General features: G+C 40.9%; 1 protein-coding gene and 2 pseudogenes across 4 annotated transcripts; 1 reads left to right on the top strand and 2 right to left on the bottom strand.

Annotated features, from left to right (window-relative positions):
• Positions 1–5,935: 5,935 nt before the first annotated feature.
• On the bottom strand, positions 5,936–47,011 carry CCDC126 (coiled-coil domain containing 126). Of its 3 annotated transcripts, none has more exons than XM_015133874.3 (4): positions 46,789–47,011; positions 46,342–46,426; positions 33,046–33,428; positions 5,936–7,733 (listed from the first exon to the last, which is right to left on the bottom strand). In XM_015133874.3, the coding sequence occupies exons 3-4, from the start codon at positions 33,281–33,283 to the stop codon at positions 7,549–7,551; spliced, it is 423 nt and encodes a 140-aa protein (XP_014989360.1). In that variant the 5' UTR covers positions 33,284–33,428; positions 46,342–46,426; positions 46,789–47,011; the 3' UTR covers positions 5,936–7,548.
• LOC144339883 (rRNA-processing protein FCF1 homolog pseudogene) lies at positions 21,495–33,039 on the bottom strand (annotated as a pseudogene). Its single transcript, XR_013415430.1, has one exon. The product of XR_013415430.1 is annotated as an rRNA-processing protein FCF1 homolog pseudogene (transcript).
• Positions 47,012–57,050: 10,039 nt separating the features above from the next.
• On the top strand, positions 57,051–58,347 carry LOC710450 (dual specificity protein kinase CLK2 pseudogene; annotated as a pseudogene).
• The last annotated feature ends 13,742 nt before the right edge of the window (positions 58,348–72,089 follow it).

Consider the following 72,089-nt stretch of genomic DNA (forward strand, 5'->3'; position numbering starts at 1 on the left):
AAGAAAACCTTAAACAAATACCAAATTTGCTAATGATTTACATGCTAAAGTGTTTATGGGGAAGTGTACTGATGTCTGTAATTTGTTTTGAAAAGCATAAAAAGATAAAATGGATTAGTAGCTGTGGTGGAGTATAATTTAAAAACTAGCACTTTGGGAGGATGAGGCGGGCAGATCACATAAAGGTCAGGAGTTTGAGACCAGCCTGGCCAACATGGTGAAACCCCATCTCTACTAAAAACACAAAAATTAGCCAGGCACGATGGCACGCACATCTCAGCTACTCGGGAAATTATATATATATTATATATAATCTGATGTGTGTTCACTGTCATTTTTTTCAATTTGGCTGCATGCTTGAAATATTTTATAAAATGTTGAAAAAAAAATTGAGCTCTATTGCCTCATTTGAAGCAAGTTAGTAAGGAAGCTTTCTCTAAGTTGAGAGATTAAGTAGCAAGTAAGCATAATTTTAAGAGGAACTTGTCACAGGAATTTTTTAAAACATCAAATTTTCATTCCTTTTAAGCAACACATATAATTTGTCTTCAGGGTAGGGTGTTCACAATTCTTAGTGTGACTTTTAAAATGTTAGTTGAGGCCGGGCGCAGTGGCTCACACCTGTAATCCCAACACTTTGGGAGGCCGAGGTGGGTGGATCACCTGAGATCGGGAGTTCAAGACCAGCCTGGCCAACATGTAGAAACGAAACCCCCACCTCTACTAATAATACAAAACTAGATGGGCGTGGTGGTGCATGCCTGTAATCCCAGCTACTCAGGAGGCTAAGGCAGGAGAATCCCTTGAACCCGGAAGGCAGAGGTTGTGGTGAGCCAAGATTACACCATTGCACTCCAGCCTGGGCAACAAGAGTGAAAGTCTATCTCAAAAAATAAATAAATAATCAAACAAGTCAGTTGATAGTTAAAAATTTGACAATTCCATTTTTTTTCTCATAAGAAATGAGAGAAATCATTAATTGCATAGTATGAGGGAAGGGGGAAGGAAAGTCTTCAAAAATATTTGACCAAGAGTTTCCCAAAACATGACCTGAGCCTATTAGTAAAGTAGGTGTATTTTAGTTTCTTCTAATTACCTCCTCCACCTGAAAAATAGTCCCTTCTATATCCATTATTTTGTTTTCTTAAATCAAGCAAAATGAGAACAGCACTGTGTAAATTATAATCTATATAACTATACTGGGTCAATGACTTTTAAAACTTTTAACTTATCTAAGGAATACATTTTATATCATGACCCAGCGCGCGCACACACACACACACACACACACACACACACACACAGTTGAACTGAAGCTTCAGGAAACATTTACCCTTATTACTTATAATAGAATTTTTCTGTTTTTCTTACTTGCCCCAACTTAAAGCTCATGATATTTCATATTCTATTGCTTTAAAATGCTAATCACAACCCGCTAAATTGATAACATCTAATGGATTGTAACATACCATTTGAAACACAGTACTATGCATTCCTTAAGGTTTTTTAGAAATACTGGATTTGGACTGTGTTGTGATACAGTGTAAGAACTGTAGGACCATGAAATATCTTTATATTGCTTTATATGTGCTATTCCAAAGATGCCTTTTCTCATATAACAAATATATATTGAACACCTATTTGTGCAAGGCCTCATACTAGAAACTTGAGGTGAACAATCTGATAATTCTTTTATATATTTTCTTCTTAAGAATTGAAAGGGGCCGGGCGTGGTGGCTCAAGCCTGTAATCCCAGCACTTTGGGAGGCCGAGACGGGCGGATCATGAGGTCAGGAGATCGAGACCATCCTGGCTAACACGGTGAAACCCCGTCTCTACCAAAAAATGCAAAAAATTAGCCGGGCGAGGTGGCGGGCACCTGTAGTCCCAGCTACTCCGGAGGCTGAGGCAGGAGAATGGCGTGAACCTGAGAGGCAGAGCTTGCTGTGAGCTGAGATCCAGCCACTGCACTTCAGCCTGGGCGACAGAGCCAGACTCCCTCTCAAAAAAAAAAAAAAAAAAAAAGGAATTGAAAGGGTTTTAAACACATATGCTTATGTTACCAAAATTCCATGTAGTCACATAGGATAGACATTATCAATGATTTGGAGCTGGAGACACCAAATCAGAAAGCACATACATGGTTAGGTGTGGTGGTTCACATCTGTAATCCCAACACTTTGGGAAGCAGAGGTGGGAGGGGAGAGGATTGCTTGAGCCCGGGAGCTCGAAGCCAGCCTGAGCAAAATAGCAAGACCCCATTTCTACAAAACATGAAAAACTGGGAGGCGCCATGGCTCATGCCTGCAATCCCAGCATTTTGGGAGGCCGAGGCAGGCGGATCACGAGGTCAGGAGATCCAGACCATCCTGGCTAATGCGGTGAAACCCCATCTCTACTAAAAATACAAGAAATTCGCCAGGCATGGTGGTGGGCATCTGTAGTCCCAGCTACCCGGGAGGCTGAGGCAGGAGAATGGTGTGAACCCGGGAGGCGGAGCTTGCAGTGAGCAGAGATTGCGCCACTGCAGTCCAGCCTGGGCGACAGAGCAAGACTCCATCTCAAAAAAAAAAAAAAAAAAAAAAAAAAAAGGCCGTGTACAGTGGCTGACGCCTGTAATCCCAACACTTTGGGAGGCTGAGGCGGGCGGATCACAAGGTCAGGGGATCCAGACCATCGTGGCTAACAAGGTGAAACCCTGTCTCTAAAAATACAAAAACTTAGCCAGGTATCGTGGCATGTGCCTGTAATCCCAGCTACTTGGGAGGCTGAGGCAGGAGAATTGTTTGAACCCGGGAGGCAGAGGTTGCAGTGAGCCGAGATTGCACCACTGCACTCTAACCTGGGCGACGGAGCAAGACTCCCTCTCAAAAAGAAAAAAGAAAAAAACATAAAAAATTATTAAATATCTGGCCATGGTGACCCATGCCTGTAGTCCCAACTACTCTGGGGGCTGAGGTGGGAGGACTGCTTGAGCCCAGGAAGTCCAGGCTGCAGTGAGCCAATTGTGCCACTGTACTGTAGCCTGGGCAATTGAGCAAGAACCTATCTCAGAAAAAAAAAAAAAAAAAAAAAAACAAAGAAAAGAAAGCACATACATACTTGCCCACAGTCATACCATTAAATCGATGGAAGAACCAAATTTTCCCAACCTCCATTCTAAAAATATAAGGTATTTTAAAACAACTTCAAAATAATATTTTCTATATTAAAATAAATGCCCTTTTGCATAGAAACAATCACAAAAATGTTTCCTCTCCCCAAGCCTTGATATCACATCAACTATCACCCTCTCCCCTCCATAGACTCCTCAGAAAGTTTATTTCTTTGCCTGAATAATTAGTAAAGAAAGGGTGGGTGGGTTGTAGATGAATTAAGCACCAAAGAAGATTAAGTTAAAAACAGTGATTTATTCAAATAGATGCTGCTGCTAACCAACACTTAAAAGCAGTGTGAAGTTACACTTGCCCTACGAAGGACTCGACGGAGGTCCGAAACTCATCTGAAAAGATATGTGAAACATACTGATACTGGTAACATCTGAAGAACAATAATTTTTTTTAAATCTTCATGTCCTAACTTCCTTACTTAAATGCACACTAATATTATTGATTCATTTAAGCCAAAAGCAACAAACTCAATCTGATTCAAGCAAAAATCTGACCACTACTCAATCTCCTCCCCACTCTCAAACAAAATTATGAATTAGCCATTGTACATTTTATTCCCAGTCTTCTCCCTATGCTGCAAAATGCTTCTAGCCTGCTGCTCTTGATATAAAACAAAGTCTGCGGATGAACACCTATTTTGGGTTTTCTATGTCCTTATATATTGATACAAATGGAGATATTTCACCATTTTGTCTCCCCCATATGGGTATTAATCATATTTTGTTATGTTACCTCCAACATCTAAAATAACAGTAACAGCATGAAGCAATAAAAAGAATGTGAATGTGAGTCTAATTTCCCCTCCCCACAATCTATTATAGACTTCCCACTTCTCTTTAGACTTGTCTCACACCTCAGGCTAAATCTTTTCTCTGCAACCAAAATGCTTAATAATTAAGTGAAAGATACACCAATGTGATATAGCCACACAATGGAGTAACTATTAAAGTTATTTACTTGCTGACTTAGAAAGATATTCATCCTACATTGTACAAAAAAAAGTATATTATTTTTAAAACATATGTATATATGCACAAAGCAAAAAAAGTATAGAATGGGTTTAGTAACTCATTATCTTAACAAATATTAATTGGGTACCTATTATGAGCTAGACACAGTTGTAAATGCCCAGGTTACATAAATGAACATGATGAAGTCCTTGCCTCCATGGAGTTCATATTCTAAGAAACATGAGAGAAAACAAAATAAGTTAATATACCATTTAAAGTTGAGTATATCAGAACTACAAAGAAAAGTAAAATGGCTAAGCGTGCTGAGGCCTAGTATTTTAGGAAGGTGGTCAAAGATGACTTCCCTTAAGAAGTAACATTTAAATGTACACCTGAGTGCTGTTTGGGAGGGAACCATGACGTTATCTGTGGGTGAGAGTGGTGGCAGGTAGAGGAATAACATGTTTGAAGTTACTGAGGCAAAAGCATGCTTGGTATGTCCTAGGAAGGACAAGTCAGTATGACTGAACAGGAATTGGGAAGGAGGAGGGTGGTAAGAAATGAGGTCAGGAGGCATCCAGGGGCACATTAGGGCTTTGAAGTCCACAGTGGGAACTTTGGATTTTAAGTAGAAATGGGAAGTCACTAGAGAGTGTGGGGAGGGGAGATCAGATTCACATTTATCTACTAAAATATCAACAGTAGTTATCCCTAGGTAGAAAGATTTCAGACTTTTTCCCATTGTGCTTCTCTATATTCTCATTGTTTCGCCTGGTTTGTTGTTGTTGTTGCTGTTTTGAGACAGGATCTTGCTCTGTCGCCCAGGCTGGAGTGCGGTAGTGCAATCATGGCTCACTGCAGCCTCCAGGCTCAAGCAGTCCTCCTCCCTCAGCCCCTGAGTAGCTGAGACTACATGAGCAATACCAGTTCCCTAAACAAAAGTTCTTAAGAATCATTCAGGGCTTTCAATTATGGGAGAAAAATGGTTTCAATTAACTATATATTTTTTGGTCTGTTTCATTACATCATGCTCCCTTTTCAGGTAGGTACTTCTATAAGAGAAAGGGGAAAAAATGGTAACTACATTAATAGCTACTCAGCTCAAAGTGTTTGGTTAAAAACAGAATATTGTTTACATTTAAACCAAAACTGTGTGTGAGAGGCTCCTATGTAAGCTGCTAACACTTTGGGCTTCCAAGGCATAACTAAATGACATGAGACAGATTTCTGTAAATTCAAACTAAGTAATATGGTCAATAAAAAAGCAGACTTGAGTCTCTGCAGTCTATGTAACTCCAGAGTCAAAATCATACGTGTTTCTTGAAAACTAATGAGACCTAAGTTATCTATCATTAACTACCTGAAATAATGTTTAAATTACTTTTTAATTCATATATTTGCTTAAAGTAAACCCAAAGACACCCTGATACAAGTTTGCAAGTTTTTAGTACCTTTAGTGATGCCCTCTGTGCTAATGTCCAAATTAAGATTCACTGAAAATATAAATACTAAGGCTTGACTTCTTAAAAACCAACAGTCTACTGTTGATTTTTAAATGTGGCTGCTACCCATTTCAGATTATCAGTTTACTGTTGATTTTTAAGAAGTCAAGCCTTAGTTCTCCAATCTATCTCTGCACTCAGACTCTCCTACCCTAGGTACCAAATGAGAGGCACTATTGGGTAACCTTCAGTTTTTCTCTTTTGAAAAAGTTATCTGGAATTGAAACAAAACCAAAATTTTCTTAAGATTCCTTTTAACTATTTATCATTTATTAAATGCACAACCAACATTAAAGAAAAAAGCCTGTAATACTTTGTAGGTAGAAATAATATATTTTATTTCATCCCTGAAAAAAACAAAAACAAAAACAAAAATGTCCACATCTAATAGGAGAGACTAAACAATTATTCCAAACTTCTACCTGGCAATGGCATATAATTAATTTCTTCACATAAAGGTAGAGAGTACACAGAAGAGAACAGAGATTTGGAAATCTGTCTTTCATGAAACAATATTTCACATATTTATTTTAATAAAATATTATAATTATTGCTACTACATGTGGTAGCATATTATAATAACGAACAATACAATATCTAAACTAAATTCTATACAGTCTACATCTAGAAGCTAGCTGCACTTAAGCAGTTATTATAGAGAATAAATACTATGAAATATAGGGCACCATGTGGCAATTAGATTTGCTACAAGGGAAATTTAAATAAAAGTATAATTTGTTTTATACCAGAATTACCCAAGATTAGGGTTCCCTGTACTATATACAGCTTTTTTCCTGAAAAGATAGTCAATCTTCATAGTTTATACTTTAAATGTTCTTAATTAAGTGGCCATATATAAAATGAATATCTAATGTATCTGTTATACAAATTCAAAATTTCATAAAGGATACTCTTATATAATATAATGTTAACATTTTCCAAGCAATTTAATGCAGCACAAAAGTACCTTTATTATATACATCTGGCTAACGTCCTCAAGAGTTCATCTCCCAAGTCCCTTCCTCCTGGACAAAAGCAAAATTAACCCAAATATGGAAATAATGTGCTTTCCTGATAGCATCACTCAAAGGGTTAAACTTTTAAAAGAACATTCATGTATGTGAAAAATCATGAATAATTTAGTTATTGTTACTCTCATCATAAAAATATCTTTCATTCTTCAAGAATATAAGAAAAATTTAAGTATGAGATTAGAGTTTACAACTATTTTAATGCTGTTATTAAATTGCCCCAATGTTTATGATAGGTAATGGACAGTGGCTGCTATCCATTTCAAGATTATACTCTTATAAGTGTAATTTTTAAAAATAAACAATAATTAACCTTCGGTTATTCCGAAGGATAGTGCAAATGAATACATTCTTTGGGTCATGATTTCAAAACATTACTTCCAACATTATATTTCCTTTCTCTGCTCATAATTGGAATAACAAAATATAGTACTAGAAATAAGCACATTTTCAAATAGCCTTAGTCTAACAGTTACATCAATTGAGAACAAATGACAGAATGATTAAATATTCTCCACTTGCCCAAAAAACATGTTATATACTTAAATAAATATGTTATAGAAATGAATCCATGTTTTTCAGAGTTTTCATTTCAGCTTGATCTCAAACACAAAAGATTTATACAAAACTCACCTACCTGCTTATCACATCAACCAAATTACCAAATTCCCTTTAAGGACATAGTACAGCATTGAACAGACTTGCCTGAAAGCAAACAAATAACTTTAAAATTTTTATGTACAGAATTAGAGTTCCATGAATCCAGCATACTCCTTGAAAATGTGTAGAGCTTTTATTGTAAAGTATTACTCTGTCCTAGCCAGCGATTATAAAGCTTTTCTGCCATAGGATAAAATCCACAGTGGATGGAGCAGCACAAGGTGATTTTCAACTGCTATCTGATACTGCCTGAGACATTCGTTCTTTTATTTGTGGTCACTGGCACCAAATTCCCACTAGTACCATTGGTGGTGTTGGTTGCTGAGCCATTCACAACAATATAGTCAACTTTGTTCTCCAGCTTCACCAATCGTTGCAAAATGTCATCCAGAAGGACAGCAATTGTTCTTTTCAGATCCGCTAGGGGAAAAAATCAGAATAAAATAAACATTAATAGAGCTCTTAATTTTTGTGTTTTTATAGTTTGAAGGAAAGAGGTGGACAACTACTGGGTCATCTAGAGAAAATGTACTAGAGAGAATGCACTCATACTACAAATAGGAAAAGCCTATGTATTTTTTTTAAGACAGTTTCCCTCTGTCGCCCAGGCTGGAGTGCAGTGGCATGATCTCAGCTCACTGCAGCCTGCACCTCCTTGGTTCCAGTGATTCTCCTGCCTCAGCCTCCTGAGTAGCTGGGATTACAGGCTCCCGCCACCATGCCTAGCTAAGTTTTGTATTTTTAGTGGAGATGGGGTTTTACCATGTTGGCCAGGCTGCTCTTGAACTCCTGACCTCAGGTGATCCGCACTCCTCAGACTCCCAAAGTGCTAGGATTACAGGTGTGAGCCACTGATCCTGCCCTAATTTTTAAATCAACAGCATCATTTACAAAGAGTTTCCAAAAGGAATTTTGGAGTTGTAAATGTGGGGGAAACTCTCACTTTTCCAATGCGATATAATAGATTTCAAAGTCTGGTTCAAAATATTAGTCCTGCTGTGAGTAATTCATTTATCTTGAGTTTCTTAAGCAGTTTGTAAAAAATACCACAGACATGTAATCCCAGCATTTTGGGAGGCCGAGGCGGGCGGATCACGAGGTCAAGAGATCGAGACCATCCTGGCTAACATGGTGAAACCCCGTCTCTACTAAAAATATAAAAAATTAGCCAGGCGTGGTCGCATGCGCCTGTGGTCCCAGCTACCTGTGGAGGCTGAGGCAGGAGAATCCCTTGAACCCGGGAGGCAGAGCTTGCAGCGAGCCAAGACTGCGCCACTGCACTCCAGCCTGGGCGACAGAGCGAGACTCCATCTCGAAAATATAAAAATAAAAAATAATACAGACTAAGCCGGTAAAGTAAAAAGCTAGCTAAGTAAGAGAGTCCATGAAATACAGAAATAGAGAACCTCTACAGGGGTGGAGTTGTGGGGGAGCCTAGGGTCCAGCGCAAATGCCAGGAACCTGTTCAGTGCAGTAGGACACTAGCAGTAGTTCTGACTTAAATTTCCCACAGAAAAAAGGTGGGGAAGACTGTATCTTCTAACCTCTTTGTAATGTTATGGAGTTTTAGTAAACTTTACTTGGCAAGAATAAAATTATGAGGCTTTTCTGCCTTAGAATTCTCTTTCTCAGGTTTCCCAAAATCATCTAGCATGTATTAGGTACTCAGTTAGTGACAACGAATACTGTTATTTTTGTTGATCGTGTACCAAAAAATCAGCCCATGCCCTAATCCAGGATCACCAGGAGAGAAATCATCTAACAACTGATAAATGTGCTGATGGTTCTATCAGAAAACCACAAGCAACAAAAGAGAAAATAAATTGAACTTCATCGACATTTAAAACTTTTGTGCATAATAGGACATTAATCAAGAAAATGAAAAGACAACATATAGAAGGGGAAAAAACATTTGCAAACCATATACATGATAAAGATCTACTATCCAGAATATATAAAGATCTTTTACAATTCATGAACAAAAAGATCAATCAAGTTTTAAAATGGGCAACGAACTTGAATAGACACTCTCAAAAGAAGATATGCAAATGGCCAATAAGTATATGAAAAGATGTTCAATATCACTGGCCACTACGGAAATACAAACCCAAACTCAATGAGATGCCATTTCACACTTACTAGGATAGCTGTCACCAAAGAAATGAAAAATAAGTGCTGGCAAGGATGCAGAGAAACTGAAACCCTCACACATTAGTGGTGGGAATATAAAATGGTGCAGCTGCTGTAGAAAATAGTTTGTCAGTTCCTCAAAAACTTAAACATAAAATTGCCATATGACCCAGGAATTCCACTCCTAGGTATATACCCCCAAAAAAAAAAAATCAAAAGCAAGGACTCAGAGCTCAGAGGGATACTTATACACCAATGTTCATTTCAGGTTTATTCGCAACAGTCAAAAGGTAGAAACAACTCAAGTGTCCATCAACAGATAAACGGATAAACAAAATGTGGTATATATGTAAACACAATGGAATATTATTCAGCCAGAAGAAGGAATGACATTCTGATACATGCTCTAACACAGATGAACCTTGAAAACGTTATGGTAAGTGAAATAAGCCAGACACAAAACATTATATATTGTACAATTCCACTTATATAGAATATGTAGAATAGGTATATGTATACAAACAGAAAGTAGACTACAGGTTATCAAGGACCAGGGGAAGGAAGGAATAAAGATTTATTGCTCAGATGTTACAGATTTCTTGTTTGGAGTGGTACAAGTTTTGGAAAGATACAGTAGTGATGGCTGCACAACACTGTGAATATAATGAATATTGATGAACTGCGTATTTTAAAAACAATTTTTTTTTTGAGACAGAGTTAAACTCTTGTTGCCCAGGCTGGAGTGCAATGGTGCGATCTTGGCTTATCACAACCTCCACCTCCCAGGTACAAGTGATTCTCCTGCCTCAGCCTCCTGAGCAGCTGGGATTACAGGCATGTGCCACCATGCCTGGCTAATTCTGTATTATTAGTAGAGGTGGGGTTTCTCCATGTTGGTCAGGCTGGCCTCAAACTCCCAACCTCAGGTGAGCCACCCACCTCGGCCTCCCAAAGTGCTGGGATTACAGATGTGAGCCACTGTGCCCCGCCCCTGATTTTTTTTTTTTTTTTTTTTGAGACAGAGTCTCACTCTGTCACCCAGGCTGGAGTGCACTGGAGCAATTTCGGATCACTGCAACCTCCACCTCCCAGGTTCAAGTGATTCTCCTGTCTCAGCCTCCTGAGTAGCTGGGATTACAGACGTGTGCCACCATGGCCAGCTAATTTTTGTATTTTTAGTAGAGACAGGGTTTCACCATGTTGGCCAGGCTGGTCTCTGGTCTCAAACTCCTGACTTCAGGTGATCCGCCCGCCTCGGCCTCCCAAAGTGTTGGGATTACAGGCGTGAGCCACTGCAGCCAGCCTTAAAAATTATTTTAATGGCAAATTTTATGTTATCAATATTTTACAACTGTTTAGAAGTGGGAAAAAAAGGTATCAGAAAGGAGTAGTACTACGATAGTGGTTGTGATAGAGGGTGATAAAAAAATACTTATCAAAAAATAGAAATTTAATATAAAGTGAGGGGGAAACTATTTGGAGCAAGTCTTATGCTAAAATGAGATTTTCCAAGCAGTGCATCTCTGGCATCATTCATCATGAACACCTCAACATTCTAGTTTAAAGGGAATATACAAGAAAAACATTTACAAAAATCCTTCAGCAAGAAGTACCCAGGAATGAAATATCATGACATATACTTCTTTCAGATGGTACCAAAAAGAAATAAACATAGATATTTGTATATATAAAGAGGATTGGGCACGGTGGCTCACGCCTGTAATCCCAGCACTTTGGGCGGCCGAGGCGGGGTGAATCACTTGAGGTCAGGCATTCAAGACCAGCCTGGACACCATGGTCAACACGGTAAAACCCCATCTCTACTAAAATACAAAAAACTTAGCCCAGGCGTGGTGGCATATGTCTGTAGTCCCAGCTACTCGGGAGGCTGAAGCAGAAGAACTGTGTGAACCCGGGAGGTAGAGGTTGCAGTGAGCTGAGATCACGCCACTGCACTCCAGCCTGGGCGACAGAGCAAGACTCCATCTCAAAGCAGACATTAAAAAAAAAAAAAAATGTTAGCCAATTGTGAGCTTAGATGAAAGATATATGATGTTTACCATACAATTTTTACATTTCTTCTGTAGAGTTGAAAATTTTCAAAATAAAACATTGGGAGAGGGGACATTTATTTATCAATATCTTTCAATCAAGAGTTGCAATAGTATTTGGTAAACAGGAGATAATAATATTTTTTAAAACTCTTCAGCAGTTAAGACTAAATCATAAATCCTGGATCTCCTTTTCCATGGCAATCACCTCCTTTATAATACTAAAAGAAGTAGCAACCTAAAATGGGCAGGCAGGGGACAGTCTTAACACATTAATGAAATGAAGCTAAAGACCTTGGAGGTTTGACATTAAACTGAGGTGTGAGAATTATAAAGGTACAGTCTAATCACTTATTTCAGTCAGGGTTAGAAACTGGCAATTAAAGAAAAAGTTAGGATAAATGAGAAATAACTATATGATAACTTTACGGTGTTCTAAATTATTATTAAATATAGAACTTTTAAATTTTCTAAAATCGACTGTTATAATATTATTTTAAAAAGAGACGAAGAGGATTATATCTACCTTCCTCCGTGATATAAAATCACTTAGTTGAATTTGGAGTTCTTTCAAATACACCAAACATCTTCCTTTCTCTACATTCACAATATAATTTTATGTTTACATGTCATGAGACGACATCTTTAAGGGAATTATATGCTTGTATTAATATTATATGTGCATCTATAATACTTTCCCCCATAAAGCTCCATCACTGAAGGTGCTAGCAGTAAGAACCCCTTCCCTATCTTAGACCTTGAACCCCTAAAAGCAACTTGGAAATAGAGATCCTGTCATAGCTATCCTTTTAGGGTGCTTCATCACACAGTAGACACTCGACAAATGTTTGAAATGAACATTTGCTGAAGGTCTAATTCACATGTTTGGTAGGTAGCATCATCACTGAGATAGAAATGAGGGATCCAATTTAGAAAATAAACCACTTTAAGGTTACTCTCTTTCTACTTTAACTTCCTTATTCTGGGAGAAGATCAAATAGTTTAAGAAGGGGAAAAAATCACATAACAACATAAACCTAGCCTGATTATTTCATAGCACACAAAAATCAAAAGAAGGGTATATGATGCTATTAAATATGCTAAAGATACTGGGTATAAAAAGATTCTAACTATGCTAAACATAATCAGTGATTGTAAGGCACAGCAGGAAGCCACTATCATCCCTTGAACTATGGAACAGAGGGAGAATGCAGTGATTTACCAGAGGCCAAGTCCAAGGTCACCTTGTGGAAAAACAGAACCAAAGCAGGCTGTCTGGCAGAACGTAGCACTACAAAACCATCATGGGCACCGCCAGAGACCCCACTTGAAGCAGAGAGGGAGGGGGAAAATACCTTCCCTTCTTCCTACTTTCCAAATTCCTTCCATACCTCCCACTGGCTGAACCCAGGCAGAAGCCAGCTGATTTGGGAACTTGGAAAATGCCACCTACTGGAATCACTCACTCTTCCTTGAGAAATAGAACAGAGTAAGGGTAAGGAATAAATCTGAGGGCCACCAGCCACATGATTGGCACAAACATAAGCACACAGGCTCTTGCAGACCCCCTACTTATGTCATATGTCTCTTAATTTGTCTTTTTTTTTTTTTTTTTTTTTTTGAGACAGGGTCTCGCTCTACCGCCCAGCCTGGAGTGCAATAGCACAATCATGGCTCACTACAGCCTTGACCTCCTGGATTCAAGTGATTTCCTCCCACCTCAGCGCCCCCTCCCCACTCCCTGCTGAATAGCTGGGACTACAGGCACACACCACTATGCTGGGTTAATTTTTGTAGAGATAGGGTTTCATCATGTTGCCTGGGCTATTCTCAAACTCCTGGGCTCAAGCAATCCATCCACCTCAGCCTCCCAAAGTGCTGGGACTACAGGCGTGAGCCACCAGGCCTGGCCGTACTTTACCTTTTTATACCTAAATATTGTTTTCTGGTTTGTACTCTTAATGTCAGCTGCCTCAAATCTATTTAGTAGAGAGGCAGGTCTAAATAGATAAACCTGTATGTACACACAAAAGGAATAAAACTGTTGTAAAATGCAAAATGACACAGAAGTGTTTAATATACATTGTACAAGTCAAAAACTTTTCCTTATTAATATTTTTCAAATTAAAATCAATACTTTGCCACCACTAAATATTAGCTTAATGGTGCGAGCAAGAAAATTTAGAAATCACTTCTTTTCTTTTTTCGGATACAGGGTCTCACTCTGTCTCTGCCCAGGCTGGAGTGCTGTGGTGCAATCTTGGCTCATTGCAGCCTCGACCTCTGGGCTCAGGAGGTCCTCCCACCTCAGTCTACCAAGTAGCTGGGATTACAGGTGCCCACCACCACACTCAACTAATTTTCTGTAGAGACAAGATTTTGCCATGTTGCCAGGCTGGTATCTAACTCCTGAGCTCAAGTGATCCTCCCTCCTTGGCCTCCCAAAGTGCTAGGATTACAGGCATGAGTCACCACGCCCAGCCAGAAGTCGTTTCTTGGTTATTAAAGTGAGTTACCCAGTGTAAAGTTTTATTATGAAGCTACTAGCAGTAAAGAAAGAATGCTTCCAAAGAAATACAAACTAAATATCATAGCAAAGAGAACACTGTTAGGTAAAAGTGCTTTCAAAGACCTCATTAATTCTATGATTAAGTGTACATTCATTGTTTAATCTTTTGTATTTTTAATATAGCTACCTTCTCCCACTGGGTGCTTAATAAATTATGTCACTCAACAATTACTTTATTACTTCTTTTCTTAAGATTGCAAGGCAGGGCCGGGCACAGTGGCTCACGCCTGTAATCCCAGCACTTTGGGAGGCTAAGGCAGGCAGATCACCTGAGGTTGGGAGTTTAAGATCAGCCTGACCAACATAGAGAAACCCTGTCCCAACTAAAAATACAAAATTAGCTGAGTGTGGTGACCCATGTCTGTAATCCCAGCTACTCAGGATGCTAAGGCAGGAGAATCGCTTGAACCCGGGAGGTGGAAGTTGTGGTGAGCCGAGATCGCGCCATTGTACTCCAGCCTGGACAACAACAGCGAAACTCCGTCTCAAAAAAAAAGATTGCAAGGCAGTTTAGATCACATGAGTGAACTAAGATAAGTTCTCATCAAACATTAAATACAAATACCTTAGTTCCTAAAATAAGCCCAATTTTTCCTAAGAAATGCTAGATAATGGCTTTGCCTAAATGATACAAATCACCATAAAGAGACTATGCTGTTTTGTTTTGTTTTGTTTTTTGAGACGGAGTCTCGCTCTGTTGCCCAGGCTGGAGTGCAGTGGTGGGATCTCAGCTCACTGCAAGCTCCGCCTCCTGGGTTTACGCCATTCTCCTGCCTCAGCCTCCCGAGTAGCTGGGACTACAGGCGCCCGCCACCTCGCCCGGCTAGTTTCTTGTATTTTTTAGTAGAGAAGGGGTTTCACCGTGTCAGCCAGGATGGTCTCGATCTCCTGACCTCGTGATCCGCCCGTCTCGGCCTCCCAAAGTGCTGAGATTACAGGCTTGAGACACCACGCCCGGCCAACAGACCATGCTTTAAATAGCTACATAGAAATCCTATCTAATAGGAATTCTGAGATTGACTTTCCTTTAACATATCTGGAATACAAGGACCACGCATTTTACAGATTTGGCTTCGGGTTTTTTCCTTAATTGTTAAATTAACTTTTTGTTTTGAGATAATTGTAGATTTACAAAGAGTTGTAAGTAATAATGAATACAAAAATTCCAATGCCCCTTGCCTAGTTTTCCTACCATGGTAACATCTTGGAAAACTGTATACACAATCACAACAAGAATGCTGACATTGATAAGAGTTAAGATGCAGAATATTTCTATCACCACTAGGATCCCTATGTTGCCCTTTTACAGTAAAACCCATTTCCCTCCCATTAATCTGTTTATTTGGTATATGGTATTACAATGACTGATCTTCAAATACTGAACAGCTTTGCATCTTTGGATTTGTGGCCGGGCATGGTGGCTCATACCTGTAATCCCAGCACTTTGGAAGGCCAAGGCGGGTGGATCACTTGAGGTAGGGAGTTCAAGACCAGCTTGGCCAACGTGATGAAACCCTGTCTTTACTAAAAATACAAAAATTAGCCAGGCATGGTGGCAGGCACCTGTAATCCAAGCTACTTGGAAGGCTGAGGTGGGAGAATCGCTTGAACCTGGGAGGCAGAGGTTTCAGTGAGCTGAGATCACACCACTGCAGTCCACCCTGGGCAACAGAGTGAAACTCCATCTCAAAAAAAAAAAAAAAAAACTTGGTTTTTAATTCTTTTTATATGCTGCTGAATTGTTTGCTAATATTTTCTTAAGAATGTTCACATCTATATTCGGGGGAATTTTGATTTGTAGTTTTTATTTTTTATGCTGTATTTGCCTACTTGGGTGTAAAGATAAACTAGCTTTATAAAAAGAAGTAGGAATTGCTCCTCCTTCTATTTTCTGGAAAAGACTGCATAAAATTATGCTAATTCTTCTTTAAACTGCAGAGAGAATTCTCCAGCAAAACCATCTGAGCCTAGAGATTTTTTTCTGGTGTGGGGGGGAACTTTTAAATTATAAATTTTCTTTTTTTTTTTTTTGAGATAGGGTCTTCCTCTGTCACCCAGGCTGGAGTGCAGTGGCTCCATCTCTGCTCACTGCAACCTCTGCCTCTCAGGTTCAAGCAATTATCCTGCCTCAGCCTCCTGAGTAGCTGGGATTACAGGTGTGCGACACAACACTTGACTAATTTTTTTTGTTTTTAGTAGAGATAGGGTTTCGGCATGTTGGTAAAGCTGGTCTTGAACTCCTGACCTCATGATCCACCTCGGCCTCCCAAAGTGCTGGGATTACAGGCGTGAGCCACCGTGCCTGGCCAAATTTCCTTAATAGTTATAGGGCTATTCAAATTATCTATTTCATATTGGGTGGATTGTGGCAATTTGTTTTTTGAGAAACTGATCCATTTCATCCAAGTTATCAAATTTATGTGCATATAGCTGTTCAGTCTTCCCTTATTATCCTTTTGGTATCTGTAGGATCTGCCGTGATATTCATTTTTTCATTCCTGATGTTGGCAATTTATGTCTTTTTTCTTTTTCAGTCTTATGAGAAGTTTGTCCTTTTTTTTTTTTTTGACCCTATTAAAAGGACAAGCTCTTTGTTTCATTGATTTTCTCTACTGTTTTTCTGTTTTCAGCTTCATTGATTTCTGCTTTTATATTCACCATTTCCTTTTTTCTGCTTGCTTTGGATTTAGTTTGCTTTTCTTTTTCTAGGTTCTCTAATAGCTTAGATTATGGATTTGAGACTTTTCCTCTTTTCTGATTTATGCACTTAGTGCATAAATCTAAATTTCCCTCTCAGCACTGCTTTAGCTGTGTCCCACAATTTTTTATGTTGCATTTTCATTTGTATTCATTTCCCTTGAGATTTCCTCTTTGACTCATTATTCAGAAGTATGTTGTCCAGTTTCCAACTATTAGAGATTTTCCTATTATCTTTCCATTATTGATTTCTACACTGTGGTCAGGGAACATACTCAGTATGACTTCAATTCTTTTAAGTTTGTGAGGCTTGTTTTATGGCCCAGAACAAGGTCTACTTTGGTAAATATTCTATGGACTTTTTTTTTTTTTTTTTTTTTTTTTTGAGATAGGGTCTTGCTCTGTCACCTAGGCTGGAATGCAGCAGCATGCTCATGGCTCATTGCAGCCTCAACCTCCTGGGCTCAAGGGATCCTCCCACCTCAGTCTCCCTAGTTAAGAGCTCCTGTTCTCAAGCAATCTGCCCACCTTGGCCTCCCAAAGTGCTAGGGTTACAGGTGTGAGCCACCACACCCAGCCTTCACGGACAATTGACTGATTGTTTGACTGACTGACTGATTAACTGAAACAGTCTCACTCTGTCACCCAGGCTGGAATGCAGTGGCACAATCTCAGCTCACTGCAACCTCTGCCCCCCAGTTCAAGCAATTCTCATACCTCAGCTTCCTGAGTAGCTGGGATTACAGGCGTGCGCAACCACAACCAGCTAATTTTTGTATTTTTAGTAGAGATGGGGTTTCACCTTTTTGCCAGGCTGGTCTTGACCTCCTGACTCCAAATGATCTGCCTGCCTCGGCCTCCCAAAGTGCTGGGATTACAGGAGTAAGTCACCACGCCCTGCCTCCATGGACTCTTGAAAAACGTGTATTCCACCATTGTTGGAATGTCATATATATGTAAGTTGGATAAATAGAGCATTCTACATAAGTCAATATGTAAACTTTTTATGTACAAATTTTAAAACTTGTCTTTCTCTCATAGGTAAAGGCTGGTTGCTGGTCACTTTCCTTTTTTTTTTTTTTTTTTTTTCCAAATTTTAATTACTACGTTATCTTGGCATGAAGTTCTTAGCATGGTTTTATCCTACTTGGGGTTTGCTCAGCTTCTTAAATCTGAGGACTCTGTCTTTTGCCAAATATGGAAATTTTACAGCCAGTATTTCTTCGATTGCTTTTCCAGCTCTGCTCTCATTCTCCTCTCCTGAAATTCTAATGACACAAATGTTAGATTTTTAGTTATGGTCCCACAGGTTCTGGAAGCTCTATTCTTTTTATTCATTTTTGTCTGTTTTTCTCCCTGTTATTTGGATAGGGTAATTACATTGTTCTATCTTCCAGTTAACTGATTCTTTCCTCTGTCCCCTCCATTCTGTTGTTGAGTCCATTTGCTGAACTTGTTACTTTAATTATATTTTTCACTTCTAACATTTCCATTTGGTTTCTGTTTATATGTTCTATTTTTCTCCTGAGACTATTTTTTTTTGAAGGTGTCTTTTTCATTTGCTTCATATTCATTAAATGCTTATTGAAGAAATTTTATCATAGCAGCTTTAAAATCTTTTTCAGATAATTCTAATATGTCCTTGTCTTAGCCTATTCAGGTTGCCATCACAAAACACCATAGACTAGGTAATTAATAGAAATTGATTTCTCACAGTTCTGGAGGCTGGAAAGTACACTATCAAGGGGCCGGCAGATTTGGTATCTGCTGAGGGTCTGTTCCTCACAGATGGTGTCTTCTAGGTGTCCTGACGTGACAGAGGGGTGGAAGAGACAAGGCAGCTCTCTGAAGCCTCTGTTTAAAGGGCATTAATCCCATTCACAAGGGTAGAGTCCTCATGACATGATCATCTCCCAAAGACTCCACCTTCTAATTCCAACAGATTAGGTTTCAATATAGGAATTTTGGAGGGACACATACACTCAAACCATAGCAGTCACTGTCATTTTTCAATCAGTCTGAGATCTTCCTTGTTCTTAGTATAAGTGATTTGTGTTTGAAATTTGGACATTTTCATATTATGAGACTCTGGATCTTATTTAAACCTCCTGTTTTAGGTGGTTTTCTCTAACACCACTCTGGCGGGGGAGGGGTGCCACCTTGTTACTGCCAGGCAGAGGCAGAAGTCCAGGTGCCCCATTCAGCTTCCATGATACTCAAGGATGGTGGGCTCCTCATTCCTGCTGGGTGGAGATGGGAGTTCCAGGTCCCCATGTATTCTCCACTGACAGTGTGGTGGGGATGGCCTCATACTCACTGGGGACAATGAGGGTCCTGACTCTCTGCAGGCTTCCCCCGACATCATACCAGAGGGAAGAGAGATGAACAGTTCATTACTGCCATGTGGAGGTAAAGTCCTGGTTCTCCATGTGGTCTCCACTGGTCCCATGAGTACAGTGGGGACAGTTCTCACTCCTGGCTGGCAGGGGTGACATTTCCGGCACCTACTGCCTTCTCTAACACCTCCATGGCAGGAATGTTGTATGCCTCACCGTAGCCCCGCAAGGATAAAAGTCTAGGCTTACCACTTGGCCCTTGATCAGGTAGCTGGTAGTGTAGCAACAGTTTTTTTCTGTGATGTTTGGCTAGAGGAGAGCTGTTATTGTCTACAAGTTTTCTGACTTGCTAGGCTGCCTTTTCTTGGCTAGAGAGAACAGGCTTTTGTTGGGCCTTTTTCTGTCTTCGCCTGTTGGCAGTTATCAAGGTTGCTGACTTCTTTAGCTTCAACTGTGAAATACACACAGGGAACATACCACTGTGTCATTCCTGGTCTCCTGAGGTTCCTAGACTGTCTGCCTTTTTCTCCTCCAGAGTCTTATATAAAATGTCCAAGGCTTTTAGTTGCATTTGGAAGGAAAGAACAGGGGAGAGATGGATAACATAGATGAGGATGGATCTCCATTTTCCCAGACGTCCCTGGTGTAAGAAATTTTTAAAACTGGTTTTCTTCAAACTATAAAAAATAATCTTCAATAGCCTGCTTCTGAAAATGCTTATAACACTGTTTTACATTCATTACTTATATAATAAAGTATATATTTTTTAAATGAATTAAATAAATTTTAATCTTGGTCATTTTACTAAGGAAAATTTTTGCTGGGTTTGTGTGCAAGAGCAATTTTTAAACTATTATTTTCTGAAGAACATTTAAATAGTAACATTAAATTATTCTCCGGGCCGGGAATGGTAGCTCACACCTGTAATCCCAGAACTTTGGGAGTCCGAAGCAGGACTGCTTGAGCCCAGGAGGTTGAGTTCAGCCTGGGCAACAGAGCAAGACCCCATCTCTTAAAAAAAAAAACAACTGACTGTGTGTTGTGGTGCACACCTGTATTCCTGGCTTCTAGGGAGGCTGAAGCAGGAGGATCACTTGAGCCCAGGAGGTTGAGGCTACAGTGAGCCATGATCGTGCCACTGCACTCCAGCCTGTGTGACAGAGCAAGACCTTATCAAAAATTATTCTCCTAAAATATTTGTAGAGTCTTTTTTTTTTTTCTGAGACAGAGTCTCACTCTGTCACCAAGGCTGGAGTGCAGTGGTGCAATCTCAGCTCACTGTAACCTCCACCTCCTGGGTTCAAGCAATTCTTGTGCTTCAGCCTCCCAAGTAGCTGGGACTACAGGTGCCTGCTGCCTACCTCAAGTGATCCACCCACCCGGGCCTCCTAAAGTGCTGGGATTACAGGTGAGCCACTACAACTGGCCTTTTTTTTTTAGAGCCAGGGTCTTACTATGTTGCCCAAGTTGGTCTCGAACTCCTGGCCTCAAGCGATCCTCCTGCCTCAGTCCCCCAGAGTGGTGGGATTACTGGCGTGGGCCACTGCACCTGGCTGGCATCTATTTTTTAAAGTGTTCAGCTACACTGATAAAGAGGAAAGCCAAAACCCTTAAAAGAAAGCAAGGTCAGTCGGAAAATCTGATGTGGTTAAGGACTGGTGTTGCTGGAGATTCAGAACCAGGTGTAGGAAACCATGCACCAACTGCAAGGTGTTCCAGAGCAGTCAGTGTGAAGCTGGAGCAAGTATTCCCAATTCACTGTTCTAGGCAAATCACAGAATCCAACAGAGAGAATATTACATAGGAAGAAAACAAAATTCCATCACAGAGGACTAAGAATGTGGAGGAAAAGATATAAGGTAGATGGAAATGATTATAGATTAAAGAGAAAGCACACGTTACTGTTCAAAATGTACAGGTCATTATAAAGTTGAATTAATCTGTCCATAGCCTTCAAAATAGTAACAATTTATTGTAGACTAGCATTTTTTAAAAATATTAGCTAATGAAGAAACAGAAAACAAAATACTGCATGTTCTCACTTCTAAGTGGGAGCTAAATGATAAGAACTTATGAACACAAAGAAGTAAACAACAGACACTGGGTCTACTTGAGTGGAGAGGGTGGGAGGAGGGAGAGGAGCAGAAAAGATAACTATTGGGTACCGAGCCCGGTACCTGGATGATATAATAATATGTACAATGAACCCCCATGACACATGTTTATCTATGTAACAAACCTTCACATGTGCCCCCAAACCTAAAATAAATATTTTTTAATTTCCATTAAAAAATATATTAGCTTATGTTTATTTTACCAACTAGAAAAAATAGGATAAACAGCTCAAAAGAGGTCCATTCAATAAATAATTTTGATTGACTAGCTTTTTTGTATACTAATGAAAGGCTATGGATAAATGGTTTCTATAGATAGCTAAAGGTTTAAGTTATTGTAGAATTCTAATCTTATTATAACTTATACTCCCATTTCAAATTAATGGAGCCAAGGAAAAAATTCAAATAATGAAACTAGAATAACTGGCTAACTCAGCTGGAGAAAAGAACCTGCATCTTACTGCTTACATCAGAAGTCCCAACTGTATTACAAATACAGATGTAAAACAAACAAAAACAACTAAAAGCATAATACATCAGAATATAAGTTATGGAGAAAAAAATTTTCAACACAAAACTAAATCATAAAAATGATATTTTACTACATAAAATTTAAAAACAGCATACCCAGTTATTAGGCAACTGAAAATCAGAAGAAAAACATCTGTAACACAGGACAGCATTAGCATCTTTATAATCAGTCAAATAAGAAATAAGCAAATTTCCCAGCAGAAAAATTGTCAAGCGACTCAAATAATTCGCATTCTCATATGTACAAGAAATATAAATAGCCAACAAACATTTTAAAAAATATTTTAACCTCCCTGAAAGCAAATAAATCCAAAAGCAAACAATTAAATGTCATTTAAAATTAAATAGAATTGGTAAAGTCTGCATATAAATGGTCATCTTCCCACTGGTGGGAAAGTGGTATAGTAAGAATGTAAATTGATAGAACCATTCTGGAGGGCAATCTGACAAATGTCTATTAAATTTAACGTGTGCACATCCTTGACCCCAAAATTCCATAATTAGGTAATCTATTCTTAAACATTCACACAAATGTGAAATACATATACACACTCACACATATATTTCATACACACAAATACACCACAGCACTAAATAAAACACACAAAAAAGGTTAGCACCAAATTATTCATCATTAAAGAAGTGAAAGAAAAACATTTATAAAATGAGGTAATAGGCCAGGCATAGTGGCTCACATCTGTACTCCCAGCACTTTGGGAAGCCATGGTGGGAGGATCGCTTGATTCCAGAAGTTTGAGACTATGCTGGGCAACACAGTGAGATCCTGACTCAACAACAACAACAACAAATTAGCCCGGCAGGGTGGCACACACCTGTAGTCTACTTGGGTGGCTAAGGTGGATCACTTGACCCCAGGAATTTGAGGTTATACTGAGCTATGATCACACCACTATACTCCTGCCTGGGCAAGAGTGTGAGATCCTGTCTCAAAAAATAAAATGAAATGAAATAATATTAAGTCATTAAAAAGGATAAAATAGACCTATGTGTATAAAATGGAAGTATATTTACAGTAAATTAGTGAAAATAAGTAAGTTGCAAAACCAACATGTACAGTACAATGCCATTTTTGTTCAAAATAAAGCAATGTGTTGGAATATGCATGCATATGTACCACAGGTTGGCAAACTACAGCTGAATGGCCACTTATCTCTGAAAATAAAGTTTTATTAGGAAATAGACATGCTCGTTTATTATAACAGACATCATATACAACCCACAAAACTGAAAATAGTTATGACATAGCCCTTTAAGAAAATACATAGCCAAATGTTGATATATACCAAATTAACTGAAATTACCTCTTCTCTACTCTTGTTTCTTTATGTTATCTATTTCTGTAATATCTGGCTGGCTATAGTGGCTCACGCCTGTAACCCCAGCACTTTGAGAGGCTGAGGTGGGAGGATGACATGAGGCCAGGAGTCTGAGACCAGACTAACCGTCATTACTTCAGGAAAATCAACATAAAGGGAAAAAGGAAAAATATGTGTCCAGGGCATTCCCAGGTAAAGATGGTAAAGTGAACACAGGCATTTAGCCTAAGGTGACTCCAGGTACCCCACAAAAACAGTAAAGTGTTTTTCTCTTTTTAAGCACAAATCCTCAGGCCAAAGATAACAAACAAGAAAGGAAACCACAGTAACAAAACTCCAGAGCTGAATGGTAACTGACTTAGCAGACCTGAAAAGGCTAAATCTTTAATGAGAAGTAAGAAAAGCCAAGAAGCAATCCTGTTTTCTCCATAGAATTCTACCCCGAAAGGTCCCAGAAATTTTACACCATGTACTACTGAAAACAGAGGTAAAGAAAGGACTAAAAACCTAGATGGACTAGGAACAAAGTTCTGGGATATATGTGCAGGATGTGCAGGGGTTTTTTATTCCTAAAAAGATGCAACAAAAATTTTTTGTTGTAAATTGACAATTTATACTTGTATAAATTTATGGGTTACAAAGTGATGTCATAAATTGTGGATACAATATGTAATAATTAAATCAAGCTAGTTAACATATCCAATACTTCAAATATATTTCTGTGATAAGAACATCAATTTTGAAATCCATAATACCCAATTATTAAGTATATGCACCATACTGTACAACAGAACTCAAAAAAGTATAAAACATATTCTTCCTGTCTGAGATTTTGAACCCTTTGACCATCATTTTTTTTTTTTTTTTTTTTTTTGAGACAGTCTCACTCTGTCACCCAGGCTGGAATGCAGTGGCACAACTTCGGCCCACCGCAACCTCTGCCTCCTGGGTTCAAGTGACTCTCCTGCCTCAGCCTCCACAGCAGCAGAGACTATAGGCAAGCAACGCCATACCCGGCCAACTTTCTTTGTATTCTTAGTAGAGATGGGGTTTCGCCATGTTGTCGTGGCTGGTCGCAAACTCCTGACCTCAGGTGATCCACCCACCTTGGCCTCTCAAAGTGCTGTACCACAGGCATGAGCCACCATGCCTGGCCTAAAATTTTTATGAGACAAAATATCAATTTCAAAACAGCATCAAAAAGTGAGCAGGCCAGGCACAGTGGCTCACACCTGCAATCCCAGCACCTTGGGAGGCCAAGGCATATTTTTCTGTACTAAAAATACAGAAGTTTTTATCTCTACTAAAAACACCAAAAAAAAAAAAAAAAAAAAAAAAAATCAGCTGGGCATAGTGGCACAAGCCTGCAATCCCAGCCACTTGGGAGGCTGAGGCAGAAGAACTGCCTGAACCTGGGAGGCAGAGGCTGCAGTGAGCTGAGAATGTGCCACTGCACTCCAGCCTGGACAACAAGAGCAAAACTTCATCTCAAAAAAAAAAAAAAAAAAAAAAAAAGAGTTGAGCATATGTAACCTTCCTCAGCTCACAGTAGAGCAAATAGGTCAACAGAATAATAATTCATGCTATTGCATGTGTAATGAACTGGCAACAAGAAAACATTGGTTGCAGAAAGGCAGAGGAACTGTGTCTTGTAAGATTTAGAATGGAGGGGCTTCATAATCATCTGGCAACCATTCAATGTTGTATCTACGGTTAAAATGTACATGATAGGAACTCCAGGAATCTTAAGGGTCAACTGTGGCCACAATGTAACACTTATGCTGAGCTACTCTCTGTACTAAGCAGTCATTTGCATAGGTTCCTTTGTGTGTACACAGTTCAAATCTTGGATCCTTGGCAATCCTTAGAGCCACTCAATACTTCTGCCCCAATTTCTCAATTTCAGCCATTACACAATCAGTTATACAAGGGATACACTTGGCATACAGACAGTCCATCGCTGACTGCACTAAATCCAGTTTCGCTTTTAAGGAAAAGTTGATAAAGTTGGTATCAATGAGGATGTAGTAAGGTGGGCCCAGCTGTGTATTACATTGGAAAAATAAGCAGGAAGGGTGTTGGGGAACTTCTCTTTCCTTTAATGTGCTGGGATCCTTCTTTTCTTTCTTTTTAGGTTTTAATCTATCCTTTTCTTTAAGCCTCTGATCTCTGAGTCTAAGCATGCACTTCATGGTTGCATACTTCCTTGTTTTCTTTTGCTTCCCCATGGTCACACCACACTCCTGTTTCTTCGGATGTGCAGGTTTGTTACATAGGTAAACGTGCACGATGGTGATTTGCTGCACCTATCAACCCATCACCTCCGTAGGTATTAAGCCCAACATGCATTAGCTATTTTCTATGAAGCAATTTCATCCTCAAATTCTGTGCACCACTCCAAAACCTCCCCCACTGCAGGAGATCTGAGACGTATTTTCTTAAGGGGATAGATAGAGCAGTTGAGGGCCTGGGTTTACACTGGAAACTGGAAGAGTAAATAAAAGTAGTGAGTGCTGAGATCACTCTTCCTTGCCCAGCCTTTTTCTCTCACTCAGATCCCAGAACACTTACAGGCCTATACTCTCCAGCAACAGATAGGAAGTGCTTCTCCAGGGTATCTGACCAGCACAACAGGAGAGACCTAAACATACTGATATCAGAGAGCATCTCAAAGGAATAAAATACATTGATACCACGTAATAAAAAATTTAGGCCAAGCACGGTGGCTCACCCCTGTAATCCCAACACTCTGGGAGGCGGAGGCAGGTAGATCACATGAGGTCAGGAGTTCAAGGCCAACCTGACCTTGAATATGGTGAAACCTCATCTCTACTAAAAAACATAAAAATTAGCCAGGCGCGGTGGTGCATGCCTATAGTCCCAGCTTCTCGGGAGGCTGAGGTAGGAGAGTCACTTGAATCCAGGAGGTGGATGTTGCAGTGAGCCAAGACTGCACCACTGCACTCCAGCCTGGGCAACAGAGCAATTCTCTGTCTCAAATTTAAAAAAAAAAAAAAAAAAAAAAAATTTAGCTGATCTTTTGTCTCCAGTTCTTGGGAGGTAGCCACTAAGTGCCTGGAATTTCCTGAGTGACAAATGTCTTTGTTAGTCATAGTAGGCCCCTGGGACCACATCTGTTAACCTTGTATAACCTTAAGGAGGCAACTCAGAGTGGGGCCCGAGATATTTTATGTTAATGGGATGACTCAGAATCGGGGGTTGGGGAGCTGGCCATATCAGAAAGGACGACCATTTGATTAGAGAGTTGGGGATTTTCAGCTGACTTCCAGGGAGGGGAGGAAGGGTGGAGATTAAGTTCAACCACATAGGCAATAATTCAATCATGCCTACATAATGAGACCCCAATAAAACTGTACTTTGGAGTTCAGGTGAGCTTTCCTAGTGGGCAATATTCTGCATATTATCACACATTGATGTGTGTTGGATATGCCAGGAAGGTAATGTGTCCTGGTTCTATGAAGAGAGGATAACAGAAACTGCATCTTGTACCCTCCCAGACTTTGTCCTATGCGTATCTCCCTTTGGCTGGCTCTAGTATCTATCCTTCTTCTATAGTAAAACTATAATAGTAAGTATACTTGGCTCTCTGTATCTGTAGGGAATTGGTTCTAGGACCCACCATGGATACCAAAATCCATGGATGCTGATGTCCCTTAGACCTCTGTATCTGTGGGTTCTGCATCCACAAATTCAAACAATCATAGATTGAAAATAAAGTATTTATATCAAAAGTAATGCATAATTCTTTTCAGTGAGTTTTATGGGTCAATCTAGTGAATTGTCAAACATGAGGAGGTAATGGGAACCCACAAATTTGTAACCACTTGGTCAGAAGTGAAAGTGGCCTGTGAATATGCTAACTAGTGTCTGGTTTCTGAAGTGAGGGCAGTCTTGTGGGGCACTGTGCCCTTACTGCAGGCCTAATGGCAGGTAGTTGGTATAAGAAGTCATCGTAAATATTAAGGATATACCCAAGGAAATGTCCCAGCCAGATCATCCTATAGTGAATACCACACAAAAGCTCAGCATTTGCCATCAACCTTTTAGTGTCTCATTTCTCAAATACAAAGAAAAACTATCACCAGATATATTTGGAAGAAACATAAAAACACTTCAGAAAAGCTACCATTGGTAACCTCAGAGATGTAACAAAAGACAGCTTTTTTTTTTTTTTTTCTGGAGACAGCGTCTCACTCTGCTCCCCAGACTCGAATGCAGTGGTGTAATCTCGGCTCACTGCAATCTCCATCTCCTGGATTCAAGTGATGCTCCTGCCTCAGTCTCCTGAGTAGCTGGGATTACAGGTGTCTGCCACCATGTCCAGCTAATTTTCATATTTTTAGTAGAGATGGGGTTTCACCATGTTGGCCAGGCTGGTCTCGAACTCCTAACCTCAAGTGATTTACCTGCCTAGCCTCCCAAAGTGCTAAGATTACAGGTGTGAGCCACCGCACCCAGCCCAAAATAAAGCTCTTAGAAATTAAAAATATTAGATGAGATGAAAAACTCCATAAAGATCTGGAAATTAAGCTAAGGAAATCATCTCAAAAAATGAAGTAAAAAGATAGAAATGGAAAGTAAGATAAATAAGGGAAAACTGGAGGACAACAGTCCAGAGAGCCCAAAAGCTGAATAACAGAATGCCAGAAAGAGTGAATGAAAAACATAGAAATCAAATTAATAAATTAAGAAAATATCCCAGAATTGAATGACATAAATTGCAGGATGTCCTGCTGAGGGCCCAACACCCATACCCAGTCACATCATTGAGAAATTTTAGAATGGTGTGGGACAAAGACCTTACAAGTTTCCAAAAATTAAGTCACATAAAAAGGATAAAGAACAGCATCAGCTTCTCAAAAAGAACACTGGAACCTAGGAGGATGAGGAGTAAAACAGAACAGAGCAGAGCCTTTAAAATCTCAAGGAAAATTATTTCCAACTTAGGATTCTGTACCCAGCCAAACTTACAATGAAGCATGAGGGTTGAGGGAAAAAAGATCTTTTCAAGATATGTAAGAACTCAAAACTTTTACCTATCTGCATCTTTCTCAGGAACCTACCAGAAGATCTAGTCCCTTAAAATCAGGGGATAACCAATAAAGGGGAAGCTAAAAAATTCTAGAAAATAGGAGATCCAATATAATAGAGGAGTAAAATAAATCTACAAGATGATGACAAATTGTTATCTTAAAACAATTCACTGCTGCAATCCTATAGAGAGCAAACAGTCCAGGCCAGAGCTGACTGGAAGGCATCGGGAAAGACTTCTTCAATATACAGGAAGTGCTAAAAGGCCTAATGTGTCTGAATATGCTAGGAGAATATTTAAACAACTGTAGGGGGATGCCGTAGAAAACTAGGCAAAGAAGCAAAAATCAATACTTATTATACTCTAGGGTGAAAGTTTATAGGAAAGTAACCATAATGTAATAGAGAAATACATTGTTTTATTGCACTTCACTTTACAGATACTGTGTTTTTACAACTGAATGTTTGCAGCAACTCTGCATGAAGCAAGTCTATTGGTGCCATCTTTCTAACAGTATCTGCTCACTTTGCGTCTCTGTCACATTTTGGTAATTCTCATCATATTTCAGACTTTTTCATTATTCTTGTATCTGCCATGGTGATCTGATCAGCAATTGCTGATGTTAACATTGGAACTGTTTTGGGACACCTTGAATTGTACCTATATAAGACAGCAGACTTAATTCATAAATGTTACCTGTGTTCTGACTGCTGCATCGACTGGTCTTTCCTCTGTCTCTCTCCCTCTCTTCAGGCCTCCCTATTCCCTTAGACATAACAATATTGAAATTAGGCCAATTAGTAACCCTACAATGGCTTCTGAGTGTTCAAGTGTAAGAAAGAGTCCCTTTTCTCTCACTTTAAAAGCCAGAAATGATTAAATTTAGTGAGGAAACATGTTGAAAGCTGAGACAGGCTGAAAGCTAGGCCTTGTGCCAAACAGTGAAGCTGTGACTGCAAAGGAAAAGTTCTTGAAGAGAATTAAAAGTGCTACTCCAGGGAACACATGAATAATAAGAAAGAAAAACAGCTTTATTGCTGAAATGAAGTAAGTCTGAGTGGTCTGGATAAAACATCAAACCAGCCACAACATTCTCTTAAGCCAAAGCCTAATCCAGAGCAAGACCCTAACTCTCTTCCATTCTATGAAGGCTAAGAGAGGTTAGGAACCTGCAGAAGAAGAGCTGGAAGCTAGCAGAGGTTGCTTTTGAGGTTTAAGGAAAAAGCCATCTCCGTAAGATTCAAGTGCAAGGCGAAGCAGCAAGTGCTAATGGAGAACCTGCAGCAAGTTATCTAGAAGACCTAGCTAAGATAATTGATGAAGGTGGCTGCGCTAAGCAACAAATTTTCACTGTAGACAAGATAGTCTTATATAGGAAGAAGCTGCCATCTAGGATTTTCATAGCTAGCGAGGAGAAGTCAATGCCTGACTTCAAAGCTTCAAACGACAGGCTGACTTTATTCTTAGGGGGTAATGCAGCTGGTGACTTACAGTTGAAACCAATGCTCATTTATCATGTTGAAAATCCTAGAGCACTTATGAATTATGCTAAATATATTCTGCCTGTGCTCTATAAATGGAACAACAAAGCCTGGGTGACAACATATGTTTACTGAATGAGTTACTGAACATTTTAAGCCCACTAAGACCTACTGTTGAGACCCACTGTTCAGAAAAAAATGATTCCTTTCAAAATATTACTGCTCCTTGACAATGTGCCCAGTCACCCAACAGCTCTGAAGATGTACAAGAAGATTAATGTTTCCATGGCTGCTAACACAACATCCATTCTCCTGCCCATCGATAAAGGAGTCATTTGGACTTTTAAGTCTTATTATTTAAGAAATACATTTCATAAGGCCAGAGCTGATGGGTCTGGACAAAGTAAACTGAAAGCCTTCTGGAAAGGATTCACTATTCTAGATGCCATTAATAATATTTATGATTCATGAAAGGAGGTAAAACTGTCAACATTTACAAGAATGAATGAATGAATTAGAAGGTGATTCCAACACTCATGGATGACTTTGAGGGGTTCAAGACTTCAGTGGAGGAAGTAACTGCAGAATTAGAAGTGGAGTCTGAAAATGAGACTGAATTGCTGTAATCTCATGACAAGACTTGAACAGATGAGGAGCTGCTCTTATGGAAGAGGAAAGAAAGTAGTTTTTTGAGATGGAATCTACTGGTGAAGATGCTGTGGACACTGTTGAAATGACAACGAAGGATTTAGAATATTATGTAAAATTTATTGGTAAAGCAGCAGTAGGATTTGTGCGGATTGACTCCAGTTTTGAAAGAAGTTTTACTGCAGGTAAAATGCTATCAAATAATCCATGCTACCAAAAAAAAAAAATCTTTCATGAAAAGAAGAGTCCATCAATGTGGCAAACTTCAGTATTGTCTCATTTTATGAAATTGCCACAGCCACCCCAACCTTCAGCAACCACCACCCTGATCAGTCAGCAACCTTTGACATCAAGGCAAGATCCTCCACCAGCAAAAGGAGTATGACTTGCTGAAGGCTCAGATGATTGTTGGCATATTTTAGCAATAAAGCATTTTTAATTAAGGTATGTACATTGTTTTTTAAGACATAATGCTACTGCACACTTAAGAGATTACAGTATAGTATAAACTTAACCTTTATATGCACTGGGAAACCAAAAGAGCTGTGTGCCTTGCTTATTGTGATATTCACTTTATTGTGTGGATTGGAACAGAATCCACAGTATCTCTGAGGTATGCATTTACATGGCTCAATAATGAATACCATCAACATGGTCATAATAGTACAAATACTGAATATTATTCTAAACAAAATTATGAAGGGAAAATGAAAGGACAAGAAGGATATGGATGTGACAACAGCCTGGGGGGTGGATGGAATGCATTTTTAGGTGAGAAAGAAAGCTAAACTCTCACCTTGCATAGTGAGAAGTTAACAGATAACACCTAAAACTGAAAAATCTAAAAGTAGCTCATAGGGCATATTATTTAGATACAGAAATAATCACCAAAAAAAAATGAGATGAAAGAATTTAAAATGGGTGGCTCTAAAGAACAGGAAATTTGAGGACTTTTGTGAGTGGAAAAAACTGCCCTTTTTCATTACAGGAATCATAACATACTTTGATTATTTAAATACATGCATGTATCACTTTTTTTTGAGACAGCGTCTCATTCTGTCACCCAGGCTTAAGTGCAGTGGTGTGTGATCACGCCTCGCTGCAGCCTCAACCTCCCAAGCTCAAGCAGTTGTCCCACCTGAACCTTCCAAGTAGTTGGAACTACAAGTGTGCGCCACCACGTTCCTCTAACTTTTGTATTTTCTGTAGAGAAATGGTTTCACCATGTTGCCCAGGCTGGTCTGAAACTCCTGGACTCAAGCAATCCGCCTACCTCAGCCTCCCAAAATGCTGGGGTTACAGGTGTGAGCCACTGTGCCCAGCCATAACTTTTAATTAAACAAACAAAACTGAAATAGAGAAAATATCCACACATTCATGTATATACATTGTTCCAGACAGAACCATACTATCTGTTCTCTCTCCTTTTTAAGTCTTAAAGGAAAGAAATAACATGTCATGAGAAGAAACTTAAAACACAGCAGGACCCAGTAATGTGGAAGGGAGAATAGCAATAAACAATACTGGAGATATATAGGCAAATCCTGCTTCTTAGGAAATAATAAATGCTATACAATTGATGGCTTATATTGGGATAATCAGGAAAATTTAAACATAAACTAGATATGATACTGGTATTATGTCCAAAGAGGTCATTTTTTAAGACATTTTTTTTAAGAGATGAGGTCTCACTGTCTTGCCTAGGCTGGAGTATAGTGGTGCAAACATGGCTCACTGTATCCTTGACCTCCTGGGCTCAAGCGATCCTCCCACCTCAGCCTCCTGACTAGCTAAGGCTAAAGGTGTGTATCACCACGCCTGGCTAATTTTTTTTTTCTTTGAGATGCAGTCTCACTCTGTTGTCCAAGCTAGAATTCAGTGGCACTATCTCGGCTCACTGCAACCTCTGCCTCTCTGGTTCAAGAGATTCTCCTGCCTCATCCTGCCTCAGTCTCCCGAGTAGCTGGAATTACAGGCACCCGCCACCATGCCTGGCTGATATTTTTTGTATGTTTAGTAGAGGTCTCACTATGTTGCCTAGGCTACTAGGCTAGTCTCAAACTCCTGGGCTCAAGCAATCTTCCCACCTTGGCCCCCCAAAGTACTGAGTACTGAGATTACAGGTGTGAGCCATCAATACCAGGCCAAGATACATTTTTGGTTTTTCTTGTTTTTTTTTTTTTTTTTTTTGAGACGGAGTCTCACTCTGCCACCCAGGCTGGAGTGTGGTGGCGCGATCTCAGCTCACTGCAACCTCCACCTCCCAGGTTCAAATGATTCTCCTGCCTCAACCTCCCAAGTAGCTGGGACTACAAGCACGTGCCACCATGCCTGGCTAATTTTTTTTTTTTTTTTTGTATTTTCAGCAGAGATGGGGTTTCACCATGTTAGCCAGGATGGTCTCGATTTCCCGACCTCGTGATACGTCCGCCTCGGTCTCCCAAAGTGCTGGGATTACAGGCGTGAGCCACCACGCCTGGCCTCCAAGATACATTTTTTTCAGCGATACATATCTAGCAGCGAAATGTCACAATTTCTATAAATACTCTTCAACACTTAGATAAAACAAATGTTGCCAAATGTTAATAACTGTTAAATCTGGATGATGAATATGTACATATTTATCATAGTATCTCTATTTTTCAGTATATTTGAAATTTTCATAATAAAAAGTAAAGAAAAAATTACTTTGCAAAGACCTATGCATGAAGTAATAAGTTCAATTTCCACAACCATCTTTAAACAGGGATCGGAGGAGACTAGAAATATTCTACAGTTATCTTACCATATCCTGCCATAGAAGCACCATTCTCGACATCCACTGTGTTCTTATTTTCCTCTGCTAGAGCTTTAACATATCTTTTGCTTAAGTCTAGTATTTGCTCACGTAACTTGACACTGCTTTGATGTCTTGGTTGTTGAAAAGTATAGTGCAATAACATCAATCCCCAAATGAGTCCAAATACAAGCAACAGTAAACTCAATTTCTGGGACATATTTTTTCTTGAGATTGTAAAAAACATTTCTGAAGAAGCAAACAAACAGACTTGACTGAAAAGTGGTAACTTGAGACAAGCCACAAATCAAGACTTGAAAGAAAAAAGAAAAAAATCTCCTCAATATTGTATATTCTTCATCTTCAGAAAGGTTGTATCCACTCTATTAACTCTGTAAAATTAAGAAGAAAAACAGTATTAGTCTTAATCTGTATCAGTAACAGAACAGACAACTACAAAGAAAATATTCTATAATTTTTATTTGGAACTATACCATATATATTTGACAACTTTCTCCACCACTAAGTAAGCTTTCTAGTCTTTTACCAGTCTCACTTACGTATCTTTTCAAAGTTTAAACTAGAAACAAACGTCAATTCATTGAAAATACCTGAAAAAACCGCAACCATGGTCATAAAACTCTTCAAATGGTTTCTCATTTGTAACTAAAACCATGGACATTATAATGAGATATATAGGAGATCTCAGTCTATTCAAACATGTCACCAACCTAAATACCTAAAAGCTATTCTTCCTCAAAAAAAAAAAAAAAGAAAAGAAAAAACATCAAAATGAAAGTGAGGAAGTAGGAAAGAAAAAGGATTGGAAAATCAAAATGCCTTTCTAAAAAAGAATTCCCACAATATAAACAGAGTGTGCCAACATTTGAAAATGCCACTAGAAATTATTACTAATGGGAATAAGGTAACCTCAGGAAGCATCCAATCTAAGATGCAATCTAAGATAAAAAATAAGTTACAATTTCTAAGTTTATATCATACAAAAATATGCCAGACATAAAGAATGATGACTATTTAATGGCAGGTACTAAAACACTTAAGAGACCAGGGGCAGTGGCTTACACCTGTAAGCCCAACACTTTGGGAGGCATAGGTGGAAGTATCCCTAGAGCCCAAGAGTTTGAGACCAGTCTGATCAACACAGGAAGACCTCATCTCTATACAAAAATTCTAAAAATTAGCCAGGCATGGTGGCATGCGCCTATAGTTCCAGCTACCCAGGAAGCTGGGGCGGCAGGATTGCTTGAGCCTGAGAGGTCAAGGGTACAGTGAGCCACGATCATTCCACTGTACTATGGGTGACAGAGCAAGACCCTGTCTCAAAAACAAACAAACAAACAAACAGGTTGGAACATTTTTCTGTATTTCCAAATTTACAATTTCAGATTTCAAATGAGAAAGGTATGCATTTATGTAATTTAAGAAAAAATTAAAAGGTTATACTTCAGGTTTTTAAAACACAGAAAGGTGTTAACAATCACAGAATCTAGAAAAACCAGGAGAGTAAGAAAGATGTGAATCACCAAAATGTCCAGTGAAAAAACTCTTTGACTACATCAAATGGAGCAAAATTCTTTAGGTAGAAATGTGTCTTGAGTCAGAACAGTGCATTTCACAAAGATATTTCGCAGCTTACTGAAAACAATCCTTAAGAACTTTTTTTAAAATTTATTTATTTATTTATTTTTAAAGACAGGGTCTCGCTCTGTCACTCAGCCTGGAGTACAGTGGTGCAATCTCAGCTCACTGCAGCCTCCACCTCCCAGGCTCAAGCTATCCGCTGGCCTCAGCCTCCCAAGTAGCTGGGACCACAGGAACACGCCACCATACCTGGGTAATTTTTTTGTAGAGAAGGGCCTTTGCCATGTTGCCAGGCTGGTCTCAAACACCTGAGCTCAAGCTATCCACCTGCCTCAGCCTCCCAAAGTGCTGGGATCAGAGGCCTAAGCCACAGCACTGGCGGGAACTTAGGTTATAGTTTAACTTAGTTTTTAGTTTAACTTTCCCAAAACAAACCCCCTTCCTGTCTGAGGACTAGACTACCTTTGCAGGACTAATAAATTAGCTACAAAATTAGAAATTGGCCAGGTGTGGTGGCTCACACCTGTAATCCCAGCACTTCGGGAGGCCGAGGTGGGTGGATCACCTGAGGTGAGGAGTTCAAGACCAGCCTGACCAAAATGGTGAAACCCTGTCTCTACTAAAAATACAAAATTAGCCGGACGTGGTGGCGCATGCCTGTAATCCCAGCTACTCAGGAGGCTGAGGCAGAAGAATCGCTTGAACCCAGGAGGCCGAAGTTGCAGTGAGCTGAGACTGTATCATTGCACTTCAGCCTGGGCAACAAGAGTGAAACTCCATTTCAAAAAAAAAAGAAAAAATTAGAAATTAAGGTTTAGAAGTCACACAGCTGGAGGCTGCAAAATTCTGAACCTCCCCAAATTGTTCTTGGGGGTAATAACACTACTGTCAAACTGAAGATCAGTGCTTGAGATAGATGGATCAGCTGATACCGCCCAGATCAATGAACTGGCTCATCTGGTCTTGTGGCCCCCACCTAGGAAATGACTCAGTGCAAGAGGACAGCTTTGAAGAGTCATGATTCTATGATTTTGTCTCCAACCTGACTAATCAGCACTCCCCACTTTCTGACCCCCTACCTACCAAATTATCATTAAAAACTCCAATCCCTGAGTTTTCAGTGAGATGGGTTTGAGTAATAATAAAATTCTGGTTTCCCATACGGCTGGCTCTGTATGAATTAAACTCTTTCTCTATTGCAATTCCCACCTTGATAAATCGGTTCTGTCTAGGCATCAGGCAAGGAGAACCCATTAGAACCGCCATTAGGCAGTTATAACAGGATGGGCGGTCAGACACACTTCATTATACTTCCCTCCCTTGATAACTGCCATTATCATCATGCCATTAGGCATTATTCTCTAAGGGCTAAATTAGGGGTGTCCAATCTCTTGGCTTCCCTGGGCCACACTGGAAGAACTGTTCTGACCACACATAAAATATACTAACACTAACGATAGCTGATGAGCTAAAAAAATTTAAAAATCACAAAAAAACTCACAGTGTTTTAATAAAGTTTATGAATATGTGTTGGGCCGCATTCAAAGCCGTCCCACGCGGCCCATGGGTCGCAGGTTGAACAAACTTGGACTAAACAGAAACCAGGCCTTTCAAAAGACTCCACCACTGATCTCAACCAACTGCCTGACTGCTGCCCCTCCATTCTGCAGTTTCAACAAAACAACCTACAAGCATTTCTTCCTGATAAGAGACCACCAGCCACAGAGTAGTTCTGGCCAGTCTACACAGGAAGAACAGTAAGGGTTTTCATGTCCTCCACTTTACCTTTTGACATCAGAGGGCTGAAAACTCCACTCCGGAATCATGCTAACGCCACAATTTTTTTATATGTAGGACCTAGGAAGGAGCATGAAGCTCAATTGTGCATGCACATGTTTCTCCTTTCATAAATATTCATGACGCCTTAACTTATTAAATATGTATATTCGGCCACTCTGCTCAGCATAAATTCCTGTTCCCTTTGTCCCTCTCTCCAAGTGTCTGTTTCTGGCTTCAGGCCGGAGGCTATGCTTCCCAGCCTGTCAGAATGATCACCCTGCAGGCTGCAACGCTTTATAAGAAATAAAGCTCTCCTTTCCAAATTTATGAACCTTGTCATTCTTCAGCTGACACCGTGAGGACCTTGAAGAGGAATGGGTGAGGGGGATTGAAAACAGGTGACCACTGCTGGAACCTGAGTCATTACCCCCAGGGTAGGCTAGGCCCTATATTTATAAGGCAAAAGTAGAAGTAAAGTGAAGAGGAAACAATTTCCACTGGTATTACTTTATTCTCCAGGGCCGATATGAATACACTCACTGTTCTATTCTCAGAGAACTGTCTGTGATTTCACATAAGAAAAAAAAAAAAGGTAAGAAGTTTTGACTTCTTTAGCAATGGAAGGTAATTTACTTATGTACTTTTAATTTAGTGATTAGAAAGGAAAATGATTATTAGCCTCAATCCTTAGAAAAGAAAAAAAAGGAAAGATTCAATGTCTCTTCTTTCTGTGCAATGTTCAAAACTGCAAACAACAGAGGAGCTTGCACTTTGAACCTCCCCAAGTTTTATGTTTCAAGTACTGATCCAGCCCCCAGAAGGCCACTGAGATAAGGACAGAGTCACTAACTGGAAACCTGATGGGCCAACACTGAGGCCAAGGGCTTATGGCTACCATCTGGCATAGTTTTTATTGGAGTACTTCCTCCATCAAAACAGTCTATAATCTAAAAACTTTTAAATCTTAATTTCTAAGCCACTATATTAATTTTCTATTAATCACTTAAAAAAAAAACAAAACTTGAAATTCACCAAATTAACAACTAGAGTTGTTTTTTGTTTTTTGCTTTTGAAACAGGGTCTCGCTGTGTTGCCCAAACTAGCAGTATAGTAGCACAATCTCAGCTCACTGCAGCCTCGGCCTCCCGGCCTCAAGCAATCCTCCCACCTTTGCTTTCTGAATGGCCTGGGACTACAGGTGCACACCACCATGCCCAGCTAATTTTTGTATTTTTTTTTTAGAGGGGTCTCATTACATTGCCCAGTCTGGTCTCGAACTCCTGGCCTCACGTGATCCTCCTGCCTCAGTCTTTTCAAAGGGATGGCAGGTGTGAGCCACTGTGCCTGGCCTGGAGTTTTTAAGGCAAAAAATAAATCATCGTCACCATTCTTATTTTGGCCTAAGATAAACTCTTGAATATTTTTAAGATTCCCAGGAGAAAGCCAGGCACGGTGGCTCATGCCTGTAATCCCTGCACTTTAGGAGGCCGAGGCGGGCGGATCACGAGGTCGGGAGATCGAGACCATCCCGGCTAACATGGTGAAACCCTGTCTCTACTAAAAATACAAAAAAAAATTAGCTGGGTGTGGTGACAGGCGCCTGTAGTCCCAGCTACTCTGGAGGCTGAGGCAGGAAAACGGCGTGAACCCGGGAGGCAGAGCTTGCAGTGAGCCGAGATAGCGAAACTGCACTCCAGCCTGGGCCACAGAGTGAGACTCCGCCTCAAAAAAAAAAAAAAAAAAAGATTCCCAGGAGAAAGTTCTCAACCAACTGCAGAAATCACAAAAGTAATTAGTCTATATGGCACAAAGGTAGAATAACTAAGGAGAGGGGACACACTTAAAACGAAGTATCAGTAAAGCACTAGACCTGAAGAAGGGCAACAGAGTGTGATCCAACTATCACCACCTCCAAGTGGATTCCTATAGCTGCTTGTCAAGTGGTTTGCCAGACTCCTCTCCAACCCTACTTCAATCCGTTCTTCTCAGAGCAATCAAATATTATTCCAAAAACAAAACTCATAATTTGAAGACATTTTGCCAATAAAAAAAAATGCTCAACCTCATTAATCATAGGGAAATGTACATTAAAACCACTATGAAATACCACTTTACACCCATTAGGATAGCTATCATAAAAAAAAAAAAAACCCAGAAAACAAGTGTTGGCAAGGATGTGAACAAACTTAAACTCTTCTGCTCTGCTGGTGGGCACATAAAATGGTGCGGCTGCTGGGGAAGACAGTATGGCATTTCCTCCAAAACTTAAACACAGGATTATCATACAATCTGTAACTGAACTTCTGGATATATACACAAAAGAAATGAAAGCAGGAACCCAAAGGGATATGTGTATGCCAACGTTCACTGCAGCATTATTCGTAACAGCCGAAAGGTGGAAACAACCCAAGTGTCCCTCAATAGATAAACAGATAAATAAAATGTGGCATCTACATACAATGGAATAGTATTCAGCCCTAAGGAAGTAAGATGTTCTGATACATGCTACAATGTGAAAGAAGAGAATAGAAAGTTATGATTTAATGGGTACAGAGTTTCAGATGGGGATGATGAAGTAGTTCTGGAGATGGATGGTAGTAATGGTTGCACAATGATGTGAATGTACTTAATGTCACTGAACTGTACACTTAAATGTTAAAATGATAAATTTTAGATTATGTATTTTTTACCACACACACACACACAAGCATATCACATTCTCCTGATTAAAAACCTTTCAACAGTTTCACACTGCACTTAAAATCTAACATGCAAACTCAGTCACAAATATATCTCCTCCAATCCAGCCAGTCTTCTCTCTGCTTCATAAAACAGTAATAATTATATCTTACATTTATATGATATTTTTATTTACCCAGCATGTGTCTTTACATGTTTCCTGATATCCTCTCATTCAGTTAATAACAGTCAGCTCTCAGGGAGGCTACAAGCTTGAAAAAGTTTCTACTCAGAATTTGTGGACAACATGAAAATATCATTGGTATGAAGTCACTGGAGCATTACCTACTCCTAAAAGATGACATAACAGCATGTTGCTGATGAGAACAGTTCATCTTCCAAGTAGTCTGAAAGGAGACGAGGTAGAATATCTGTTTAAATCTTACCTCAGATAGGAGGATTTCAAAACCTCCTTACCTTATTCTACCCCACACTGATCTTCTAATTCCCACAGCATGTTACTTCATACCAATTAATTTGATACATCACATCATCCAAGCATGTGTGTAAGCCGTGTCTCCTTGTTTAAGTCCCAGGTCCCTTATGGGCAAGAACAACAAGCCTTACACTGCTGCCACATCCCCTACAGAGCCTTGTGAACAATCAGCCATCACTGAAAAATGCCTTATGTTTACTTTAAAACACATCCCTGAACCTAACCCCACCTTCTCCCATGCAGCAATGTGATCTCCCTGCAATGAGTTTTGGGGTAGAGGAACAGAGGATAGAAATTTGGGGGTAAAGTATCTTCAATTATCCTTTTCTAGACTGGAAGAACCTGAGAAGAAACCTAATCCATTTCCCTTGCATTTCAGATGAAGAAACTGAAGCCCAGATATGTTAAGTGTCTTGCCTAAAAATGAAACAATCAGTTAATGGCAGAAATCCTACTAGTCCAGAATACAGGTCCTGACTCACTGTCTAGGGTTTTCTCTACACCACACTACCTTCCTTACTTCCACTAGAAAGACTGTGTTTGTAAATACAGAATAAATTGTATTAAACGAAGCTTTGTTCTTTTTTGCTTTAAAAGAATGTAACCAGAAAATAGTAACGGCAGTTTAGGACAATGATCCTGAAGATGCCTAACTGGAACTATTCACTAAATTATTAACCTGGCTCTTAAAGTTTCAAATAAACTGTATTCACATAAATCCTACTATTATAAAGTTGCTACAAGAAGGATTTCGGAAGTCTTATATGCTAGTTTTTATACAGGCAAAAAACTAGAAGATAAAAACATATGAAGTAAAACAAAGATAAATACAAAGTCTTCTAAAGGTAGAGACCTCCACCATGATCAGCAAACATAGCGATAACACATTTCCAGAAAAAAAGAACTGGAGGTGGAGGGTGGAGGCAGTGCATAAAGGCCCAGGCTCAAAACACAACCTTTACTACATGCAGTTCCACTTAAGGCATGAAATAACTTGGTTTACTCATTCATTTGTTCACTAATTCATTCACAATAGCAAAGCACCTACCATGTGCCAGGAACCAGAGATGTGAAAGGTAAAGCAAGATATGAAAGACAGGATTCCTGTTTTTCTGGACACTATTTTAATAGGAATGGGACAACAAACAACTTATCTCAGCTTGTGATAAACTGCTATGAAGGAAAAATAAGGGTGATGTTTCTTGCAACATCTACCTGAGGTGTGAGGTCAAGGAATAATGAGGGGGTAATATCTGATTTGAGAAAGAAGAGGAAGTACAAAGTCTGGTTCCAATTTCCTTCCAATAAAACTTTAGAATTCTTCTTTTACCAGAATCTTGGGAGCAGGCAACAAATTCCTTATTTCTATTTTCCTCAATACAAACAAATGAGAATGAGAGGGCTCCCAAAGCACAGCATGAAATGGCCTGGTCTGGAGAAATCATACAAAGTGAACAGAAGGAAACCCGCAAGCAAAGAAAGCTTTGTGTTCCCCTGTCTTATGAAAACGGCAGTTCCACTGTTGGTAATATACAGGAATAGTAATGATCTGATATGGTGGTGTTTACAAAGAAAAATATATTCTTATTGGTGTTCTCTAACCTGAAAGGGGCAGTGGCAAGATCAGGTATGAAATAAGGTCTAGGTAGCAATCTGTCTGTGCATTTACTTAAAACTCATATTAAGCATTTTAAATATAATTTTTCAAACTCCAAAATATTCCCTGTTAAGAAACACAAAAGAGAAACAAACATGGATAAATTTTTTTTCTAAATTTTTATATTTATTACAGGCATTAACATGTCTACTCCACTTTACAAGATCTTTAGAGAAAAGTGCTGTTCAAAGCTCTATTATGCCACTTGCCAAACAGCACACTATGTAAACAGCCAAATATTTAAGCCACTTTTCAGTAGTTTCTCCCTGGCCAGAGACATAAAGATATATACTTGTCTTTAGTCCAACTTTATTTCCAGAGAAAAGTAAAACAGGCTGGGCATGGTGGTTCACACTTGTAATTCCAGCACTTTACAAGGTTGAGGTAGGAGGACTTCTTGAAGTCAGAAGTACAAGAAGACCATCCTGGGCAACACTGCAAGATGCAGTCACTATAAAAAAAAAAATTAAAAATTAGCCGGGCATGGTGGTGCGCACCTGTAGTCCCGGCTACTCTGGAGAGTGAGGCAGGAGGACCACTCAAGCCCAGGAATACCAGGTTTCAATGAGCTATGGGTGACAGAGTGAGACTCTATCTCAAAATTTAATTAATTAATTAAATCAAACAAAGAACCAGCAAATATTTAAACTAGAACACCTTCATTATAAAGATAAGAAAAATGAAGCACAAAGAGAATTAATGACTACTCAAAGTCAACCATACAGAGAAACATTAGGCATCCAAACTCTCAGCCCGGGACTCCACTGTTTTTCAAAAGCAGGGAACAAAATTAACAGTTTGCAACAAGCACTTTTTCAAAACACAAGATAAAATAGAAACCATCAGAGTAGACTGTACACACCAATTTTGTTTTGTGAAATTTCCAGTTTATTTTTACGTATACAGACACATGCATGCATACACAGTTGTTGCCGTTTGAGACAGGGTTTGGCTCTGTTGCCCAGGCTCTAGAATGCAGTGGCCATAGCTCACTGAGCCTTGATCTCCCAGACTCAAGAGGTCCTCCACCCTTGCCTCAGCCTCCTAAGCAGCTGGGACTACAGGTGTGTGCCACCACGTTTGACAAACTTTATTTTTAGCAGGGACAAGGTCTCACTATGTTGCCCAGGCTGGTCTCAAACTCCTGAGCTCAGGCGATCTTCCTGCCTCACCTTCCCAAAGTGCTGGGATTACAGGCATGAGCCACTGAGTCCAGCCTATGCAGACACAGTGTCTGCACGTTATACATGCATGGAGTCTTTTTTTTCTTAATTATTGAGACGAGATCTACCTATGTCGCCCAGGCCAGTCTCAAACTCCTGGGCCCACGTGATTTTCCCACTTCAACCTCCCTAGTAGCTAGGACTGACTACAGGCGCATACCACCATACCCAGCCATCTATGGAGTCTTGATATAAAAAGATCTCTTACTATGGATTGTAACAAAAAAGTTAAAAAAAATACTGCATTTCACACTCCCTGTCATCTGTCATGAAGTACTTCCTTTTATTTTAAGCAAACATAGCAACAGCAACATTAAAAAGACAAATAGATGGCTAATCCTACCTTATAATCTCTCATTCAAATCTCATTTTTGCATCTATTCAGTGCTCTACATTTTGTGCCATTATAACTATAGCTAAAGTAACTATCAACAGCAATAGCAACTAGCAGATAGAGAAGCTTTCACTCAGCCAAAGGTACTAGAAGAACTACTGCCTATTAGTCTCCAAAGGAATTTCAGCTAAAGAGGCATAGATTTACTACAAAAAGACACAGTATGTTCACCACAGCTCAGAGGTTCAAACAGTTCTCTCCAAAAACAAACCAAAAAAAAGTCCTCCACAGACTTGACCCCGGAATGTAATTTCAGGGGAAAAGGAGCATTCCTAAAATATTTTCTCTATGTAATACTCCCTGAGGTTAATATTGTTTGGGGGGTGGGGGGATTAACACAGAACACAGCCCCATTCACTCCATAATAAGGTCTGAGATTTAAAATGCACTGCCTTGAGAGAAGCTACACTAAAATTCCAGCTAAGATACGGAAATGAGTGTCAAGACATCAGATCATTTTTAGATGGCACATTTGGGAGACGGAAGAGAAGACAACAGCACTGAATATTACAAAAACAGATAAAAGAAAAATGGTACAGTGAGGCAGGGATAAAAACAGAAAATGTTAAGGCAAAAAGAAAACTAAGCATTACGCTACAGTAAAAGTTTAATCTAAAATATGGCCTGGTATAGTGGCTCATGCCTGTAATCTCAACACCTTGGGAGGCTGAGGAGGGCGGATCACTTGAGGTCAGGCGTTCAAGACCAGCCTGGTCAACATGGTGAAATCCTATCACTACTAAAAATACAAAAAATTAGACAGGCATGGTGTTGCATGCCTGTAAACTCAGTTACTTGGGTGGCTGAGGCACAAGAATCACTTGAACCCGGGAGGTGGAAGTTGCAGTGTGCCAAGATCGCACCACTGCACTCCAAGCTGGGTGACAGAGCAAGGCTGTCTCAAACTAAACTAACTAAACTAAAATGTACAATAAAATAAACTATGCAGGCTGGGCTCCATGGCTCACACCTGTAATCCCACCATTTGGGAAGCCGACACAGGCAGATCACTTGAGGTCAGAAGTTCAAGACCAGCCTGGCCAACATGGTAAGACCCTGTCTCTACTAAAACTACAAAGATTAGCTGGGCATGAGGTACAAGAATTGCTTGAACCCAATATAGGCAGAGGTTGCAGTGAGCCAGCACCACTGCACTCCAGCCTGGGTGACAGAGCAAGACTCTGTCTCAAAAAAAAAAACAAAAACCCTATACATATACATATACATAGACACACACTGTGCAGCACCAGATACTTTAATCACAGAGCTTGACCTGTCACAGCCTTGGCCAATCATGTTTTGTGCCACATGACCCCACCTCCTGTTCCACAGCCAACTAGGCTAGAATCTCTGGCCTCAAACAAAGAGGCCCCAGGGAAAACCAGGCAGTTGGCAGAAGGAGCTGAAGGAGAAGTCATGAAAATAATAAAGTTGGGTGAGGGGATTGACAGGTAAAGTCATGAAGAATCAGGCACAACAGGTATAGAGGCTATGAGCAAAAGATACAGAGTAGGGAGAAAGAGAACAAAGCATGTCAAAAATGCAGAGAAACTGTGCAGCTCAAGACAGAGTGATAACTGGCCAGTAGAGATTCTGATTTCTGGCAGCTTTCTTGTTGTCTCATATGTATTCCCTCCTTCAAGGTAGTTTGAAAGAATTATATGACCTGAAGCAGGAAGAAACACTAAGAACACAAATGACTAAAAGGGTTTACACCAATTTTGTTTACGCATTTTAAAAAACCTCCAAAAACCTTTATCATTGAAAGTCTGAGCTAGAAAAGTCCTTGGAATCAGACCAATTCACTATTTTAGAGATGAGGAAATTGAGGACCACAAAGTAATCTAAGGTTTCACAGATAGTGACAGAGCAAGGACAACACTAAGGACTCCTATTTCCATAGCCATTACTGTCTGTCCTACACTGCACTAAATAACACCAACATAGAAACATTTTCCTCAAAACAAGTATTTTCGCAACACGTTTTAGAGTGAGTCAGAAATTTTATGTGCATGTGCCTTTTTCCACAGTTTAAGTAAGTTTTCCACAGTTTAAATAAGTTTTCCACTTATTTATTCTCTGGCTCTCTGTTATGCTTATAAAATACATCCTTAGATTTCTCCTTTTCTTCCTCACATATATTTTAAAAATTAATCTGTCACTAAAGAAATAACACCAGCAATTCATCAGGCCCACTGGCTTTTTCCCCCTACAACTGCGTGTTTTAAAACAGCACTTACTCAGGATTGTTATTGCACATATTGTGTAATAGTGTTTGAACTCAAAGTAGTACAGAGCAGACATTTTAAGTGAAAAATAAACTTCAATTAAGGATCATAGAGATTTCCTTGAAGAAAAATTCATAACCAACGTCAGTAAAATTCAGGAGAAAATAGTGCAAGAACTGAAACTGAAAAGGGACCAATGTGAAATTATCAAGTCATTCCTGACGGAATTTATTGCAGTCACTCAGGGTGTCTTGTGAACAAAAACTACAACTTGTAAAAAAACACAAATCCCAAACTGGGGAAATTATTAATCAGTGAGAAGATGCAGACAGAAGTAGAAAAAAGTTGACCCAAGGTAAACATGGTGAAGCCCAGAGGCAGGACTGTAGAATACCTGGATGCCTACTCTGACGAAACAAACACTTAAGCGCCTCTAAGGATCCCCAAAGGACACAACTGACGGGGAGGGGAGAGGTGAATAAATACTTGCATCTCTAAAGCTGATCCACAGAAAAGCAGAGTCATCAATTTCCTAAGAACAGTCTCAGCCATCTCAAAACAGCAGAAATGAGGAAGACGGCATATGTTAACGAATCTTTTCGTTAGGTTTAAGATAAAGTGAAGAACACAAAACCCAGGTATTAATGACTAAAAAAAGAGAAGCGCCGGAAGCGGTGGCTCACGCCTGTAATCCCAGCACTTTGGGAGGCCGCCCTGAGGCGGTCAGATCACAAGGTCAGGAGACCGAGACCATCTTAGCGAACACGGTGAAACCCCGTCTCTACTAAACATTAGCCGGGAGTGGTGGTGGGCGCCTGTAGTCCCAGCTTCTCGGGAGGCTGAGGCAGGAGAATGGCGTGAACCCGGGAGGCGGAGCTTGCAGTGAGCTCTTGCAGAGAGAGACTCCGTCTCAAAAAAAAAAAAGAAAGAAAGAAAGAAAAGAAAAGCACAAAACTCAAGTCCAGAGGCCACTTCGGTCACTTCAGTCATAGCTAATAAAGTATCACAAAGGATCTTTTCATCAAATGAAGTACTAATGACGTTATAGGTCTATATTCTTAATTCTAATAACGTAAACGTGTGTGTTTTGATGGATGAGAAAACTCAGGCTTAGAGCCTTTAAGTAACCAAGATCACCAAGGCAGGCAGTGAGAGAAACCCAGGCAGGATTCGAACCCTCGCTGGCTGAGCCATTCTCATTACCGCCACAGTCAACAATCAACACGGCAGTTTAAGTTCATCCTTACCAGTCACCCAGGAGATGAGTTTTGAAGAGGGAGTTTAAAAGGGGCATCTGACTTTCTCTCTCTCCCAAAGTAGAAGAGAACTGAGCTGTCAAAAACAGAAAAAGAAGTGAGTGCGGTGCCGCCTGGACTCTCCATCCCGCAGCTCCGGACCGAGCCCGCCCCGCTCGACTCGCGCAGCCCCAGCCACGCTCGGTTCCCCGTCCGGGCCAAGGGACCGCGGCTGTCAGACGCGGAGGGGCAGAGGCACGGCCCAAAGAAAGGGACAAAGAGCCTTGCCGGCCGCGGCCGGAGGCTGCCGGCCCGTTCCTAAGCCGGGTTTCCGCGGCAGCGGCCCTAGCTGGGCGGGGACCGGGGACGGGGGCGCGGCGGGGGAGGAGCGGCCGCCGAGGCGGAGGGGCTGCGCTAGAGGTGCGGGCCCGGCTGGCAGACTCGCCCCCTACTCACTACCTTGCCGCGGACTTCCCGTCACGGTCGCCGCCGTCACGGAGCTTCTGAGCCGGGGCGACGCAGCGAGAGCTGATAAGCGGGCGTCAGCTGCGTCCCGCACTGGCGAAGCAGCCTCCAGATCGGGCTGGAGAAAGGCCGGGGGGTGGGAGTCGGGACGAGGTTTGTTCCTAGCTTGTGGAGATTTTACTCCGCTCGTCCCTCGCACTCGGCTTCCGCTCCGCCTCCCGGCCGGCCCTTCCCGCACTCGGGGGCCAGCCGCCCACAGCGCGCAGCATTGTGGGGGATGTAGTCTTAGAATGAGGAAGCGGCGACACGTGCTTCCAGCCGCCCTGCACCTACCCTGGATCAGAACGACGCCGTTGCGCGGCAACCAGAGAGGGGCGGCGGGCTCTTCTGTGTTGGAAGATGAGCCCGCCAGAGGCATACCTTCGGCCTTAACTCGCTGCAGGCTCTGGAAGAAGGGTTCTGGCATCTTGTTCCCGACCCTCCAGTGAGAAACCAACCTCCCAATACTGTTGACCTGAGGCTGGAAAAGCTTAATGATGATTAAGTGTGCTACAGATGAGAATACCCATCATTGCAGCCGAAAGTCCTTAGCCAATGGAGTGAGGCAAGAAAAATGAAAGGATTGAAGATTAAATAGGAAGAAACAAAATTATTTTTTCATAGATGATATAATTATGTACGTGGAGGCCGGGCGCCGTTGGCTCATGCCTGTAATCCCAGCACTTTGAGAGGCCAAGATGGGAGGATCACCTGAGGACGGGAATTCGAGACCAGCCTGGCCAACATGGTGAAACCCCGTCTCTACTACAGATACGAACTTAGCCGGGCGAGGTGGCGGACGCCTGTAATTCCAGCCTCCCGGGGGGCTGAGGTGGGAGAATTGCTTGAACCCAGGAGGCGGAGGTTGCAGTGAGCTAATATCGCACCACTGCACTCCAGCCTGGACGACAAGAGCAGAACTCCGTCTCAAAAAAAACAAAAAAAATTATGTTTATGGCACTTCAAAACAATCTGCAGATAAACTTAACAATAAAAGAGTTTAACAAGGTTAATAGATACAAAAATCATATTTTTAAAAATCAATATTTATTTATATATGCCAGTAAAAAAGATAATTTTTTAAAGATACCATTTACAGCAGCTCCAAACAAATATCAAGTACCTAGGGATAAATAGATCAAAGAAATGCAAAACCTGCCTGAAAAAAACATTGAAAGACCCTGAAGAAGACCTAAATAAAGATATAACATGTTCATAGATTGGAAGAGTCAATACTGAAGAACGCCAGTCTCTCCAAACCTACCTACAGAGCCAGTGCAATTCCCAACAAAATCTCAATAAATGTCTGTGTATGTGTGAGAAACTTGACAAGCTAATTTAAAATGCGATGGAAGAGCAAAGACAAGCATTCATGAAGAAGAGGAGGAAGAAAAAAAAAAAAGAGAAGGAGTGGGAGGAGGATAACTTGTGCTACCAGATAACAAGCTTTATTATAGAGTAGGCATGGTGGCCCATGCCTATAATCCCAGCACTTTGGGAGGCTGAGGCAAGTGGATTGCTTGAGGCTGGAGTTCAAGACCAGCCTGGGCAACATGGCAAAACCCCATCTCTACCCCCACAAAAAAAAAAAAAAAAAAAAAAAAAAAAGTCAGTTGTGGTGGCATGCACCTATGGTCCCAGCTACTCAGGAGGATCACTTTGAGGCCAGGAGGTAGAGGCTGCAGTGAGCCATAATTGTGCCACTGCACTCGGGCAACAGCAAGACTCTTCCTCAAAAACAAAACAAAACAAAAACAAGCTTTATTTTAAAGCTGTCAATCTAAATAGTAGGACCTCTAAAAGAAAAAGACATTCATTTGAGAATAGGGCGTTACAATGGGAATACACATGCCACAGTAAACTCTGTGTGTATTCAGGGAGGTAAAGGAAGACAAAGAAAAAATAAGAAAGATTAAATCAATTGCTTTAAAATTATTATGCTTGGCTACAAAGATCAATAATAAGGGTGACTCCAGTTCTAGGCTGAACAGGCAGTTGCTGGGCAGATGTCCACACAGAAGTACTTGTTGTGTAAGGTTGCAGTGGTCTTTGTGTACGGCTGTGGTTTTTGCAGAGTCTTTTGCAATAGTTTAGTTATCAGGCATACACGTGTGAAAGCCTTCCCTTCTTAGCCTTCCCCAGCTCTGTCATGGTGTTTTGTTTTTTAACACAAGTGACTCCATTTTGATTCTGACAATTTTCACATTTCCCTTTTTCGATCAAGATCTTTCTCAGAATGCATCACTGATCAGTCATTTTGTAGTTACATTCTGATGTCCCTGGAGGCCTGGTTGCTGGTTTCTTCCCACATTGTGGGGAGTGATTGGTGATGAGGAGTTAGTGTCAAAAAACATTTAGCCACATTTAGGCAATAAGGGAGGTTTGAAGAAAATGACTCTCAGGCTAAGTCTACCTGGGGTTTATTATTAAGGTCTATAGTCTTTTGCTGTCATCTCAAAGTGCTGGCCCAGCATTATTTTGTTAAGACCTATACTTCTGCAAAAATTTAACAAGTAACATACAAATTTTTTATTATTATTATTATTATTTTTTTTTTTTTTTTGAGACGGAGTCTCGCTCTGTCGCCCAGGCTAGAGTGCAGTGGCCGGATCTCAGCTCAATGCAAGCTCCGCCTCCCGGGTTTATGCCATTCTCCTGCCTCAGCCTCCCGAGTAGCTGGGACTACAGGCGCCCGCCACCTCGCCCGGCTAGTTTTTTGTATTTTTTAGTAGAAACGGGGTTTCACGGGGTTAGCCAGGATGGTCTCGATCTCCTGACCTCGTGATCCGCCCGTCTCAGCCTCCCAAAGTGCTGGGATTACAGGCCAAATTTTAAAAAAGGAAAAATATAAAGTAAAATGATAATCTCAGTTTGCTTAGTAGTTTTGAGCCATGAATTAGGCTTAACCAGCTGAATAAATGAAATTACCATAGAGGATTAAGTGAGACCTGTTGTAACAGTTTCATAAACCCATCAGTTTTTTAAGTGTGCATGAGAATGAGCAATCAAATGTAGCTGGTTGGAGAGTCCCAGAAAACTTGGCATGCCTTAATGTTTGAAAATCCTAGGCAGAGTACAGTGGCTCACACTTGTAATCTTGACACTTTGGGAGGCTAAGGCAGCAGGATCTCTTGAGGCCAGGAGTTTGAGAAGCCTGAGCAACAGAGTAAAACACCGTCTCTACAAAACAAAACAAAACAAAACAAAACAAAAGTAGCTGGGCATGGTGGCATGCACCCATAGTCCTAGCTACTTGAGCCTAGGGGTTCAAGGCTGCAATGATCTATGACTGCATCACTGACCTCCAGTCAGGGAGACAGAGTAAGGCTCTGTTTCTAAAAAAAAAAAAAAAAAAAAAAAAAAAAAAGAAGAAGAAGAACGAAAAGGAAAAGAAGAAAAAGAAAAGAGAAATTAGGAAAACCCCATTACATTACTTATCAATCTCTCAAGACCAAAGAAAATTATCAATCTTGTTAGAATGTCAAAAGTTTGGACCAATGTATTTGATGGTAGCAACCACTCTAGTGGCTTTTATCTAGCCATCCTGTGTCCATCATTTAGAATGTGTCCATTCTAAAAGAATGTTTATTTTTGTTCTCAGAAGATTTTCAGAAACAAGCAAGGGAAAAGAGCTAAATCAGTTGTACATAACCAAAATAAAACCAAGAGTGTTCATAAAAAAATTTTAACCCAGGCATGTGCATCAGACAAAATATTAAAGTAGTCACACAGACCAAAAGTAAATTCATCAGAAAAGACATGCCTCACAGACAGAATGGAAATTGTGTAGAAATCAGAAAAGACTTACCAGAAAATACAAAAAGTCTTTGTTTAATCCCAGGAGGGATGTAAAGTCCCTTATTTAGGGCTGCCTTATTCGAATCAGACCCCAAATAAAGTCAAGAGCTTCTAGCATAAAGAAGGAGGCATGGTATTAGAGAAGACTCATCAGGGTAGAAAAAGTGAGCCATGGAAGCAGAGAACTGAAATGGCTTAAATGAGTACGGCACCAGATTCAAGAACTGCCAATTCCTTGTGATAGTGATCTTTTTTCAGGTCCTGTTTCTGGCACCATTTATGTCAACCTAAATAACAGAGAGAGGCTCTCTAAAAGAAAAATATGTTTATTTGGGAATAGGGCATTGCAATGGGAATACACATGCCACAGTAAACTATGTGTGTATTCAAGGAGGTAAAGGAAGACAAAGGTTTTTACAGGAAAAATTAGGGGCATTACATAATTGTTTTGAAATTATTATCCTTGCCTACAATAATCTACAATAACAAGGGTGGCTCCAGTCTGAGGTTAGACAGACAGTTGCTGAGCAGATATCCTCATAGAAGTACGTTTTGTGTAAGTTTACAATGACCATAGTTAATGTTGTGATTTTCTGGAGTCTTCTCTGGTAATTTTGTTATCAGGCATGCAAGTGTGAAAACGCTCTCTTCTTAGCTTTCCTGGCTGTATTTCTCAGGGTGTTTCGGGGTTTTTTACACAAGTGATTCCATTTTGATACTGTCAACTTTCATAGTAATTAAGGCAGTGTGGAAGGAGATCAAGAATAGACAAATCTACCAGTAGTACAGAATAGAGAGCCCAGGGATCTGGGTGTGGTGGTGCACACCTGTAAATCCAGCTATTTGGGAGGCTGAGGCAGGAGGATCACTTGGGCCCAGGAGTTTGAGACTAGCCTGGCAATGCAAAGCAACACCTAAACAACAGTTTTCAATGATTAAATGGTGCTGGAACAAATAGTGCTCTATTTGCAAAAGAAATGAAATTGGACTCTTCACATTATACACCAAAGTCAATTTCAGATGGCTGACAGACACTTTTTTTTTTTTTCCTAAGAGACAGGGTCTCCCTTTGTTGCCCAGACTGAAGTGATCATAGCTTACTGCAGCCTCAAACTCCTGGGCTCAAGCAACCCTCCCAAGCAGCTAGGACTACAAGCATGTGCCACCAAGCCCGAGCAGTTTTTTTTAACAGACGGGATCTTGCTGTGTTGTCCAGGCTGGTCTCAAACTCCTGCCTCGGCCTCCCAAAGTGCTGGGTTACAGGTGTGAGTCATGATGCCCAGCTGAGACATAAATATTACAGGCAGAAGAATGAAGCTATGTAGAAGCAGACTTTAACGTAAGAAGAAAAAAAAAAGGAATAATGCTTTTATTGTTTTTAAAGATAATATAACAGTATATTGATCTCAAGGGTAAGGGGATAGACTTTTTAAACTAATCCAAAAAGCACTACCTATAATAGGAAAATAGATAAATTTGACCACATTAACATTAAGACAGCCAAGTGCAGTGGCTCACACCTGTAATCCCAGCACTTAGGGAGGCCAAGGCAGGCGGATCACCTGAGGTCAGGAGTTCAAGACTAGCCTGGCCAACATGGTGAAACCCAGCTCTACAAAAATACAAAAATTAGCCAAGCATGATGGCGGGTGCCTGTAATCCCAGCTACTCAGGAGGCTGAGGCAGGAGAATCGCTTGAACCCAGGAGGCAAGGTTGCAGTGAACCGAGATCACACCATTGCACTCCAACCTGGGTGACTGAGCGAGACTCTGTCCCTCCAAAAAAAAAAAAAAAAAAAAAACACCTTAAGACTTGGTTTTATCAAATTATACACCATTAAAGGAGTTAAAAGGCAAGCCTCACAGATGATTAAGAAATTTACAACATGGGCCAGACGCGGTTGCTCACTCCTATAACCCCAGCATTTTGGGAGGCCGAAGCGGGTGGATCACCTGAGGCCAGGAGTTTGAGACCAGCCTGGCCAACATGGTAAAACCCCATCTCTACTAAAAATACAGAAATTAACCGGGTGTGGTGGCGGGCGCCTGTAATCCCAGTTACTCAGGAGGCTGAGGCAGAAGGATTGCTTGAACCTGGGAGGCAAAGGTTGCAGTGAGCTGAGGTTGTGCCATTGTACTCCAGCCTGGGTGATAAGAGTGAAACTCCATCAAAAGAAAGAAAGAAGGAAAGAAGGAAAGAAAGAAAAGGAAGGAAGGAAGGAAGGAAGGGAGGGAGGGAGGGAGGGAGGAAGGAAGGAGAGAGAGAAAGAAAGAGGAAGGGAGAAAGAGAGAAAGAGGAGAGGAGAGAATAGAAGAGAAGAGAAAGAAGGAAGGTATGAAGTTAATTTACAACATGTATAACCAAGAAAGGTCTTGTATCTAGAATATATAAAGAACTATAATCATAAGAAAAAGAGTTGAGGCTGAGCACGGTGGCTCACACCTGTAATCCCAGCATTTTGGGAGGCCGAGGTCGGCAAATCACTTGAGGCCAGGAGTTCGAGACCAGCCTGGGCAACATGGCAAAACCCTGTCTCTACTAAAAATACAAAAACTAGCCCAATGTGCTGATGCATGCCTGAAGCAGAGATTGCAATGAGCCAAGATCACGCCACTGCACTCCAGCCTGTACGACAGAGTGAGACTCTGTCTCAAAAAAGAAAAAAAGGAAGAAAATAAAAGAAAAAGAAAAAGAGCTGAACAGGCTCTTAACTAAGGAAGAAATCCAAATAACCAATAAACATATGAAAAAGCATCAACCTCATATGAGGACAAGAAAATTTAAATCACAATGAGAGAATAACACGCCACCCACCAGAATGGCTAAAACAGAAAAAGATTGACGATTACAAATGTTGACCACAGTGGAGCATAGGGAAAGTAAACTCATACAGCAGTTTGGAAATAGGAACAAGCTACATTCGACAATATAGATGAATCCTAAAAACTTAATTATTAAGAAAATGAAACTATTCACAAAATAATATATACTGTGTTATTCCATTTTTGTAAGGTTCAAAAACAGGAAAAAAAGAATGTATACTTAGGTGTTAAAACTATAAAGAAAAGCAAGGAATTGATCATCATAAAAGGGAGATTAGTGGCTACCTCTGAGACCAAAGGAGTCCTGTGAGGAGGGATTTGAGAGTGTGAAGAGCTAATAGGGTTGGAATTCTACAAATCTTCTATTCCTTGGTATAGGTGGTAGTTACACTGCTGTGGGCTTTGTAATAACTCATTAGATTATGTATTTATTATTTATGCATTTTTCCACGTATGTGTTATGTTTCCCAGTTTAAAAAATGAAGAGTAGAGGTCTGGAGTCAGATTGCCTTCATTCAGTTCCAAGCGCTACAACTGTGTAACCTTGGGCAAGTTCCATAGCCTCTCTAAGCCTCCGTTTCCCATCTGCAAAGTGTCAGTAATAAGAGTACATCAAAAGGATATTGTGAGGATTACAATGAGAATGTGAGCTGATGTGTATAGTTTCCACAGTACCGCCATCCCTTGGTATCCATGGGGGACTGATTCCAGGACTCCATAGTATAACAGAATCTGCAGATGCTCAAGTCTTGTAGTTGGCTCTCTGTATCCACAGGTTCTGCATCCACTATTATCATTGTAAGCACACTAAAGCATTAAAGAAAGACACTGAAGCAAGTAACTCATGAAATGGTCCTTTATGCTAAAGTATGTATGTTAAGCCAATGGCCTATATTTGATTCTAAACACCTCACTATTCACTGTTTCCAAACACTTGTAGTAGCACTCAATAAATACATCGTGGCCAGGCACGGTGGCTCACATCTGTAATCCCAGCACTTTAGGAGGCTGAGGCAGGCGGATCACAAGGTCAGGAGATTGAGACCATCCTGGCTAACACGGTGAAACCCCATCTCTACTAAAAATACAAAAAATTAGCCGGGCATGGCAGCGTGTGCCTGTAGTCCCAGCTGCTGGGGAGGCTGAGGCAGGAGAATGGTGTGAACCCAGGAGGCGGAGCTTGCAGTGAGCCAAGATCGCGCCACTGCACTCCAGCCTGGGCGACAGAGCGAGACTCCTCTCAAAAAAAATAAATAAAAATAAATAAATAAATACATTGTGAATCGCCAGGCATGATGGCTCACACCTGTAATCCCAGAATGTTGGGAGGCCAAGGCAGGTGGATCACCTGAGGTCAGGAGTTCAAGACCAGCCTCGTCAACATGGTGAAACCCAGTCTCTACTAAGACACAAAAATTAGCTGGGCATGGTGGCGGTGCCTGTAATCCCAACTATTCAGGAGGCTGAGGCAGGAGAATTGCTTGAACCCGGGAGGCAGAGGTTGCAGTGAGCCGAGATCGCGCCACTGCACTCCAGCCTGAGCAATAGAAACAAAAAAAAAAAAAAAAAAAAAAAAAAAAAACACGCACACACGCAAACAAAAACAAAAAAACATTGTGAATGAATTATCACTTCTCAGCCTTTTGGCTAAGATTAAGTGTGAATGAATGAATTTTTCTGCTAACCCCAGTACACAAATCTCTGGACACTGTATATATTTAATACATGTTGTTTGGCTCTCTGACAGAGATTTTCCTGGTCTCTGTCTAACGATTCATGTAACTTTCAAGATTTTCTGTTACTTCCATAGTATTCCACACCTTGGTAGACAAGAGTATATTAATTTAGAAGGTTCAAGAGATGAAAATAATAATAATAATAAAAATAATTGTTATGATCTTTTATAGCACTTTTCACTTTAGAAACCATTTTCCTAGAAGTAATGGGAGGTATTGCCAAACTCCACCCACTCATCTGTCAAAGAAAGACCTAGAATCAGAAGAACATAATTAGTTGCTCAAATTAATTCAATCAGAGTTGAAGCCATTCCTTTCTGGAATCAAGGAGAATAACCACAGCCAACTCGTATCAGGCCCGAGATAGAAAAGTGTCACCTTCCTCAATGCCATAATAGGGGAGAAAGTAGTCTATTCCTAAAAGGCAAGCTCAGAATATCATGGTAACAAGAAAAAATAACCTTTCCAGAGGTTAATGGTTGTCTCTGAGGAAAAGAGTTAGAAACTGAACCGGGAGAAAAAATTGGAATTGGAGTACCTACTTCCATATATATATATATGTGTGTGTGTGTATATATATATATATGTGTGTGTGTATATATATATACACACACACACACACACACATATACACTTTTTTTTTCCTACTTCCGTATTTTTTTATCTTTTTCTTTTTTTTTTTTTTTTTTTGAAACAGGGTCTCATTCTGTCACCTAGGCTGGAGTGCAGTGGTGTCATTTCAGCTCACTTGCAGCCTCAACTTGCCAGACCCAAGCCATCCTCCCACCTCAGCCTCTTGATCACGTGGGACTACAAGTGAACACCATCATGCTCAGTCAATTTTTTGTATTTTTTTAGTAAAGACGGGGTTTCACCATGTTGCCCAGGCTGGTCTTGATCTCCTGGTTTAAAGTGATCCACCCACCTCAGCCTCCCAAAGTTCTGGGATTACACACGTGAGCCATGGTGTTCAGTTTTGGCGACAGAGCAAGACCCCATCTGGGGGGTGTGGTGGGGGAAGAGGTAAAACGGACAGCAGCAAACCACAGGTGTGATAGGAGAGAATACTGAGCTGAGATCAGTCTCCTAAAATATGAATCCGATTTCAGGATTATTCATTTATCTGACTGTCAAGAACGCCTTTGAACAGGAGGAAGACTTTGGGGAGAGGGTGGGGTTTGTTGAAAGGGCACCGAGAAGGGAGGGGGGTGGTACCCAAACAATTTGTTTACATAATGTTTTTTGGACCTGAAATATGTAGAAAAGTACTTTGAAAATAAAGTACTGTACTAAGTTTATTTTTCTTATTGTTTGCATATTCTCCCTCCCAGATAATTTACAGAGGGCTCTAAAGCTGATCCCCTGGGAGCTTCAGAGTTTAGTGACTCCGTCTGATGATTTCCCCTATTCTTTTCTACAATGTGCTAAGTCAAATTATGGCCAAATTACCTATTCCACGGTAATTCAGCTTCTAAATATATTTTGCAGAGTGCTTCCAAAAGTTTAAAGAAAAAAACAACTTTACATAAATTGTTTTTACTTCCTTCACCTTAAATCAGTTATTCGGTTCCTTTGAAGAATATGCTGCTTTAGCAATCCCCAAAGTGAACCCAGATACCCAGGACTACTGATTGTTACATCAGAGTTTTTGAAAACGCCAATACTAGAAACAGGCCGACAGTTAAGCAGAGGCGGGCAGGACTGAAGCGGAGCCCGAGAATGGGGCAGGAGGTCCCAGGGTCTCGGGTTGCGGGGTGGAGCAGCACTTCGTCGCCGCTCGGGTGCCGGGACTCCGGCCGCGGTGCCGCCGCCATCATGGACTTCCTGCGGGCCACGCGCGCGGGCCTCGCCGCCAGAACGATGCCTCATCCTCGAGGGTACCATCCCTCAGAGCGAGGCAGCCGGGGGAGTCACCGTGAACACTATCGGAGCCGAAAACATAAGTGACGAAGAAGTCGCTCCTGGTCAAGTGGTAATAACCGGACACGACGGCGGCGGCGAGAGGACAGTGACCATGTCCGGAGGAGGCGCAGCCGGACATTTAGCCGCTCATTTTCGCAGCACAGCCGCGGGAAAGCCAAGCGTGTAGAGGACCACGCTGAGGGCCGCCTCATCTACCACGTCAGGGACTGGCTACAAGAGCGATATGAAATCGTTAGCACTTTAGGAAGGGGGACCTTCGGCCGAGTTGTACAATGTGTTGACCATTGCAGGGGTGGGACTCGAGTTGCCCTGAAGATCGTTAAAAATGTGGAGAAGTGTAAGGAAGCAGCTTGACTTGAGATCAACGTGCTGGAGAAGATCAACGAGAAAGACCCTGACAACGAGAACCTCTGTGTCCAGATGTTTGACTGGTTTGACTACCATGGCCACGTGTGCATCTCCTTTGAGCTTCTGGGCCTTAGCACCTTCGATTTCCTCAAAGACAACAACTACCTGCCCTACCCCATCTACCAAGTGTGCCACATGGCCTTCCAGCTGTGCCAGGCTGTCAAGTTCCTCCATGATAACAAGCCGATGCATACAGACCTCAAACCTGAAAATATTCTGTTTGTGAATTCAGACTATGAGCTCACCTACAACCTAGAGAAGAAGCGAGATGAGCGCAGTGTGAAGAGCACAGCTGTGCAGGTGGGAGACTGGCAGTGCCACCTTTGACCATAAGCACCATAGCACCATTGTCTCCACTCGCCATTACCGAGCACCAGAGGTCATCCTTGAGTTGGGCTGGTCACAGCCTTGTGATGTGTGGAGTATAGGCTGCATCTTCTTTGAGTACTGTGTGCGCTTCACCCTCTTCCAGATCCATGACAACAGAGAGCATCTAGCCATGATGGAAAGAATCTTGGGTCCTACCCCTTCCTGGATGATCCCAAAGACAAGAAAGCAGAAACATTTTTACCGGGGTCGCCTGGATTGAGATGAGAACACATCAGCTGGGCACTATGTTTGTGAGAACTGCAAACCACTGTGGCAGTATCTGACCTCAGAGGCAGAGGAACACCACCAGCTCTTCAATCTGATGGAAAGCATGCTAGAGTATGAACCAGCTAAGCGGCTGACCTTGGGTGAAGCCCTTCAGCATCCTTTCTTTGCTTGCCTTTGGGCTGAGCCACCTAACAAGTTATGAGACTCCAGTCAGTATATCAGTCTGTGACGATCAGGCCCTGCGCCCCCCTGCATCTTTTATAGCAGTGGGTGTCCAGTCCAGGACACTGGTCCTTTTTTTATAAAAGAGAACAGAACCAGAGTTCACTCCTTCCTCCTGGTTTTCTGTATACCTGTGAATATGTGAAATATAGCAAATATGAAAGAACTTGTACCTATCACTTCAACCCCTGCCTTGTACATAATGCTATTTCATTCACACACTTTCCACCCTCATCTGCCCCCTCATACGGAGTTGGATGGGCGCCGAGTGAGATAACCAGGTGGCATCTACCCCATGTTTTATAAGGAATTTTGTAAAGTTTTATAAGGAATTTTGTGAAATGAAATAACGTACTTCATTTGACCCCCCCAAAAAATTAGTTGGGCATAGTGGTGCACACCTGTGGTTCCAGCTACTCAGGAAGGTTACACAGAAGGATTGCTTGAGCCTGGGAGGCAGAGGTTACAGCAAGCCAAGATTATGCCACTGCACTCCAGCCTGGGTAATAGAGCAAGACCCTGTCTCAAAAATTAAAAAAAAAAAAAAAAAAAGTGAAGTAAGCCTCCCTAAAGGGCACCATTGTTGGGAAGGCCTAAATCTGGAAGTGCCTTCCAATGGGCTGTGAGGAGTGCCTGACCCTTCATGGAAGTTCTCTTTTTCCACATAATAATAGTCCAAAAGGTTTGGTCTGGAGGAGTCCTGACAGGTCAGGGGAGGGAGAGGCCCAACCTGCCTCTTAGGGTTTCAGAATGTGAGAGAGGTCTGTCAACCATGAGAAAAACTCCTAGTCCAAAGCAAAATAAAGAGAAGAGTTTGGGCCAAGACAAATATTTTAATTCTCTATTCCTTATGCTGGGAACTCATCTTGCCCCAATTCAAATGTAAGCTTTGCCTATAGAAAGTAATTTTTTTTTTTTTTTGAGACGGAGTTTTGCTCTTGTTGCCCAGGCTGGAGCTCAATGGTGCGATCTCGGCTCACTGCAACCTCCACCTCCTGGGTTCAAGTGATTCTCCTGCCTCAGCCTCCCAAGTAGGTGGGATTACAGGCATGTGCCACCATGCCCAGCTAATTTTGGAATTTTGGTAGAGGCAGGGTTTCTCCATGTTGGTCAGGCTTGCCTCAGACCCCCTACCTCAGGTAATCTGCCCCCCTGAGAGTCCCAAAGTGCTAGAATTACAGGCATGAGCCACCACACCTGGCCTAGAAAGTAAATCTTAATCTCTAAAACTCCCAGATATAAAGGGCAAAAAGGCAAAGGTGAACATTCAAATAATCAAGATCATAATGACCATTATTTTACCTAGCAGATTCAAGGTCATGCTCACACACATTCGGTGAGATGGATTTTAACCAAACAGAAGGCACAAATATGTATCTTTTCTCACTAATCTGCCTGACTGCAAAAATTACCTACATTGTGTTCATTATTATAAAATTCAAAATAATTACCCCATGTAAAGTAAATGAAATGATGAATGCAATTTTATTTAAAATTCATTACTATAACTTTTTTCCATATAAGGAGCTAGGTTTAGAAATTAAAGCCTCTGAATAGGCCAGGCATGGTGGCTCATGCCTGTAATTCCAACATTTTGGGAGACTGGGGCAGAAGGATGGCTTTTGGCCCGGAGTTCAAGGCTGCAGTGAGTTGTAATAGTGCCATGCCACACCAGCCACACCAGCCTGGGCGACAGACTGAGACCCTGTCTCTTTAAAAAAAAAAAAAAAAAATCTTTTTCTCTCTATATATATGTATATATGGCTGGGCACCGTGGCTCATACCTGTAATACCAACACTTTGGGAGGGTGAGGCAGTTGGATCTCCCAAGGTCAGGAGTTCCAGACCAGCCTGGCTGACATGGTGAAACCCCATCTCTACTAAAAATACAAAAAATTAGCTGGGCATGGTGTCGGACGCCTGTAATCTTCAGCTACTCAGGAGGCTGAGGCAGGAGATTCGCTTCAACCCGGGAGGCAGAGGTTGCAGTGAGCTGAGCTTGTGCCATTGCACTCCAGCCTGGTCAACAAGAGCAAAACACTGTATCAAAAAAAAAAAAAAAAGTATATATATATGTGTGTTTGATAAATCCCAAGGATAAAGTCATTTTACTTGGCTAATTGCAATTTTATAAACTAAAAGGACAAAAAGGAATAGCTTTGACAGACGTTTCTAATGAATCATCTTTATTGCTGTAAACTCATAGAAAACTTAAAATTGTTACTATAGTGAATAATAAAAAGAAAGTATTTTCAGAACTTCCAGGCCAAATTGATGTGCAGAGTTTTCTTAGATTCCAAAAACTGTAAGGGTAAAGGGACCCGTACGAGACTTGAATTCATTCATTCTACACTCCCTGACATTTGAAGGTCATCCAGCTTAAAACAAAACAAAACAAAAAAACTCAAGTGATAGTAAACTCACTACTTTCAAAGGAACTTTATTTAATCTTCAGGAAACTTCATTTTTAAAGTTCTTCTGTATATTGAAAATAAATCTGTCTTCCATCTACCTCTTGGCCTGAGTCCTATCCTTTAGGACCATACCTTCAGGAACAATCACTCTTCATGCTCCCTCTGCATCTGCTCTTTTCCAAGGTCTATCAAGTTCTTTTTTTTTTTTTTTTTTTTTTTTTTTTTTTAAGAGACAGGGTCTCCCTATGTTGCCCAGGCTGGTCTTGAACTCCTGGGCTCAAGGGATCCTCCTTCCTCAGCCTCCCAAAGTGCTAGGATTACAGGCATGAGCCACCACATCTGGCTCCAAGGCCTTTCAGTTCTAAGGATCAGTGATTTGGGTTGAGTTCGGCTGTGTGGTTCTCCTACCAGTCTTACTTAGAATCACTTATGCAGCTGCAATCATCAGGCAGTGTGACTGGGGCTAGATGGTCTAAGATGACCTCATTCCTTGTATCAGATACTGTGCTGAGTGAGCATTTTATTTGCATTACTTTCTCAACAACCTAGGAGATAAACTCTATTATTATGTCGTATTAGAAATGAATATAGGTGAAAAAGAAATTTAAAAAAATAAAAAAGAAATGAATATAGGTGATACACTGAACAGGTGGGACTCATAGTTATATTTGGAAAAACAACTGGCTTTCTTTTCTCCACTTTTCATTCAAACCTGTTCTAGAGGGATGACTTGCTTTAGAAGCAAGCCCTGTGACTTATCTGGTCACTGTTAGATAATAAAAAGTCTGATTTTTGCTGGGCACAGTGGCACACACTTACAGTCCCAACTACTCAGGAGGCTGAGACAGGATCATTTGAGTCCAAGAGTTCAGATCCAGCATCCAACCTGGGCGACATTTGAGAACTCCTATCTCTTCTGTGTTGTTGTTGTTGTTGTTGTTGTTGTTGTTGTTGTTGTTGTTGTTTAAGAGACAGAGTCCCACTCTGTCACCCAGGCTGGAGTGCAGTGATGTGATCACAGCTCATTGCAGCCTCTATCTCCCAGGTTTAAGGGATTCTCCCACTTCAGCCTCCCCAGTAGCAGGGAATACATGCACATGCCACCATGCCCGGCTAATTTTTTTTAATTTTTTGTAGAGATGGGGGTCTCACTATCTTGCCCAGGCTGGTCTTGAATTCCTGGGCTCAAGCAATCCTCCCATCCTGGCCTACCAAAGTGTTGGGATTACAGGAATGAGCCCCTGCACCTGGGTTTTTTGTCTCTCTCTCTCGAGACAGGGTCTAGCTAGGCACGGTGGCTCGTGCCTGCAATCCTAGCACTTTGGGAGGCCAAGGTGGGAGGATAGCTTGAGCTCAGGAGTTCAAGACCAGGCTGGGCAACATGGTGAAATGTCATCTCAAAAAAAAAAAGAAAAAACAGAGGGAGAGAGACAGGGTCTCACACTGTCACCCAGGCCACAGGCCCTCACCACAATGCTCAACTAACTTTTTAATTTTTTGTAGACAGGTTCTCTCCATATTGCCCAGGCTGGTCTTGAACTCCTGGGTTCAGACAATCCGCCTGCCTTGACTTCCAAAAGTGTTGGGATTATAGGCATCAGTCACCACACCCAGCCATATTTATTTTATTTTTTTTCTTAAATATTTTCACATACCCAGGAAAGATCTAAGAAAAAAGTCCTATTGTTTTTTGTTTTTCGTTTTTTCCTTTTTTTTTTTTTTGAGGCGGAGTCTCGCTCTGTCGCCCAGGCTGGAGTGCAGTGGTGCAATCTCGGCTCACTGCAAGCTCCGCCTCCCGGGTTCAGGCCATTCTCCCGCCTCAGCCTCCCGAGTAGCTGGGACTACAGGCACCCGCCACCAAGCCCGGCTAATTTTTTTTTTTTTTTTTTTTTTTTTTTGTATTTTTAGTAGAGATGGGGTTTCACCATGTTAGCCAGGATGGTCTCCATCTCCTGACCTCGTGATCTGCCCACCTCCGCCTACCGAAGTGCTGGGATTGCAGGCGTGAGCCACCACCCCCGGTCAGGAGTCCTATTTTAACATTCCATTACATGAGGAAAGTAAGGCTTTAAATTTTTAAATAACCTGTTCTAGGTCACAGATAAGAAGAAAAACTGGATTCAAAAATTAATGTCATGGGTACTATGTTCAGTACCTGGGTGATGGAATCGGTCATACCCCAAACCTCAGCATCATGCAATATAACCAGATAACAAACCTGCACATGTATCTTCAAATCTAAAATAAAAGTTAAAAAGAACGAAAGAAAGATATTCTTATTTTTTCTTTGCCAAAAAATTAACATCTTAAATATGCTTACAAATTTCATCTTAGGAGATTTAGCCTATTGTTCTGGGATTTATTTTGTTTTGTTTTGTTTTGTTTTATTTTATTTTATTTTATTTTATTTTTTGAGTCAGTCTTGCTCTGTTGCCCAGGCTGCAATGCAGTGGTGCCATCTTAGCTCACTGCCGCCTTGAACTCCCAGGCTCAAGTGATCCGCCCACCCCCACCTGCCCCTGCCTGAGCCTCTTGAATAGCTAGAACTATAGGCACGCCCCTCCACACCCAGCTAGTTTTTAAAAATTTTTGTAGAGACAAGTTCTTGCTATGTTGCCCAGGCTGGTCTCAAATTACTGGCCTCAAGTAATCCTCCTGCCTCAGCCTCTCAAAGTGCTGGGAGGCATGAGCCAGTGCCCAGCCGCATGCAGTGTTTTTTATCACAAAGGTAATACCTATTCATCTTTTTTCAAAAATTCAAACGTATAGAAATATAGAAACTGAACATCTCCCATAATCCTATTCTTCAAGACAACTGGTTTAGCAAGTGAACAAGTTTTAAAAAGTCACTCAGGCCGGGCGCGGTGGCTCACGCCTGTAATCCCAGCACTTTGGGAGGCCGAGGCGGGCGGATCACAAGGTCAGGAGATCGAGACCATGGTGAAACCCCGTCTCTACTAAAAATAGAAAAAATTAGCCGGGCACGGTGGCGGGTACCTGTAGTCCCAGCTACTCGGGAGGCTGAGGCAGGAGAATGGCGTGAACCCGGGAGGCGGAGCTTGCAGTGAGCCGAGATTGCGCCACTGCACTCCAGCCTGGGCGACAGAGCAAGACTCCGTCTCAAAAAAAAAAAAAAAAAAAAAAAAAAAGTCACTCAGGGGCATAGAAATGAGATGCTCATACCTGTCAGTTCATGCCTTCCTACTACCATTGATCAGTGCAAGTTCCCTCTTTGTTATTTGTATTATTTATTCCTTCATCCCTATTCTCTTCTCCTTACAGAAACCCACTCCAGTGTACTTAATTAAAGGTTCTTCCAAAACACTTTCCTACATTTATTTAAGTAAATAGTATAGAGTACTGGTTGGGACTCTAAAGACAGTCTTCCTGAGTTCTGTTCTGGCTCTGCTACTTACCAGCTATGTGACCATAGGCAACTTACTTAGTCTCTATATGCCTCAGTTTTCTCATTTAAAAAAAATTAAAAAAAAATACTAGTATTTACCTCATAGGATTGTTATAAAGAGTTAATATTTAGTTTAACGAGCTAATACTTATTAAGTGCTTAGAACAGAGTCTGGTACATAGTAGACGCTATATAGGTATTAAATAAATGTCAGCCAGGCAAGGTAAGTCACACCTGTAATCCCAGCACTTTGAGAGACCTAGGCAGGTAGATCGCTTGAGCCCAGGAGTTGGAGACCAGCCTGGCTAACATAGTGAGACATCGTCTCTACTAAAACATACAAAAAATAGCTAGGTGCTGTGGCGTGCTCCTGTAATCCCCTGCCTCTCGGAAGGCCGAAGTGGGAGGATTGCTTGAGCGTGGGAGGCCGAGGCTGCAGTGAGCCATGATTGCACCATTGCAAATCCAACCTGGGCCACAGAGACACTGTAAAAGAAAGAAGGAAGGAAAGAAAGGAAGAAAGGAAGAGAGAAAGAGAGAGAGAGAGAGAGAAAGAAAGAAAGAGAGAGAGAGAGAAAGAGAGAGAGAGAAAGAAAGAAAGAGAGAGAGAGAGAAAGAAAGAAGGAAAGAAAAAGAAAGGAAGGAAGGAAGGAAGGAAGGAAGGAAGGGAAAAAGAAAGAAAGAAAGAAAGAAAGAAAGAAAGAAAGAAAGAAAGAAAGAAAGAAAGAAAGAAAGAAAGAAAGAAAGAAAGAAAGAGAAAGAAAGAAAGAAAAAGAAAGGAGGGAGGGAGGGAAGGAAGGAAGGAAGGAAAAGAGAGTCAAATAAATGTCTGTTATTGAAAAACAAGTAATATTCAGTTTCTTCTTTATCTCTTTTAATATTATTTTTTGAGATCTACCCATATTATGATACATAAATCTAACTCCATGCCCCAGTTTACCTGTACATTCCCTTAATCAGGGCCACCCTTAACATTTGTGGGGTCTGAGGCAAGAGACCAAATGCATTTGGTTCAAAAGACCAATGCCTGTATATCATAAGTTTAAAATATTTAAAAGTCATAAGTGATGTGGGGCGCAGTGGCTCACACCTGTAATCCCAGCACGTTGGGAGGCCAAGGTGGGCAGATCACGAGGTCAGGAGTTCGAGACCAACCTGGCCAACATGGAGAAACCCCATCTCTACTAAAAACACAAAAATTAGCCGGGCGTGGTAGCACACGCCTGTAGTCCCAGCTACTCAGAAGCCTGAGGCAGAAGAATCGCTTGAACCCGGGAGGTGAAGGTTGCAATGAGCCGAGATCACACCACTGCACTCCAGCCTGGGCAACAGAGTGAGGCTCCATCTCAAAAAAAAAAAAAAGTCATAAGTGATACTGTAAAATTAGATATTTCTTCTTCTTCCTTGCCAAATATTCCTTTGTAAAGAAAGACAAATTTAACCTTTTCATTCAGACTTAGATAATTTTTTAAAAATAAAAATTGAAACTTATCTGTAAAACTCTGATTTTTATATGACTTAGAATTGGCATAACATCCAAGAGAGCTAAAATTAATTATTTTTACACACATCTTCTGTCGATGGACGATGACATCTGGATGAGTTTTAAAGACATATGTAATTCAAAAATTAGATATTTATTCTAAAACTTTATTTTTCTTGCCTTTATTTTTCAGCAAAATCACTATAACAATCAAAACTTTCCCCTATTTTGTTTTCTACTGGCAAGACCTATGCAGACAAACATTTTTGAGTGGTTATAGATACATAATTTTTTTTCTGAGACAGAGTCTTGCTAAAACGCCCAGGCTGGAGTGCAGTGGTGCTATCACAGCTCACTGCAACCTCCACCTCCCAGGTTCAAGCGATTCTCCTGCCTCAGCCACCCGAGTAGTTCAGATTACAGGTGTGCATCACCATGCCCAGCTAATTTTTGTGTTTTTAATAGAGACGGGGGTTTTACTATGTTGGCCAGGCTGGTCTCAAACTCCTGACCTCAGGTGATCCACCTGCCTCTGCCTCCCAAAGTGCTGGGATTACAGGCATGAGCTACTGCACCCGGCCAATTTTTTTATTAATTTGAAGAAATTTCACTCCTCTGATGCCATACTTATATTCAAAAATGAACCATGGTCCGGGCACAGTGGCTTACGCCTATAATCCACTTTGGGAGCCCGAGGCAGGTGGATCACTTGGCATCAGGAGTTCGAGACCAGCCTGGCCAACATGGTGAACCCCGTTTCTACTAAAAATACAAAAATTAGCCAGGTGTGGTGGCACATGCATGCAATCCCAGCTACTCGGGAGGCTGAGGCAGAAGAATCGCTTGAAGCCGGGAGACGGAGGTTGCAGTGAGCTGAGATTGTGCCATTGCACTCCAGCATGGACAACAAAGCAAGACTCCATCTCAAAAAAAAAAAAAAAGAACCATGAACTTTTAAACATTCACACTGAGGTACAACTGTATATAGTAAAGTGCACAAAACTCAAGTGTATAAACTCAACACCTTGGTGCATGTTTATGCCCATGTAACCCACCACCCAGAGCAAGAAATAGATCCGTTCCCCAGTAAGATCTCTCAGGCCCCTTTCTATTCTGTACCCCACAAAGTAAGCACTATTTTATTTATTTTTTTTTTCTGGAGACAGGGTCTCTGTAGCCCAGGTTGGAGGGCAATGGTGCTATCTGAGGTCACTGCAACCTCTGCCTCCCAGACTCAAGTCGTCCTCCCACTTCAGCTTTGTATTTTTTGTAGAAACAGCGTTTCACCATATTGCCCAGACTGAACTCAAACTCCTGGACTCAAATAATCCACCCACCTCTGTCTCCCAAAGTGCTGGGATTACAGGTGTGAGCCACTGTACCTGGCCCTAAAGTAAGCACTAGTCTTACCTCTAGCATCATATACCATGATAATAAAATGATGCCATTGTTTATTGTAATGCATATAATAAATTATTATAACAAAAATATTGCAAATATTTTAATTTTACTATACAAATTGCTTTCAGTTATATTGCAATTTTCTTTTTCTTATTTATTTATTTATTTTTTTAATTAGAGATGGAGGTCTGGCTATTTTGCCGAGGCTGATCTCGAACTCCTGGCGCCAAGCAATCTTCCCACCTTGGGCCTTCAAAGTGCTGGGATTACAGGCATGAGGCACCATGCCTGGCCTATTATCTCTTTAAAACAATATATCCATAGAATATTTATTAAGTTCTGCCGGGGCGTGGTGGCTCACGCCTATAATCCCAACACTTTTGGAGGCCGAGGCAGGTGGATCACCTGAGGTCAGGAGTTCAAGACCAGCATGGCCAACGTGGATGAAACCCCATCTCTACCAAAACTACAAAAATTAGCCAGGTATTGTGGCCCATGCCTGTAGTCCCAGCTACTCGGGAGGCTGAGGCAAGAGAATCATTTGAACCCAGAAGGTGGAGATTGCTGTGAGCTAAGACTGACACTGCACTCCAACCTGGGCAACAGAGCAAGACTCTATCTCAGAAAAAAAAAAAAAGAAGGAGAATATTTATTAAGTTGCTTCAAAGTTTTTAATGCTGGGGCATTACAAAGAAAACTAAAATTAGAAGTATGCTAATCAATTTGTTCAAATGTCTCTTCAATCTATCATAGCTAGAAAACATGCTTTATGGAAATATTTGATGGTTATTTGTACATGAATCATCTCATTTATGAAATTTATATAAACTTTTTTGTTTCTTTGCTCTAATTTCTGCATATTTTATTTGAATGTCATCTTGTTCAATATGTTTTGTTTTAGAACTATTTTCTCTTCCCTAGAAACAGACTCAGAAAAAAAGAACTATTTTCTCTAAAATTTAAAAAACGTTTTCTCGAAAGTGAAACTTGGATATGTAAGGTTTTTCTCCTAAAGCTTTGCTAATATTAGTAATAGGAATGAATAGGAATTAATGACATTAGAAATAGTAATACCAAATAACTGTGACTAGTGCAACTTCAAAATAAATTTCGTTCTCCCAGAAAGCTCACAAATTGCTCTACGCTTAAAAATCTTCTTTTTTGTTTCACTTTTCTAGTGCATTGTATATCTTGTCTAAATTAAATCCAATTATGTTAACAAAATTTAATAAACATTTTCCTCATGTGTTCAAAAGTGATTTTGTCTGTGCTTCATCATGGTGTTTAGTGTTTGGGCAGATCAAGAATACTGTATTTCAGGCAGGCATGGTGGCCTGTAATCCCAGCACTTTGGGAGGCCAAGGCAGGCGGATCACTTGAAGCCAGGAGTTCTAGACCAGCCTGGCCAACATGGCGAAACCCTGTCTCTACTAAAAATACAAAAATTAGCTGGGCATTCTGGCATGCACCTGTAATCCCTGCTACTGGGGAGGCTGAGGCATGAGAATCGCCTGAACCTGGCAGTGGAGACTGTAGTGAGCTAAGATCGTGCCACTGCATTCCAGTCTGGGTGACAGAGCGAGACTCTGTGTCAAGAAAAAAAAAAAAAAAAAAGAATATTGTATTTAGTCTTTGATTTGTTCCAGAGAATATCATTGCTATTGGCTGATTAACATCCAACAAATTCGAAGTGGCATCAGTGATTTCAAGAATGTTTCTGGATTTTTGGCTAAAATTATAGCATGTATACTTTATTTTAGCAAGGCCTTTATTGTAGGCTTTATTGTGTTTGGGGTGGAGGATATCACAAAGTTACAGACACACACTACAAGTGCCATATGTGCATCTATAAAAGAATTTACTGGTAGAGCACACATAGTCCCCTGAACTCTTGCTATTTCATAACACAGGCCTGGCCTAGATGTCCTTTTTTTTTTTTTTTTTTTGACATGGAATCTCGCTTTGTCACCCAGGCTGAAATGCAGTGACACAATCTTGGCTCACTGCAACCTCTACCTCCTGGGTTCAAGCAATTCTCCTGACTCAGCCTCCCAGGTAGCTGGGATTACAGGCGTGCACCACCATGCCCAGCTAATTCTTGTATGTTTAGTAGAGATGAGGTGTCACCATGTTGGCCAGGCTGGTCTCAAGCCCCTGACCTCAAGTGATCCACCCACCTGGGCCTCCCAAACTGCTGGGATTACAGGCATGAATCACCGTGCCTGGCCCTGGCCTAGATGTTCTGAATGCACCTTGGCCACAGTCTCTGGGGCCAGCCTAAGGCAAAAGACTAGACATGCCATGAACAGCAGTCAAGAGACATACCATGAACAGCAGTCAAGAAGACAGGACCTTGCCTCCTCACTGTTACATACTTATCAATTTTTGAACTAAAAGGGAGTGGGGACAACCTAGTTTCTCCAAGAAAGAAAAAAATGTATATACCAAGGGATCTCAGGTCCAGGAAGAACACCAAGGCTAGAGTGACACATCAAGGGTCTTGGGAACAGCCCTGAAGAATCTCGACCTCCTGGGAATATTAGCATCAGCCAGTGGCCTAGCTGTCCCTCTGCAGACAAGCTCAGTCCTGATGAGCCAGCTCCCTGCTAAGCTACCAAAGGAGGGAAAGAAATGCACTTTCAGGGCCATCCAGACTTCTTAGCTGACTGGCTTTGGGCAATCTTTTGAATCAATACTTAAAACCAAAAAATGTTTTCTCACTTTGTGACTTAAGCCAAAAGCCTGAACTTTTTTTTTACAGCCGGTATAAAATCAATGACGCATTCCTTAATTTTCTACTTCTTTGTGGATTTTTTTGGTAGTTCAAATATTTGTTTATATATAATTATTCAACATGACTTTCTATAATCTAGTTGAAGTGAATAATGTAAATATTTCTATTTTTATTTTGTATATGATTTCTTTTCTCAGTTTATTAACCATTATTATTATTTTGAATTATTTTGAATTTTCATCCTGGACAGTGAATGTTATTTATCTGTCTTAAATGTTTAGCCATTCAAAATAATTATTATTTTGGATTATTTTGAATTTTTATCCTGGACAGTGATTGTTATTTTTCTGTCTTAAATGTTTAGCTTCTATTTTCAAAATAATTTATTCTAAACCTAGAAAGGTCACACTGTTTTCTGTAAACATTGTGCTGTTAAAATAATATTGGGCAGGCATGGTGGCTGCCACTTACTATCTGGCATTTTGGAAGGTCAAGGCAGGTGGATTGCTTGAGCCCAGAAGTTTGACATTAGCCTGGGAAACAGGAAAATCCCATCTCTACAAAAAATAAACAACTTGCCAGGTGTAGCAGAATGCACCTGTGGTCCCAGCTACTTCGGGGGCTGAGGCAGAAGAATCATTTGAGCCTGAGAGGTTGCAGCTGCAGTGAAGTATGATCAAGCCTCTGCACTCCAGCCTGGGCAACAGAGCCAAAAGCTATCTCAAAACAAATAAAGGCAATCATCCATCTCACTAAAAAAAAAAAAAAAAGAATATGTGGTCAAAATAGTTTAAATGAAGTGGAATTTTAAATCTAGTTTTCTGGCCGGGCGCAGTTGCTCACACCTGTAATCCCAGCATTTTGGGAGCCAAGGTGGGCAAATCACTTGAGGTCAGGAGTTAGAGACCAACCTGGCCAACATGGTGAAACTCCATCTCTATTAAAAATACAAAATTTAGCCGGGTGTGGTGGCATGCACCTGTAATCCCAGCTACTTGGGAGGCTGAGGCACAAGAATTGCTTGAACCCGGTAGGCGGAGGTTGCAGTGAGGTTTGTGTGTTGCAAATACAGTGTTAATTTGTGAGTAACCTGAATTGGAACACCGAGAGAAGCAAAGAGATGGATCCCCAGCACTACTGAGAAAAGATGCTTCATTGTGTGAGACTCTAATGTATTTGTAGCATCTGAGAGGAAGGATTTGTCAAGTTCTGTAATTAATTTATTTTATCCCTTACCTGAGTTTGTTTTTTGTTTTTTTTGTTTTTTGTTTTTTGTTTTTTTTTTTTTGCCATTCAAGTGTTTTCTATGCTCCAAAGCAGTGCCCATCTCCAAGGCTGGCAACAGTACAACCTAAAGACCTTTGCAACATTCTAATTCAGCCCCCCTTTTTAAGGACATAGAGCAAGATATATGGATGCATTGCCCTGGAGCCTGAATAACATCAGTCCAACAAAGAATATGCAGGGTCACAGGTCAGGCTGTGCCACCCCTAAATATCAAGTCAGTGGCCAGGGTGCCCATGTACTTTTTATGTCATTGTGATACACCAAGAATTCTGAAGAGCAGAGGCCCCTCTTGTCCAGGTCTAAGGTACTGCCTTTATGTTGCTTCTTGTTTGCTACAAACAAAAATATGATGAACATCCTTATTTCTGTCTCCCTGATTGTCAAGAAGGGTTCCTCTGGGATATATTCTCAGGAGTCAAATTGTTGTAGAGGGTCATAGAGTACACACATTCTTAACATCACTGAGTATTGCTCTGTTGGACAGCTCTGCTACCTTACACTGCTGATAATACATTAAATATTTTCTTTTTCTCTTTTGTTTTTATGGTTGCTTTTTTTTTTTTTCCCGAGACAGGGTCTCACTCTGTCACTCAGGCTGGAGTGCAATAGTGTGATCATAGTTCACTGTAATCTCAAACTCCTGAGCTCAAGTGATCCTCCCACCTCAGCCTCCCTAGCAGGTACACACCACCATCTCCAGCTATTATTTTTATTTTTTATAGAGACAGGGTCTCACTACGCTGCCTAGGCTTATATTTTGAATTCAAATATATCATTTTCTTTTCTCTTTTTGTTTTATTTTGAGACGTAGTCTCACTCTGTCGCCTAGGCTGAAATGTGGTGGCACGATCTCGGCTCACTGCAACCTCTGCCTCCTGGGTTCAAGTGATTCTCTTGCCTCGGCCTCCCGAGTAGCTGGGACTACAGGTGCCTGCCACCATGCCCAGCTAATTTTTGTATTTTTAGTAGAGACGGGGTTTTACCATGTTGGCCAGGATAGTCTCGATCTCCTGACCTCGTGATC

The sequence above is a fragment of the Macaca mulatta genome, chromosome 3 (assembly GCF_049350105.2).
Source record: "Macaca mulatta isolate MMU2019108-1 chromosome 3, T2T-MMU8v2.0, whole genome shotgun sequence".
NCBI classification, from domain to species: domain Eukaryota; kingdom Metazoa; phylum Chordata; class Mammalia; order Primates; family Cercopithecidae; genus Macaca; species Macaca mulatta.

Excerpts from the sequence above, each read along its gene's own strand:
- CCDC126 (XM_028844986.2), bottom strand. The coding sequence starts at position 33,283 with ATGTTTTTTACAATCTCAAGAAAAAATATGTCCCAGAAATTGAGTTTA. Across the intron at positions 7,734-33,045 it reads TGCTTCTATGGCAGGATATG|CGGATCTGAAAAGAACAATT; the intron begins GTAAGATAACTG and ends TTTTTCCCCTAG.